Source organism: Nicotiana tabacum, chromosome 5 (genome assembly GCF_000715075.1).
Source record: "Nicotiana tabacum cultivar K326 chromosome 5, ASM71507v2, whole genome shotgun sequence".
In the NCBI taxonomy this organism is placed as follows: domain Eukaryota; kingdom Viridiplantae; phylum Streptophyta; class Magnoliopsida; order Solanales; family Solanaceae; genus Nicotiana; species Nicotiana tabacum.
The window spans coordinates 78,950,762-79,022,850 of NC_134084.1; the positions used below are offsets into that span (position 1 = coordinate 78,950,762).

Genomic DNA, 72,089 nt, shown 5'->3' on the forward strand with positions numbered 1-72,089 from the left:
AACACTCTTGGGCGATTTTTCAAAGACAACTCTTCTTCCAAATCGATTGTAAGTCAATTTTAACTCGTTTTCTTCAATCATTAACATCTTTTCACATGATTTCAACTCAAAATCAATGATTTTCATGGGGGAAATTAAGTGTTTTGGGTAGAACCTAGGTTTTTCAAATATTGGGGATTTGGACCTCGATTTGAGGTCTGATTTCAAAACAAATGATATATTTGAGTTCGTGGGGGAATGAGTACTCGGGTTTTGGTTTGAACCTCGGGTTTTGACCATGTGGGCCCGGGGACGATTTTTGACTTTTTGGGTAAAACTTTAGAAAACTCATTTTTATGCATTATAATTGATTCATTTAACATTTATTGATGTAATTAAGTAACTTGTGACTAGATACGAGCGAATTGGTGGTGGAATCAAGAGGTAAAACGATAGTAGAGACTTGAATTGTGTTTGTGGCATCGAGGTAAGTGTTTGGTCTAACCTTAGCTTGAGGGATTAGGAGTCGAGTCTTATTTGCTATATGATATTTGTTGAGTACGACGTATAAGCATGGTGACGAGTATCTATACGTTGGTGTCAAGTATGCCCGTGAGTCTTATATTGTGGTTATTATGACTTCGTTATATAATTCATGCTTGGGCGATGATTTCTATTGTTGGGCAATGTTTGTGAAAGTAATTGTGACATTTGAATATTGAGGAGTATTGGCTCAAGTTGTATAATGAAATGTGAAAGTATAAGTGGTAATTGAACCTTTTAGAGCATTGGCTCAAGTTGTGAAGTGAGTTGAGAAGTAAAAGTGAAAAAGAGAAGAGAATCATTATATTATCTCCCTTGCCGGGAATTTGTTGCTTTTAATGTTATCTCCCCGGCCGGGATGTTGATGCTTCTTATGATGTTGTTCCCTTGCCGGGACTTGATTATTGAACTATTGTTCCCTTGCCAGGATTCTTATTGTAATTACATTTATTCCCTTGCCCTATTCTTTGTGATTGTTGTTTGGGTAAGGAAGAGTGTTAAAGCACGAAGGGTGATGCCGTGTATTATTTTGGTGAGAGAGTGTTAAAGCACGAAGAGTGATGCCGTGTATGATTTATGAGGAAAGAGTGTAAAGTACGAAGGGTGATTTCGTGCCGCACAATGTACCATTCTGTGCCGATTATATTGATTATATGGTGAGGACGAGAGTAAAAGTACGAAAGGTGATGCCATGCACATTTTCATTACTTGATTGCTTTGGTGAGGACGAGAGTAAAAGCACGAAGGGTGATGTCGTGTACTTATTGATTTCTGATTCTTTGTTGATATCTGAGATATGTTGTTTCTTTCAATTACCTATTGTCTTTCTATTCTAAATTGATAGTTCCCCCGCAACATGTTACCCCTCCCATACTTGACTGTATATTATTGTTCTTCTTTTTCGTTGTATATAGTTGAATTGCACAAGTTTATTTGGTAATCTAGTCCTAGCCTCGTCACTACTTCGCCGAGGTTAGGCTAGGCACTTACCAGCACATGGGGTCGGTTGTGCTGATATTACACACTGCATTGTGTGCAGATCCCGGGGCAGCAGCTTTTGGACCGAAGATTAGGTGGCTGCCTTCAGTCCACATGGAGATCCAAGGTAGTCCTATAGGCGTCCGCAGGTGTCACGACCCTGGTTCATCCTCCGTGAACCATCATGACGGCACCTAGTCTCTACGACTAGGTAAGCCTAATTTGCGGAAGTAAACAATTTAAAACAAAAATAAAATAGTAACAGTGTTTAAATGTACCGTCCGGCTTACACCATGTTTAACTCTCAATACCAATACATAAATCCAAGTCCCGGAAACCCACGAATCACAAGCTGAGATCAACACTACATAGATCTAACTCTGAAATGTCTAATAAGAACAGAAAAAATATAGAAGGGCTAAATACTAAAAGCAGGAATAGAAAGGGACTTCTCGATCTGCAGACGCGGAAGATGTACCTCGAAGTCTCTAGAGCAGTTGCCTCCTCAAAGATGATAGGCCTGAGTAGCGGTATCTGGATCTGCACATAAAAAACACGCGCAAAAGGGGCATGAGTACACCACAGTGGTACTCAGTAAGTGCCAAGCCTAACCTCGGTTGGGTAGTGACGAGGAAGGTCAGGGCCCTACTGAGATTAAATAAAGATAAAGGTAACAGGATAAGATAAGCAGTACAATTGAGAATCTACAGCAAGAATCTATACAAGATAATAAGAGCACAATAACAGAAACAGAGATAAAGGCAAACCACAGGGGAATATCATTCACAGCAAGGATGATAACCGGGGGATCTCTTGGTATCCCGAGGATTTCTTGGTATCCTCAATATACGATCTAGGGATCTCTTGGTATCCCGCACCTCAGTCTAGATCATAAATACGTACAGGGGATGTCCCGGGATGCCGTCCTGTAGTCCCAAATTAAAAACACAAAAGAGCAACACAAGAATACTCAATTAAATGCTTAATTCATACCAAGTGAATAGTTAATTCTAACCTAACATGCTTCACATAATGCAATTAAATAAGTTTAAGCAAATAGGCAATTAAGTCAACTAAACATGCTTTTCTAAACTACAGCAGGCTAAATTCGCAAGTAGAATAAAACAGGAAAAAGGAACTCAATTAAAATACTTGAAAGAAAACCCAGATTTTCAACAATTAGCTCAAGTACGCGCTCGTCACCTCATGTACGAGGCATTTCAATTATCAAATATATCATATCCTAAGGGGAAGATCCCCCATACAAGGTTAGACAAGCCACTTACCTCGAACCAGCTCAAAATCAACTCGACACCATGTCTTTGCCACGAGTACTCGACCCCAAATGGCCCAAATCTATTCAATTCAATTGCATAATGTATATAACACTTCAAGTAACTGATTCTACAATTAAATTCTAAGCTAATACACAAAATTATGTAAAATGACCAAAATTTCCCTCGGGTCCACGTCTCGGAATCGGGTGAACTTTACATTTTCAGAAACCTCGTACTCTCATGAGTCTATACATAACAAGAACACTGAAATCGGAGTCCAAATGACCCCTCAAATCCTCATTTAAAGGTCTCTTAAACTCAAGCCCTAATTACCCATTTTTCCCAAATTTTCCGCCACTAATTAGATCTTTAGTCACATAAAAACGAGTTATAAAGTCAAGGATGTTATCTCCAAGTGCTTTCCCTTCGTTTTCCTCAAAAATCTCTCTCAAAAGCTTCAAACCCGGATGAAAATGGTGAAAGAATGGCTCAATTTCGCAAAGGCAACTATTTATATGTTCTGCCCAGCGATTCCCGCATGTGTGGCCTTATTGCGGTCCCGCTTCTGTGCAGACAAGGTAGCATCTACGACTCTTCATTAAATCGCCAATTTCTGCACTTGCGGTCTCCAACTCGCAGATGCGGCTCCGCTTCTACGAAAAATTCCTCGCATCTGCGGAACCTGCTGGACTCCCTCCATTTTGCTTCTACGGCCTATCAGCCGCTTCTGTGTCGCCGCATCTGCGGTCCCCAAACCGCAGATGCAAAAATACCAGAAGCAGCAAAAATACAGCAGCTGCAACATTTCCTCAAACTTCCTGTTAACCATCCGAAATTACCCCGAGGCCCCCGGGACCTCAACCATAGGCATCAACATATCCTAAAACCTTATTCAAACTTGTACCAATCTTCAAAACACTTCAAACAAAACAAAATCAACCAAAACACATCGGATTCAAACCTAAGTTTCTAAAGTCTCCCGAATTCCACTTTAGATCAAAAACCCAACCAAACCACCTCCGAATGACCTGATATTTTGCACACACAACCCAAATGACATAACGGAACTAGTGCAACTCTCAGAATTCCATTCTGACTTTCGGATCAAAATCTCACTATCGATCCGGAAACTTCCAAAATTCAACTTTCGGCATTTCAAGCCTAAATTAGCTACGGACCTCCAAAACACAACCCGAACACGCTCCTAACCCCAAAATCACCCAGCGGACCTAATGGAACCATCGGATTTCCATTCCGAGGCCGTCTTCACACTATTCCGACTATGATCAACTTTTAAGCACTCATTTAGGCACTAAGTGTCCCAAAATTCTTCGAAACATAAAACCAAACATCCCGAAAAATCAAAATAGCCGAAATAAACTCGGGGGAAGCAGTTAATAGGGGGATGGGGCATTAATTCTTAAGACGACCAGCAGGGTCGTCACATCCTCCTACACTTAAACATTCATTCGTCCTTGAACGAGCATAAAGACATACCTGAAGTAGTGAAAAGATGCGGGTAACGGCTGCGCATATCCTGCTCGGTCTCCCAGGTCGCCTCCTCGACCGGCTGGCCCCGCCACTGAACCTTTACCAAAGCAATGTTCTTTGACCTCGGCTTTCTAATCTGCTTGTCCAATATTGCCACTGGTTCCTCAACATAGGATACATCCTTGTCCAACTAGACTGGATTGAAATCCAACACGTGCGATAGATTACCGTGATACCTTCGGAGCATCGAGACATGAAATACCGGATGAACTCTGGCCAAGCTGGGAGGTAAGGCAAGCTCATAAGCAACCTCCCCAACACGCCTCAATATCTCAAAAGGGCTAATAAATCTCGGACTCAACTTTCCTTTCTTCCCGAATCTCATGACGCCCTTCATAGGCGAACTCGAAGCAGAACCCGCTCTCCAACCATATAGGAAACATCACGAACCTTCCGGTTGGTATAACTCTTTTTTCTGGACTAGGCTGTACGGAGTCTATCCTGAACCACCTTAACCTTCTCTAAAACATCCTGAACCAAGTCTGTACCCAATAGTCTAGCCTCAGCCAGCTCAAACCAACCCACCGGGGATCTACACCATCTCCCATATAAAGCCTCATACGGTACCATCTGAATGTTGGACTAATAACTGTTGTTGTAAGCACACTTCCACCAATGGAAAGAACTGATCCCAAGACCCTCCAAACTCAATCACACACGCACAGAGCATATCCTCAAGAATTTGAATAGTGCACTCGGACTGCCCGTCCGTTTGAGGGTGAAATGTTGTACTCAACTCTAACCGAGTACCCAACTCATGTTGAACGGCCCTTCAGATCCATGATGTAAACTGAGTACACCTATCTGAGATGATGAACACTGGGATACCATGCAGACGAACAATCCCACGGATATAAATCTCCGCCAACCGCTCTGAAGAATAAGTAGTACACACCAGAATAAAATGAGTGGACTTGGTCAGCCAATCCACAATCACTCAAATAGCATCGAACTTTCTCAAAGTCCGTGGGAGCCCAACTACAAAGTCCATGGTGATCCACTCCCACTTTCACTCCGGAATCTCTATCTGCTGAAGCAACCCACCCGGCCTCTGATATTCATACTTCACCTGTTGACAGTTAAGGAGCTGAGATACAAATCCAACTATATCTTTCTTCATCCGCCTCCACCAATAGTGCTACCTTAAATCCTAATACATCTCCGCGGCACCCGGATGGATGGAATACCGCGAACTATGGGCCTCCTCTAGAATCAACTCCTGAAGCCCATCAACATTGGTTACACAAACCGACCCTGCATCCTTAATACTCCATCCTCACCAATAGTCACATCTCTGGCATCACCGTACTGAACCTTGTCCTTGAGGACAAGCAAATAAGGGTCATCATATTGTCACTCCCTGATATGATCAAATAAGGAAGACCGAGAAACCACGCAAGCTAGAACCCGACTGGGTTCCGAAAGATCCAATCTCACAAACTGGCTAGCTAAGGCCTGAATATCCATCGCCAAAGGCCTCTCCAATGCTGGTAAATATGCCAAACTCCCAAACTCTCCACCCGGTGACTCAAGGCATCAGCCACTACATTGGCCTTGCCCCGGTGATACAAAATAGTGATATCATAGTCCTTTAGCAACTCTAACCACCTCCTCTGACGCAAATTTAGATCCTTTTTCTTGAACAAGTGCTGCAAGCTCTGATGGTCAGTATAAATCTTACAAAGCACACCGTATAAGTAATGGCGCCAAATCTTCAGGGTGTGAACAGTGGCAGCTAACTCAAGGTCGTGAACAGGGTAGTTCTTCTCATGTATATTCAACTGTCTGGACGCGTAGGCAATCACCCTACCATCCTACATCAACACCGCTCTGAGGCCAACCCTCGAGGCATCACAATAGACCGTATAAGACCCCGAACCTGTAGGCAGTATCAAAATTGGGGTTGTGATCAAAGTTGTCTTGAGCTTCTGAAATCTCGCCTCACACTCCTCCGTCCACTAAAACAGAGCACCCTTCTGGGTTAACCTGGTCATAGGGGCTGCAATCGATGAAAAACCCTCCATAAAACGATGGTAGTAGCCCACTAAACCAAGGAAACTACGGATCTCGGTAGCTGAGGATGGTCTGGGCCAACTCTGCACGGCCTCTATCTTCTTCGGATCCACCTGAATACCCTCACTCAATACCACGTGGCCTAAGAATGCTATTGAATCCAACCAAAACTCACATTTCGAGAACTTAGCATATAACCTCTTCTCTCTCAAAGTCTGAAGTACGGTTCTCAGGTGTTGCTCATGATCTTCCTGACTCCGGGAATACACCAGAATATCATCAATAAAGACAATGACGAACGAGTCAAGATACGGCCGGAACACACTGTGCATCAAATGCATAAAGGTTGTTTGGGCATTGGTCAGCCCAAATGACATAACAAGGAACTCGCAATGATCATACCGAGTCTTGAAAGCAGTCTTCGGGATATCTGGCTCTCGAATCTTCAACTGATGGTAACCTGAGCGCAAGTCAATCTTAGAAAATACCCGTACGCCCTGAAGCTGGTCAAACAGATCATCAATACGAGGTAAGGGATAACGGTTCTTCACTGTAACCTTGTTCAACTGGCGATAATCAATGCACATATGCATGGAACCATCCTTTTTCTTCACAAACAAGATAGGAGCACTCCAAGGTGATATACTGGGCCGAATAAGACCCTTATCAAGTAATTCCTACAACTGATCCTTCAACTCTTTCAACTCAGGAGGGGCCATACGATATAGAGGAATAGAAATGGGCTGAGTGCCTGACAATAGATCAATGCCAAAATCAATATCTCTATCAGGCGGCATGCCCGGAAGATCAGTTGGAAACACATCGGGAAAATCCCGTACTACTGGGACTGAATCAACTAAAGGGATATCAATACTGACATCTCTCACATAAGCTAAATATGCGTCACACCCCTTCTCAACCATACACTGAGCTTTAAGAAAAGAAATAATTCTACTGGGAGTGTGATCTAAAGTACCCCTCCACTCAACACACGGTACACCTGGCATAGCCAGTGTCACGATTTTGGCGTGTCAATCAAGAATAGCATAATGGGGCGACAACCAATCCATGCCCAAGATAATATCTAAGTCAACTATACTAAGTAAAAATAAACTGGCTCTGGTCTCAAAACCACTAAGAGCAACCAAACACAACCGATAAACGTGGTCCACAATGAGAGAATCTCCCACAAGAGTAGAAACATAAACAGGGGAACTCAAAGAATCCTGAGATACACCCAAATGCGGAGCAAAATAAGAAGACACATAAGAGTAAGTAGAGCCTGGATCGAATAGAACCAATGCATCTTTGTGACAAACCAATATAATACCTGTAATGACAGAATCGGAGGCAACAGCCTCGGTGCGGGCGGGAAAGGCATAGTATCTGTCCTGGCCTCCCCCTCTAGGTCTCTACCTCCCCGACCTCTACCTCTAGCTGGTTGAGCAGGTGGGGTAGCAACTGGAGCTGTAATCATAGCCTGAGAACTCTACTAGGCATGTTGTGGCTGAGAAGTCTGTAGAGGTGCACTCCTCCCAAGTCTAGGGCAATCTCTCACCACGTGGCATGTGTCACCACACTCAAAATAAGCTCTGGGAGGATGTGATGGTTGTGACTAGCTAGGGCTAGGTCTGCTGGACTGACCTCTAAAAGCACCCCGCGTAGGAGGCGCGCTAGAAACTGGAGGTGCATAATAAGGCTCCTGAGATCTAGGAGGAACTGGAGCACTACTGGCTGCTGGAAGAGTTGAATGAATAGGGTGACTTATATAACCCCTACCATGGCGACCTGCAGCTGGGGTACAAGCACCAGAATAATGGCCCGACTCTCGAGACCTCTTGGCCTCCCTCTCCTCTCTCTCTTTAGCATGCATACCCTCAATCCTCCTAGCAATGCTCACCACCTGCTGATACGAAATATCCATCTTTAACTCACAAGCCATGCAGATCTGATGCTGGGAATAAGGCCCTCAATAAACCGACGAACTCTCTCGCAGACAGTAGAAACCAAGGCTGGTGCATGCCTAGTTAAACTGGTGTAACGGACAGCATACTCTGAAACAGTCATAGCACTCTAGCGCAAATGCTCAAACTTTGCGCGCCATATATTCCTGAGGCTCTGAGGAACATACTCCCTCAGGAACAGATCTGAAAACTGATCCCAAGTCAGTGAAGTAGTCTCATCTAGATTGTCTAACTCATAGGTGCGCCACCACTCATAGGCGGCTCCTCGAAGCTAGAAGGTAGTGAAAGAAACCCCGCTCGATCCTGAGATACCCATGGTAACACTCATCAAGAAATCCTAGAGCATCATCCGATGCTAGACCACTAAATACATGGGGCTTGTACTTATTGAACCTCTCAAACCTCAACTGATCATCCTCAGAAGTTGTTGCCTTATCCTTGGGCTAAACTGGCACTGCAGGCGGTACAGGAATAATCTCAAGGACCTGCTCAACATGCACTCGCTGCTCAGGAGTCGGGCGGCGGGAGTGTGTGCTCCTCCCCCGGCCTAGGATGTGGCGGCATCAAGGGGAAGCAACCTTTCCTGAGCCAAGGTGGTGTACATGCTCATGAACCATGCCAGAGTCTCCTGAAGAGCTGGAGTAGTAGTAGCAGTAGGCGTGTCAGGTGCCTGAACTCCGGCTGGATCTGCTGGTGGTACCTCGGCGGCAGCTTGCACAGGTGCTCTGGCTGCACCACGTGCGCGTCCTCGGCCTCTACCCCGGCCCCGACCTTTGACGGCTGCCTGATCATCTCGAGTAGCACGTGTCCTCACCATCTGTGAGAGAATAGAAGACAGAAGTTTAGAATTGTGATGTCAAAATATCGCACGACAAGGAAATCAAATGAAGTGGAAATTTTCCTAACAGTTACATAGCCTCTCGTAGATAAGTACAGACGTCTCTATACCGATCAGCGAGACTCTAATAAATCGGCTTATGATTCATGACTCTTATGAACCTGGCGCTCCGATACCAACTTGTCACGACCCTGGTTTGCCCTCCGTGAACCATCGTGACGACACCTAGTCTCTACGACTAGGTAAGCCTCATTTGCGGAAGTAAATAATTTAAAACAGAAATAAAATAGTAACAGTGTTTAAATGTGCCGCTCGGCTTACACCGTGTTTAACTCTCAATACCAATACATAAATCCAAGACCCGGAAATCCACAAATCACAAGCTGAGATCAACACTACATAGCTCTAACTTCGGAATGTCTAATAAGAACAAAAAAAGTACAGAAGGGCTAAATACTAAAAGCAGGAATAGAAAGGGACTTCTCGGTCTGCGGACGCGACAGATGTACCTCGATGTCTCTAGAGTAGTCGCCTCCTCAAAGATGATAGGCCTGAGTAGCGGTACCTGGATCTGCACATAAAAAACATGCGCAAAAGGGGAATGAGTACACCACAACGGTACTCAGTAAGTGCCAAGCCTATCCTAGGTAGGGTAGTGATGAAGAAGGTCAGAGCCCTACTGAGATTAAATAAAGATAAAGGTGACAGGATAAGATAAGCAGTACAATTGAGAATCTACAGCAAGAATCTACACAGGATAATAAGAGCACAATAACAGAAACAGAGATAAAGGCAAACCACAAGGGAATATCATTCACAGCATGGATGATAACCGGGGGATCTCTTGTTATCCCGAGGATCTCTTGGTATCCTCTATATATACAAAGGATCTCTTGGTATCCCGAGGATCTCTTAGTATCCTCAATATATGCTAGAGATCTCTTGGTATCCCGAGGATCTCTTGGTATCCTCAATATACGTGTCAGGGATCTCTTGGTATCCCACACCTTAGTCTAGATCATAAATACGTACAGGGGATCTCCCGGGATGCCGTCCCGTAGTCCCAAATTAAAAACACAAAAGAGCAACACAAGAATACTCAATTAAATGCTAAATTCATACCAAGTAAACAGTTAATTCTAGCCTAACATGTTTCATGTAATGCAATTAAATTAGTTTAAGCAAATAGGCAATTAAGTCAACTAAACATACTTTTCTAAACTACAACAGGCTAAATTTGCAAGTAGAATAAAATAGGAAAAAGGAACTCAATTGAAATATTTGAAGAAAACTTAGATTTTCAATAATTATCTCAAATACTCACTCGCCACCTCACGTACGAGGCATTTCAATTATCAAATATATCATATCTTAAGGGGAAGGTCTCCCACACAAGGTTAGAGAAGCCACTTACCTCGAACCAGCTCAAAATCAACTCGATACCACATCTTTGCCACGAGTACTCAACTCTAAATGGCCCAAATCTATTCAATTCAATTGCGTAATGTAAATAACACTTCAAGTAACTGATTCTACAATTAAATTCTAAGCTAATATGCGAAATTATGTAAAATGACCAAAATTCTCCTCGGGCCCACGTCTCAAAATCGGGTGAAATTTATATTTTCAGAAATCTCATACTCTCACGAGTCTATACATAACAAGAACACTGAAATCGGAGTCCAAATGGCCCCTCAAATCCTTATTTAAAGGTCTCTTAAATTCAAGCCCTAATTACCTATTTTTTTTCAAATTTTCCACCACTAATTAGATCTTTAATCACATAAAAACGAGTTATAAAGTCAAGGATGTTATCTCCAAGTGCTTTCCCTACGTTTTCCTCAAAAATCTCTCTCAAAAGCTTCAAACCCAAATGAAAATGGTGAAAGAATGGCTCAATTTCGCAAAGGCAACTATTTATATGTTTTCCACAGCGATTCCCGCATGTGTGGCCCTGGGACCGCATCTGCGGTCCCGCTTATGCGGTGACAAGGTCGCATCTATGACTCTTCATTAAATGGCCAATTTCTGCACCTGCGGTCTCCAACTCGCAGATGCGGCTCCACTTCTACGTAAAATTCCTTGCATCTGCGAAACCTGCTGGCCTCCCTCCATTTCGCTTATGCGGCCTATTAGCCGCATCTGCGGTTCCCAAACCGCAGATGCAAAAATACCAGAAGCAGCAAAAATACAGCAGCTGCAAAATTTCCTCAAACTTCCCGTTAACCATTCGAAATCACCGCGACGGCCCCGGGACCTCAACCAAAGGCATCAACATATCCTAAAACCTTATTCAAACTTGTACCAATCTTGAAAACATTTCAAACAATACCAAATCAACTAAAACACATCGGATTCAAGCCTAAGTTTCTAAAATCTCCCGAATTTCGCTTTTGATCAAAAACCTAACCAAACCACCTTCGAATGACCTGAAATTTTGCACACATATCCCAAATGACATAACGGAACTATTGCAACTCTTGGAATTCCATTCTGACCCTCGGATCAATATCTTACTATCGATCCGGAAACTTCCAAAACTCAACTTTCGGCATTTCAAGCCTAAATTAGCTATGGACCTCCAAAACATAATTCAAACACGCTCCTAACCCTAAAATCACCCAACGGAGCTAACGGGACCATCAAATTTCCATTTCGAGGCCATATTCACATTGTTCCAACTACGGTCAACTTTTCAACACTTAAGCTCTTATTTAGGGACTAAGTGTCCCAAAACTCTTTGAAACTTAAAACCGAACATCCCAACAAATCAAAATAGCCGAAATAAACTCGGGGGAAGCAGTTAATAGGGGATCGGGGCATTAATTCTTAAGACGACCTGCAGGGTCGTCACAGCAGGCCCTAGTGTCTCCCTCTATCCCTTTACTCATGTTTCATTTACTTAGTTCAGAAACAGTGTATCTTTTATCTTTCAGACTTTGTATATTGTATTCTTAGATCATTTGTGAAACTGTGACACCAGTTCTGGGTAGTCGATGCTCCAACAGTTGTATTAGATACATATTCAAATGATTTATTGCTATTTCTTCCGCTTATTGTAAATTCCATTGTCTACACATTATTGCTTTATAATTGTTAAAGAATATAAAAGGGGTAAAAATATAATTGGTTCAAGCAGTCTGCTTGTCTGCTCACATTAGTAGGCGTCATCACGACTCCCGAGGGCGAAAAATCCGGGTCGTGACAGCTATTCCGTCGCCGCTGCTCCATCGGCCACTGTATCCAAAGCCCCCGCTAAGGTGAAATTTGTCCAAGTTCAAACGTTGGTTAACTCCCTTTTCCCAAATCAGTTAGTTTTGGTTAGGGATTTGATTTGCTTTTAAATCGAAATTCAATATTCGGTGCAAGAATTGATCGGAATGAAAAGAAAATAGTGTGGGTGAGAGGAATTTTGAGATTGAGCATCGTGTTTTCAGGAATGGAGGAAGAGAATGGGATGTATCAAAGTAGAGAGAGAAAGAAAATAGTGTAACTGAATAGCGTATTTAGTGGCTTAGGGCTAGGAGGTAACCAAAATTAAATATTTTGCTATAAACCTTAAAAGATATCTATAGAATATAATTTTTTTAAATGATATTTATTTAAAATAAATAAGGTGTTAACCTTTGCTATAGGAGGTAAAAATTCCAATATAGAATTCTGTATTTTGCCGAAAGGCCTAGGTTGGGTTGAAAAACGTTCAAGTCCAAGTCCATCGTGCACTCGTTACGTGGAAATGTCACCCGATAGCCACTTTTTGAACTGCTATTTAAATTTCACTCAGCACTTGCAAATTATTTAATATTTAGTCATAATTAAAAAAAAGTAAATGGATGTTACTTCTTCTTCAAATCCTAGGACACTATGAGTATCCTCAAGTTCAGCTTTTCAGTTTAAAACTTTGTGACATTGTGTCTTTTAATTACTTTTTCAATTTGAACTTCAGGGATACATTGTCCTGAAGTTCAACTTTTCAATTCAAAATTTCAAGACACTATCCTTGCTGTTTATCTTAGTCTCAGGCTTTAGATACTGGTTACTGTTATTGCATATTATTCATCTTTTGGTTGTTATGCTTTTGTTACTATTACGGTTTCTACTGGAGTTACTAATTAATTGTCTTTTCTTATTTTTTATTTCCGTCTTTCTGAGCCGAGGGTCTATCAGAAACAGCCTCTCTGCCCTATCGGGGTAGGGATAAGATCTGTGTACACATTACCCTCTCCAGACCTCACTTTATGGGATTTTACTGGATAGTTGTTGTTATTGTTGTTGTTGTATGGTCTGAAGTTCAAATTGTGTAGTTCAAATTTCAAGCTTATATATGTTTGTTCTACTGGATAATTAAAGCCAATATTCCAAGTTTTCATTGTGACTGGAAGGTCAAGAACCATCTATATATTTTTAGTGAATTTAAACTACACCCATTGAGAAAGGTCTAGGTTTTTAGAATCTTGTATATTTTTTGTTCTTTGTGTTTCATCTTTGTTGTCTCGTCCATGAAATTTCCTTTCCGTTTTACCTATAGTGTTGCTGATCACTCTTAAAATATGGAAGGATATCTTTGCGTGTGATTCTTCGAAATTCATTGTTTAAGCTTGAATTCAAAATTTTGGGTTTTCAAAATTGAAATTTATTTTGAATGGATATTATTGGAATAGATTGGGTACACCTTTAAGAGTGTGAATCTCAATTTTTGGACGATTTGGTGGAGATTTTAGGTGGTTTGAATTGAAATTTGAGCGAAATTCGAAGTACACAGGATGAATATGGAAGAAGATGATATGTGTATCTCACATGTATCTCTATGTATCTTTTGCGTATCACTTGTATATCAAAAATATATTTCTTGTGTATCTCATGTATATCCATGTATACCTGTATGTGAGATACATATTTGATTCATATGTCGTAGAGAAATTTTTAAACTTGATTTCAACTATGAATTTCGACTCAAAACTAGTCTATCACCTCTAATCTTCCTTTGAGTCATGTATATGTTTTTAATGAATTTCAACTATACCCATTGAAAAATGTATCTCTTTGCTAAATTTTTTAGAATCTTGTATATTTTTTTTTCTTTGTGTTTTCTCTTTGCTATCTCATCCATGAAATTTCCTTCTCGTCTTGCATCTAGTGTTGTTGATCACGCTTAAAATATGGAAGGAGATCTTTGCGTGTGATTCTTCGAAATTCAATATTTAAACTTGAATTAAAAAATTTTGGTTTTCGAAATTAACTAATTTAGGGTGAATATTTTTGCAATAGATTGGGTACATCTTGAGGAGTGTGAATCTTAATTTTTTGACGATTTAGTGGAGATTTTAGGTGGTTTTAATTAAAATTTGAGCAAAATGCGAAGTACACAAGATGAACATGGAAGAAGATGATATGTGTATCTCCATGTATCTTTTATGTATCAAAAATATATCTCTCATGTATCTCCTGTATATCAATATATACATGTATGTGGGATACGTATTTGATTCATATGGCATAGAGAAATTTTTTAACTCGATTTCAACTATGAATTTCGATTCAAAACTAGTCCAAATCACTTCTAATCGTCCTTTGACTCATCTATATGTTTTTAATAAATTTCGACTATACCCATTGAAAAAAATCCTTTTTGCTTAAGTTTTTATAATCTTGTATATTTTTTTCTTTGTGTTTCATATTTCCTATCACATCATGAAATTTCCTTTCCATCTTGCATCTAGAGTTGTTGATCACGCTTAAAATATGGAAGGAGATCTTTGCGTGTGATTCTTGGAGAGAAAAAAAATCTTTATTTATCCAAGTTTTAAATTTTTGTATACGCTTGGCTAATTTTGGTAAGTATGTGATTAATGGCTAGAGATTGATAAGTTTAGACTTATTTTGAATATTTCCGTAAGATTCCCTAAGTTCTTTGGCATGAATTGTTATTTATAGTGGAAAAAGGTTTAAGTGATGTTGAGAAGAAAATATAGCAAAAGAGAAGAGCGAGAAAGAGAAGAAGAGAAGCGAGTTGTTCTTTTTCTATGTAACTAGCTAAGCTTTAAATAATTCACAACCCCTAACTAAAACGTAAAGGGATTTTTACCTTCCTATACACTATTTAAAATTTTATTACCCTCCCTACTCAAGTTTCAATTTAATTACATGGTCATATACAATTTACTTATTATATACAAATAAGTTTTAAATGAGTATCCCTTTATATTAAGAATTGAATAAGGAATATCAATTATTTCCTTATCCCTTCTCTCTCTCTCTCTCTCTACTCTCCTTCTCTATTTTTTCCCCCAATTTTTCTTTATTTGATGTTCTCTGTTTTTTTTATGTTTTCTTGTTGTTTAGAGTTTTAATGGAATTCATCAATGGATTTCAATCGTTTTAACTTAGCAATTTTATTTCATATTGCACAATTGGTGTTCAAATTGAAATTGACTCTTCACCATTGACAGACATTAAAAAGCTTTGAAATCGAATTTAGGTTTTCAAAAACCATTATTTGTTTGGAATGGGTGTTGTTGCAAACAATTAGAAATATTGTTTGGAGTTTATATTTCAATTTTGAGGGCGTCTTGGGAAAGATTAGACTTGATTTTGGTTGAATTAGAACAACAATACATGACATACAATATACTTACGAAATTGTAGTAAAGATGTATTATAATTGTATGTAAATTATATTCTGTTATAGTTATATTTTTTTTTATTTGAATGTTGTATGAAAGTTGAAAAATAGTTGTATAATGTATGGATCGTTGTATAAAATTCGTATTTAAGTCATCAATACTATCTTTTTACATAAAGTTATTGATTTATATCAAAATTATATTAATAGAGTAAGTTTTGATTGGAATTTTAGAGAGGAAAAAGCACACACCACAGACAAAATATATACAAATCAGATACAAAATATATACAAAAGACATATTGTATAAAATTTGTATTTAAGTTGTATGATATTGTAGTTGTATTTAACTGTGTAGAAATATTGTATGAAAGTTGGAGATAAGTTGTAAATAAGTTCTATAATATATAATATGTGTATATTCGTGTATGGGATATACATGGATATCAATTGAGATACATTTGAGATACATGTGTCGTAAAAATATTTTTCAACCAATTTCAGTTACGAATTTTGATTCAAACCAGTCCAAATCACTTTCAATTTTTCTCAACTTTTATATATAACTTTATCCAAGTATTTTTGATAAATTCCAGCCACATCCACTCAAAAACAACTAACAAATTTCAGATTTCAAAGTTGAAGTTGAATATTCTGAAATTTTTTAATTGAAACTTTGCAAATTTTAGTTTCCTTTCTCGACTTTACCAATAAAATTACTTTGAATGCTGAGACAATTGAAGAATCGACTTTAATGATTGAATCAATTTTTCCGTTTAAAATTTTGGGATGAAAATTCCTATCTTCTTTCAAGTTAATTGTTGCTAACCCAGTTGCTGTGTCGTAATCCTTGAATTTTTGTGATGAAAGCTGCTACTTAATTTGATTGCTAAATATTTTGGATGAAAACTTAACCAGCTGTTACGTAAAACAGTGTCTTCCAACTTCAACTGAACCGTTGCCTAATGGATAGTACTTTCATGGCAATAACAGGGACCGTTGGGAGCCGGGGCCAAATGACAAATCTTCTCATCCAACTAGACTGTTTCCATAATTAAATATAAGTTCGATCTAGAGAAGAGGGGAAAGAGGAGAGAAAAAAAGTAAAAGGGAATGTATATAATTTGTAAGTAATCCTTATTTAGGGCGAGTAATATACAAAATTAGAACAATTTTAATAATTAAGTTTCAAATATTGTATAGGAACGAAAATAATTTTGAGAAAAATACGTCTCAAAATAAGTTTATTTTAGAAGCTTGGACAAGCTTCAGAGGGAGATTTGTATCTATACCCGCTTTTTGGGTCACGTTTTAATTTGTGCCCGCTTTGCAAAAAAAATTGCAAACGTACCTACTTTTTCGCATAACTTCAGCATACGGGGCTGAAGTAGCAAAAACAATCACGCAAAACTTCAGCATTCTAATAGACGCCAAGTGTGCTGAAGTTTTTGTTTGTAATTGCTGAACTTAAGCATAGTAGCTGAAGTTTTGTTCTCTATTTGCTGAAGTTTTTGTTTGAAATTACTGATGTTTTTGTTTTTGTAACTGGTGAACTTCAGCTCTAGAGCTGAAGTTTTTGTTTTGTAATTGGCGAAGTTTTTGTTTTTGTAACTGGCGAGTTTTTGTTTTGTAACTGGCGATCTTCAGCTTTAGAGCTGAAGTTTTTGTTTTGTAGCTACCCACACGAAGTAACTTAAAGTTGTGGCTTTAATTTTATTTGCTGCTATTTGCTGAAGTACGACAGACAACTTTGAAACTTCTCTTCTTTATATACTTATCTCAAGCAGTCCAACAACATAGAATCGTTTCACACCAGTGGCTCAGAATCATCTCCAGTCCTCATTCCAATAGATTCTGCACAACAAGAGTTCATTTTTGTTAGTGCTAACAGTAGATATTCTTATTCTCTTCCCACTCAATTCATTTTCAACCACAAGGTGCATAAGATTCAAGTTGCAAAACCAAGATAGAACCTTTATAGCTGAGGGTGTCGACGAAAAGGAAAAAATGATTGAAAATTTATAGGATTCACCAGAGAAATAAGAAGCACATAGGGATGAACCTTACTTCTGGAAAAAGAAAAGATAAAACTTTAAGGAGGAGAAAGGGGGCTGAAGTTGTTTAAAAAATGAGTACAAGTTAAAACTTTTTAAAAAAATGGATATAGGTTAAATAGGGGCGACCAAATCGTGCAATTTTTACCTTAGTTACTTGCCTCGTCTAGATAAATAGCCTTTGTCCATTACTTCCACACAAAAAACAATAAATAATAATAAATAAATTTGTACCGCATCGTTTAAAATGTACAACTTATTTAATATTACTTCTAGTAGTTACTTTGACGCTCTCACGCCCTTGTTTTTTTTTCCCCCTTTAAAATGTCCGTGGTCGAGTTAAAACAAGCTACTCTTGTAATCTTCAAGCAACAAAGCACGTGAGAGAATGTCTATTATACAGACACCACGCAGACAGATCGTGACCAATGTTAGGAAGAGCTGTGAAAACAGATCACAGACGTAGAAACAACAAAGGGAAAATATAGAAAAAAAGACATGAACAGGAGTTCTGAAACGTTTCACATTTCCCAAAAATCTTGCTTGAATAAACTAGTGAAAATTCGTATACAATAGCTTTTCACAACTGCAATAAAGGCTCAATGTAGAACTTACTAATCAATGGTGATCTCTCTAACCATGTCTACTTGTAAAATCGCCTACGTGCAAGGAGCAGAAAGAAGAAATTCGACATCTTGATATAAAATTCAACTACGTACTATTGTTCAGCAGCTGCTGCAATTGGTTGAAGGGCTTTCATGGGGTTCAAGATGACTCCATCAATGAGCCCATAGTCTTTAGCTTCCTTTGCACTCATGAAAAAATCACGATCGGTATCTTGGTTGATCTTCTCAAGGCTTTGACCAGTATGGTAGGCAAGGTACCCATTCAGATTTGCTTTGTGATGCAACATCTCATTAGCCTGGAAATCAGTACAAGCATTAGTTTAGGTGCAAGTGTTCCATCATATGCTAAGCTAAACAAGGCATTTATTTGCATGTGTGATCCATGTACCATCAAAATATAGGATTTGACATTAGAATATCTCAAGTTGCTTGCTCATTGATGAGAAGCTGAAACAAGTTTATTGCACCAGAGTGCGAGAACAAAATGAGATGAGCCTTGATCAACTTGCACCCACAAGCTGGAAACTTAAGCTTCCAATGGGATTGAATGGCAAAATCCACAAAGCTTGGGTTCATAAACTTTATGGAATCATTTCAGCACCAAAAGTTGTCCATGTTATCAGCTGTTCGAACATTTTCAAAATGAATTAAATACTCAAAACTTCCGTCCATTTTCTATCGTCAATTGTTATACATGAATTTACCTTTTGTTAGTATATGGTACAGATTACATTGTTAAAAGGATCTTTTGCAATAAAATTTTGAGAACGACCATTTTCAAGTCTAAAAGGCAAGTTATAAGACACAATAATGGAATTAACGCCCTCCTAATAATCCAGAATAAAAGTTCAATACTCAAGCAAACAAATACTTTAGGGGAAGAATTTGGGATTCACGAATGGAAACACATGAATCGTGAAAGTTGGTGCGGACCATAGCTTAAGCACTAAAAGCTTGAGCTTTGCCTACTGAGTTAATACTATCCATAGCTTCTTTATGTCATAGCTTCACCATTGTATAGCTAACAATACAGTAATAGCATATTGTCCATGAATTTGCTCAACATGGTTAACAGAGCATTAGAAAAAGCTATTGATTTTGATCCTGAAAACAATATTGTAATGTAATAGCTTCACATATATAGCATTATAACTAGCCCAAGTATCTATTTTTTCCATAGTCTTGAGTTTTCCACACCCCACCCCCCCTCTCTTACTGCTTATTGGTTTCCCAATGGCCAATCAGTAATTTTGCGTACTCATTTAAGTACCTTCGTTGTGTCGACATGGGTGTTGAGGAATCACTGAACTTCGTTAGATATTAGATGACTAAAATTGTAGATAAAATTAACTCTCTGGAGATTCGAACTCGTCAGTCACATAAGTGCACTCCACAATTTTTCTGAAGATGTCGTGAAGTTCCAAATTAGGAAACTGATATTGCATGTTATTTGGAAAAGAGGAAGTATGAAAAAGAGAGAGAAACAGAGGGGAATTTTTTTTTTCCATTTAGAGGACGGAGAGAAGTCAGACCCAAGACCTTATAACCAAATATGTCTCAGAAACGTTGTGTTCTAGAGGCAACATTCTGAAACAGGATAGTGTTGAATGAGAGAGTATGTTTACCTGAATGTCTATATCAGTTTGCCCACCTTGTGCACCACCAAGAGGTTGGTGAATCATTATCCTCGAGTTTGGCAGGCTATATCTCTTACCTTCATGAGAAAATAATGTCACGAGTTCAGAACACAGTGATACTCAGCATGAAAAAAGACTCTTTATCCATGAATGAGAAATTCAATTTACCTTTGGTGCCAGCGCTAAGAAGAAAAGCCCCCATACTGCAAAGTTGATAAACTAATTAAGACAACTTTTTTTAAGCTCTAAAACTAATTAAGACAATTGTGATGGTATTAACAGCAACATTTCTGCAACATGGAAAATTTCAACTAGCAGTTATTCGTAGAAAGTAGAAACTAATTTAAAGTCTCAACTTTAAATACTCAATCAATCTAACTGATTCCAAGTGCATTTGCTACAAACTTGTAATATAAACTTAGTGTCATGCAACTTCCATAAGGCCATCCTTGTTTACAAATAAGATGCAGTGGTGAGTGGACTCAATGAAAAATGAACATTATCAAGCACTACATGTGCTCCCTGATACCCAAGCCCAACTCTTGAATTCTTCCTATCACATTTCTTGACTAGCGTCCCAAAGTTCACATTGTCCCAAGGTATTAGTACTTACTTTTAACGTCATTTATGGTCAGAAAGAAAAATTTTAAGCACAGATGCAGCTATTTGAACTTCTACTCTCTGATTGCTGGCATCAGAGGAAGGAGAAGCTGGCATATATGATGAGTAAATAGCCTAATATTCAGTTCTAGCCATTGCCATTCGCCCCACTTCTTTTTTACCCAGCCCTTCATCCTCTCCCATCAGAATACGTCCAAAACAACCAGCAAATTGCACCAATTTACCCATCTGTGCTTCCACTTTTTATGCTAGTTAGTGTTTAAATAGGGATGGCAACGGGACGACGTGTGTTCAAACAAATATTTTTAAAATCGAAAACTGGGTGGGGCAGGTTGCGGTTGAAACAAATTGCTGAAATTTCACCTCACCGCTGACATGTCTGGGCTATGGGAAGATCCATTTGAGAGAACTCTTACATTTGAGAAAACAATCTTTTTACAGCTTTTAAGTTTTATATTCTCAACCATTTGAGAATTTTTCTTGGCTTTGGTGAAATAACCGTTGATTTTTGTTACTTTACTTAATTTATTTTTAAAATTTTCTTTTCACCTGTAAGCCTAAATATCTCTATGATTTACGCCCTCCGTTTCAATTTATGTGAACTTATTTGACCGGGCACGGAGTTTAAGAAAAATGAGAAGACTTTTGAACTTGTGGTTTAAAATGAGGCACATATGTTTTGTATGACTATAAATCATTGCATAAAGGTAAATTATTTTCAAATATGAAAAGGGGTCATTCTTTTTGGCACGGACTAAAAAGGAAATAAGTTCACATAAATTGAAACAAAGGAAGTATCGAATAAGAGTCTAGATTTGGTACTTCAAATTTTGCCTTCAACCTAAACTACTTTAAACTTAGGGTGTGTTTGGTATGTAGGAAAATGTTCTCCATGGAAAATAAGTGGTTTTCTTACTTATTTTCTGGTGTTTGATAAGTTAGCAGAAAATATTGTTGGAAAATATATAATCTAGGCAAACATTATGGGAGACTAAGTGGGTGAAGTGGGGGGAGTGGAGCGGTGGGGATCTAGGTCCAGGGTCAAGGTCGAGAGTAAGGGTCTAGGTCAGGTCGGGGTAAGGATCGGCGATGAGGTTCGGGGTTTAGGGACGAGGTTCGAAATTGATAATGAGGGTCGGGTACAAGGTTCGTGGTTCGGGGTTCCGGGTCAGGGTTCGAGGTCAGAATCAGTAATGGAAGTCGGGGTCGAGGTCGGGATTGTTGATGGGGGGGTCAGGGTTGGGGTTCAAGGTCAGGATTTGGGGTCTGGGTTCAAGTTTAAAGTCGGGGTTTGGGATCAGGATGGGGGGTACGACGACCTTGCTTTCTTACCCCAAACATCGACCCCCGACACTGATATCAATCCCCAACACTGATCCCGACAGACCCTAACCTCGAACCTTGATCCCGACTTTGACCACTGATCCCGACCCCAATCCCTGCCCCTCATCCCAACCGCAACCCTAAATCTTTAATTCGACACTCGACCCCGACCCTCAATCCCGATCCTGACTCTAACCTCGGATTCGACTCTAAAGCTGACCCTAACCCCAACCTCCAATCTCGTTCCCAACCCCAATCCCGAATTGAAACTCGACCCAGAACCTTGATCCCCAGCATTAACCCCGACCCGGACCCCAACCCCTTGACCTTTAGGTTTAGGTTACGAGTCTTGAGGTCCGAGGCGAGCAAGGGAGGGGTGATGAGAGTTGAGGAAGATTGAAAGAGAGTTTTGAAAAACATTTTCTCTCCTCTAGATAGGGAAGTCATTTTCCTCCAATTGGAGGAAAATGAGTTCATAAGGAAAATATTTTTCAAAACGTTAAAGTCAACCAAACATGGAAAAATTAGAAAATATTTTCTGGAAAATGTTTTCCTTCATTACCAACACACCCTTAGTCATTACATATCACCTGTTAAGTTAGTTGATTGCATGTGAGACTTTATATTATGTGATGAATTATGATTAAATTATTTTGGAGATGTATAAGTTTATATATCATATTTAAGTAATAGAGCTAAATTTGACAAAATACCATGATCATATTTAACCATTGAAACAGCGGTACTATGTCCATTGGTACTCTTTAACTTTGACTAGCAGCAGCAAAGAAGGGTGAGAGGTAATACATAAAGGGAGTGTAACATTGGGTTTGAGAGTTGATTCCAATTTTACCACAAGATTCTGGCATTGGTCAAGGATACTAAATTCAGGTGCAATACCAAAAACTAAAGGATAATAAGGGAGAATATGTTTATGTTAAGCATCGTAAGCAATAGGGAAGGAAACAATCATATTCTAAAAAAAGATGTTACAAAAGTAAAGCAAATCAACTCAGCACCTCGCAGCGAGTCCAACACAAACGGTGGAGACATCAGGCCGAATATGACGCATGGTATCAAAAATGGCCATTCCTGATATAATAAAATATGGATGAAACTTGGTGAATCATGAAATAAAACAGCACGTTAAAATGGTGCCATAGTCCAACTGAATGCGACATAAGCTAGAAGTTAGAACAGTTACAGAAGTAGATAATAACAAACGAGTTTGATTGGAACACTTGAAAGTACCTGCTGTAACTGACCCTCCTGGAGAGTTGACATACATGACAATATCCTGTTTAGTAGATTAGGGAGGTCAAAAGTTGGTTTAGGGGAAATATAGAAGCAATAATAAAAGGAAAACAAAAGGATATTATGCAGACGTTTAGTAATAAAAACAGTGCAAAAATAAAATCTTACTAAGGATGCTCCTACAGACAAGTTACACAATTACTTGTTGTAACGATGCAAAGCTGCACGGTAAAAGTCAGAGAATCTCAGCATGCTAATTGTAATAGAAGGTCGCTTTACTCTTTTGTTCCTTATTATTACAAGGCAAGCTTTTTATCCCATTTGAGACGGAGCTGATCAAGGGTAAATCCTTGTAAGGCATAATGAAAGAGCTTCAAGTATACAAAAGATGCAGACCAAGAGAAAGAGGAGAAAGTGGAAATTCCACATCATCCCCTTAAATTTGTTCATTCATTGGCTACATATACAACTAGGGCTTTAGTAGGCTAGATCCATACTATATGTGGCATGTCATTCCGAGTATTCCAGGTCGGAAGCTACAAGGACTCCAGAATTTGTCCAAGCAATGAAGCAGTAGACAGAACATATGTGGTCAACGAAATCACAAAAGGATTAAACTGACAGAGAGCATTAATATCCATAAAGAAGGAATGCTTCGAGCAGAATCTCATTCAGATATATTCCACAACATCCGATACTTAAACTAAGACTATCCAATGTAAGAGGAGGGGGATATAAAGATACGATCCAAAATATACCTTTGTTGGATCAACAGCGTCAAGATAGAGAAGCTGAGCAACTATAATATTTGCCATATCGTCATCAACTGCCCCACCACATCGTATGATCCTCTAAGATTCAACAACGCAACGAACTAAATTTTAGCAAGTACAATTTTCTTATAGGGGAATAAAATTTAGCAAGTACATCATACTTTGCAGTCAAAACTGAAGAAATAATAAGAAAAAAGAATCCATACATATTGGAAGAGCTGGCTGATCACACTCATAAACCGCTCTTGCACCATTGGAGGTGGTCCTTGACCTTGGGCATAAGCAGGAAAATAGGGCGATGATGGAACTTGCAAGTCATCTCTGCAAATGTTAAAGAAATAACTTATTTCTATGATACACTTGAGAACTATAGCACAATTAAGTCATTAATATCAGATTCTTAACAATTATCAGATTCAAAAGTCAACAGGACTGATTTTTTTCCCTCGCCATCTATGGAATATAGGCTCTTCATTTTCCTAGACATAAATGGGTATGTACAACCAGATGTTAAAAGAAAAAATCTATGATTCCTGAATCAGAAAAACCTGCTAAGACTTTAAGCATATCCATGTCAGATTTTTATCTGAAATTGTTAAAGATATTCGAAAGACAATATAACACATCCTCTCTTAAAATTTCAGTCAGAAATTGGCTTAAGAGAATCATTTTCTTTTATTAAAAATTTTGCTAGTTTAGGTTCTTCATGAAAAACAAATGAATAGTCAAATACTAGTATGTTAGGATCGAGAACGGGGATTGTGCGGAATCAAGAAATACAGCATTATAAAAATGACAACAATAAAGATAATAAGGAGACCAAAAATTTAATGTGGTTCAGTCAATGTGACCTACGTCCACAAGCGGAAAGAAGCAAATTTACTATACCAACAAGAGTATAAAAGTAGAGTAAACATTGTAACTAATCCCCGGAGGTGAATTTAGAGGGGAAATTATGAGGCACATGAACCCATGGTCTTTCCGAAAAAATAGATAGTTTATGTACATATTTTCTAAAATTGGTATAATATTAACTGTTGGCACACATGCTTCAACAAGGTTGAATGATGCATTTGGTTGAAGATTGAGTATTTACCAAGAGGAATAGGGATCAATTCCCGCTTAATACATTATTTCCTCCTTTTTTAAGTAGTGCGCCCATGTACTAAAAATCCCAAATCCGCCTCTGCTAATCCCAAATACTCCAAGAGAATAACCTCAAAAAAACACTCACAAAGAAATCCCGCAAGTGTTTCCCTAAAACAACTCTCTCCCAGAATACTCTTTATCACATAAAAAGACACTCTTAAAGTATTTCTTGCTCTCTTAATTGGTATGTCAAAATAAGAAGAATTGATCTCCTTTTATAAGAGTAAAATTAAACTCGGGTTCCAAGTTGTATAAAAACAAAAGGAAAGAAATGTCCAAATAATTTCTCCACCACATGAACCATTCTTTGGCTCCCAGCAATATTGTCAGCAAAGAAAATTCCATAAGGCACATGCCTAATGCTAAGAATAGGATGGCCAACGATGTCACTTCTATAAAAGCCAAAAGATGGCCACATTTGACGTTACAAATTTTCACCTTGGCCTAATTCTGGCTAATATTGTAAATTTGCTCCAACCTCTTCGCAAAAACTCTTACAGACTAGATCATTCTTCATAAAAGTCAATCAAGTTCAAGCAGCTTGCCAACAGGAAGAGGCTTCATGAACATATTAGCAGAGTCGTCTCTAGTGTTTATCTTCTTAATAGAGACTTTTCCTTCGGCAATACCAAAGAGATTGAAGAGCCATCCAAAAGAATCATTTGGCGAAGGTCTTGGAGAGACTCAGTGTGAAAGATGTTAAGCCAGTGAATACCTCTTTTGCTGCTCATTTGAAGTTGTCAGCTACTTAGTCACCGCAATCAGACGAAGATGAGAGGCATATGGCACAAATACCTTATTCCATTGTACGCAATGGTTGTACACGTTCAGACATTTCACAAGCAGTAAGTATGGTAAGCTAATATATGGCTTGTCCTAAAAAAAAATGCATGGTTGTGAAATGGATTTTCAAATACTTTTGAGGTACTTCAAATACATTTTTGGAGTTTGGGTCAAATACTAACACTCTGCTTGGTTTTGTAAACTTAGAGTATGCACGTGATCTTGACAAAAGAAGATCACTAATAGGCTACGTATTATACATTATTGGTTGTGCTATCAATTGGAAAGTGAGAATACATCATCTAGTAGCTTTATCTACAACCTAAGCAAAATATATGGTAGCGACCAAGGCAACAAAAGAATAACGGGTCATATTTGCCGAATTCAGTTTACATCAGGGTGGCATTATAATTTTATGTGACAATAAAAGTATCATTCACTTGACAAAAGATCACATGTATTATGAGAGGACGAAGTATATTGATATGAGGTATCATTTCATCTGGGAAACCATTGCTGAAGAAAGAGTTATTGTTCAGAAGATCAACACTAGAGACATTATTGTTGACATGTTCACGAAGCCTCTTCTAGTGTGCTTGCACTTGATTGACATTTATGTAGAATGATTTGGCCAATAAGGATAGCTGCAGAGAGTGTGGAGCAAATTTATTATATCACCAAAACTAGGGTAATGCGGAAATTTCTAATGTGGATATCTTTTGGCGTAACAGATAAGACAATATGATATTGCTTGTAATCCTATTTCTTGGAAATAGGCATGTGCCAATTGGAATATCCTTGGATGAGAATATTGCTTGGAGCTAGGAATGCTTCATGTGGTGGAGAAATTTTTTGAACATTTCTCTTTTTTAACACAACTTGGAGTCCAAGTTTTGCTCCTATAAAAGGAGAGCAATTCTTCTTATTTTAACACACCAAGCAAGAAACACTTTACGAGTATCTTATTTCGTGAGAAAGTTATTTTAGGAAACACGTGTGAATTTCTTTGTGAGTTTTTCGAGGAGGTTATTCTCTCGAAGTATTTGGAATTAATTGGAGTATTTACTCTAATTTTGTTCTCTCCTTTGTACTCTTATTGGTATAGTAAAGCAATTCATCTTCACTTGTGGACATAGGTCACATTGAGCAAGCTCATCTCCCTTGTAGACATTGGTCACACTAATGGAACAACGTTAATTCTATGTCTCCTTATTAATTTATTATTTTTATTTTTATAAAGATGTTTTGCTTAATTCTGCATTATCCGGTTCCGATCCTAACATAGTACTTAATAACTTCTTAAATGAGAGACAGAGAGCAGGCAAGCAGGCCTATGTTCTTCAGTATATCTTATCTTGATTCAACCCAAAAAAGGGTCATACACCAAGATTCCCCATTTTCTTCCCTTATTTACCTTGCCCATCAATAAAACAAACCATTATAAGAATAACCGAAAATTAGTGGTGGAAATTAACCAAATTATTTCCAACAAACTATACGAATAAAAGGAAAATAGGGGGAACCTTATAGACCAAATCCCAGTTGGTGAAGTAATTCCAGAATCCCAGTTGGCTCCAGAGTACACGGCCTTCACTGTACTCTTTCCCCGATTCTTCACCTTTAAATTCCTGGGCAAAATCAATAAAGCAAAACCATTAGAGAAAGTGTTGTCGTTATTCACATTTATATAAGTAAGCATATACGACTTCAGCTAAGTACCTGAACTGAAGGGTCTTAAAGGAGAGGGTATTAGGGTAAGCTTCACGAATAGTAGAGGAGTCAGAGGAGAAGTTGAATTTAGAGATAGAGGAAGTCGTGGCCACGCACGAATGGGCCATTTTTTCTTGGATTTTTAGAGAGAGAAAGAGGGTATATTTGCCAAGTTCAGAGGAAGGAAAGGATAGGTCTTTGAGCAGGAGGCTTTACCGGTTAACAACACCGGAGGTGCTCTGTTTTGCTCAAACGGGAATTTAGAGAAAGTTTGAGCATATTGTTCCACCCAAAAATAGTTTAGTTAAATTTATATGTTTTTAATGAGGTTACTACCAATTCGAATTAAAGTTTAGTTGAATGAATCATAAAGTTAAGCTAAATGAGCAATAAATAAGACAATGAAAATAAATAAGCAAAAGAAAAAATAATCTTATTGAGCTTCATAATGGTCCACAATGTTTGTAAATTAAAATCCACAATGCTTGTAAAGTACAAAGAGATTGAATGCCTAGCCTAACCGGAATATAACAGTTTTGAATAATGAATAAGTTAAGAGAAAATTAAGTGAGTCCCAAGTAAAAGGCGGTGGAAATATTTGTAGCCTAAGTCTAACGTTCACATACTCATCTCACTTCTGGGCATAGCTCTAAGTGGTTAATAACTGTCAAGATACTCGCCGGTTATGGGAGGAATATCAGGTGTCGTAGATATGAATGGATCCTTAATATATCGGGGATGGTTGAGGACCAAGTCAAATCCCGAGCTATTACTTTACTGATGGATCTCCAGAACCGTCTTTGAGGCGCCACCAGGACATGGCTCCCGTCTCCCCGAGAAGAAGTTACCGAATCAAAGACACTTCCAGCGGGATAGAGTTTCGGTACCATTTTATTCCCGAGATAAACATATTCCAAGCAATATCATGTCTTCATGCAATCTATCCATGTGTCAACGCTAGATTTTACCAATACAGATACCCCCCCCCCCCTATTTTTTAGATAATTCTCAAGAAATGTGCGGAAGAGTATGATCTTTAGCGTGTCACAAAAGAATTTTTGGCAGGATTTATGATGCAATCGTCATTATTTATGAATCTAAAAAGACATCTAGCCAGTTTCATTTAAAGTCTCGAACACATGGGGGTGTTAATGGGTTATGACACCGCAACGGTTACCAAGGTCATGATGACCACACCTATAAGAACTCTCTTTTTCCTTTGTCCATACTACCTTTTAATTGAACTTCGTTTCTAAAATTCTTCAAACTCTATATTGTATTTCTTAAGAAACCTCTGACTTCTTTACTTCTTATTTTTCCTCAAATTCCCATCACAACTTTTGATGGCTTTTCCAAATGCTTCAGCTAATGTTCACGGAATAACCTCCACCAATGATGTTGTTATTGTTGCTCCTCTCCCTGCGACCACCGCCGCCATAGAGAATATGATGGTGGAAGAATTATCTATTTTTACTAGAAGAATCAGGGGTAGAAAATCCCCCACGATGGTGGGAGAGGGATCATTGGCCTCTGCCAACAAAAGCGAAGAGGTTCCGACCACCACATCCTGACGGTAAAGGTGACATCCCATGTTAGGAAGGACAGAGCTACCAAAGCTTTAGGTGGGGGCAAGAAGGAACAGAACGAATCGATAACTTCGGAGATTCTTTTGAATATGATCCATCTTATTGGCCATGTTGGCTACATGAGCACTACTCCAGAAAAGGCAATTAAAACCTTTCCGCTAGCTTTACAAGAGAAGCATTTTTCTAGTCCTGAGAGATTGTGCCTATGAAGGTAAGGTTCAAGATTTCCTCCTTAAAGCGGGTAGTCACCTACCGGAAAGGCTTCTTGTTCGTGTTCACCTACCCGTTCACCCTTGGATTTAAGCCGTCCATTGATCTGGTAATCAAGGACCTTTTGTAACGACCCGGACGATTATTTTGAGTATTTTCATCCAGTTCGGTGATTTGAGGCCTTGAGTAGATTCATATGATGTATTATGACTTGTGTCTATGGTCAATTTTGATTTTTGAGTACTTCAGAATTAATTTAGAAGAATGACTATCAATTTGGAAGCTTTATGTTGGAAGAGTAGACCAAGTTTGATTTTTGTATATATGACCTTGGATCGGAGTTTTGATGGTTCTGTTAGGTCTGGATGGTGATTTTAGACTTGGGCGTATGCTTGGATTTGCATTTGGATATTTCTAGAAGGTTTTGGCTCTATTCGACAAAAGTTGGTAATTTGAAGGTTTGGAGAGTTCATAGGTTTGACCGGGAGATGTTCGATGTTATCTTTTTGGATTATTATTTCGAGAGTTGGAATAGGTTCGTTATATCATTTGGAACTTATGTGCAAAATTTGAGTTGATTCCGAGTTGTTTAGACATGTTCGACGTAAGTGAGAAATTTAGAAATTTGAAATAGTTCATTAAGCTTGAATTGAGGTTTGATTCGTGGTTTTGATGTTACTTTGTGTGATTTAAAGCCTCGAGTATGTCTGTGTTATGTTTTAGGACTTGTTGGCATGGTTGGACTGGGTCCCGGGGCCCTCGGGTGTGTTTCTGATCGATTTCATATTTTTGTGGACTATGGTGCATTGCTGAAGAATTTTTGGTTCTGGTATTCCCACATCTGCAGAGGTTTGGCCGCATCTGCAGGCTCGTGGTTGCAGAAGCCAATAATGTTGGAGGTTGTTGTCTATAGATGCAGAATTCTGGTCGCATCTGCGGGATCGCAAGAGCGAGAAGACAGGCGGGGGAGCTAAATGCAGAAACAGAATTTGGCTTGGACCTACGATGGCGCAGAAGAGGAAGGATGTCCGTAGGTGCAAGAGGTCAGATTTTTTTAGTGGTATCCACAGAAGCGGGATTTTTATCGTAGAAGCGGATGTTGGATCGCATATGTGAAAGTGCTTGGCAGAAGCTTTATATTCCGAGGATTGGGTTATTTTATCACATTTTGAGTTTGAGAGCTTGGATTTGGGTGATATTGGAGGGGATTATCACCATATGGATTGGAGATAAGTACTTTTAACTTGGATTTGATTATTATACATGACTCCATATTAAATTTTGGCATTTGAATAATTAATCTAAAAAGAGAAATTGGGGAGTTTTGTCAAAACTTTTCTAAAATGAATAATTGGGTTTTGAACATCTATTTAGAGTCGGATTTAGGTGAAAATAGTATAATTGGACTTGTATTAGAATGGGTTGTCAGAATTTATGAGTTTTGTCAGGTTTCGAGGTGCGGTCTCGGGTTGACTTTTTACTTGACTTTGAGTATTTGATTAAAGATTCGACTTTTATCGTTTGAGTTTGATTCCTATGACATTATTTGATATTTTTGAGTTGCTTTTGGCTAGTTTTGAGCAATTCGGAGGTCGACTCATGTGGGACCAGTCATTTTACCTTTTAGATCCCCATTACCCTAATTAAAACTCCTTGTATGTGCTTTTACTATTTTATGACTTACGGGGATGGTTGATTTAGGTTCCAGTTGAAATCGGAACACTTAGTTACTTAATAGTGGCCTAAGGTGTCCAAGTTTGACTTGAGTCAACATTTTGAGTAAATGACCTCAGAACCGGGATTTGAAGGTTCCAATAGGTTCATATTATGATTTTGGACTTGGGCGTGTGTTCGGATCGGGTTTCGCAATATTTCGGCGCTTAACATGGAAAGTTGGTTTATTAAAGGTTTCTAGCTCTTTAAATTTGGTTTGGAGTATACTTTGGTGTTATCGAGGTCTGTTTGGGATTCCGAGTCTGGGATAGGTCTGTATGATGATTTATGACCTGTACACAAATTTTGGTATAATTCCGAGTAGTTTAAGAGTAATTTGGACGCGTTCGGTGAAATTTGAATGTTTGAAAGTTGAATGGAAGGTTTTGACCATTGACTCATAGTTTTGATGTTATTTTACATGAATTGAGGCTTCGACAAAGTTCACATCACATTTTAGGATGGTTGGAATGGTTGGATGGGGTCTCGGGGGCCTCGCGTGCGAATCAGATTTGAATTAGATCGAGTTTTGGACTCAAAGAATTCTAAAGCTTAAGGCTTCCGGTATGATCGCACCTGCGAGGTTTTAGCCCCATGTGCGAAACCGCAGAAGTGGCCTAGAGGTCCCAGAAGCGGTTGGGGTTTGAGGCTGGATGGATTCGCATGTGTGAGGGATTTACTGCACTTGCGGGCTCGCAGATAAGGCTAGAGGAAGTGGGGAGGAGGGCGTGGTTTTCAGCAGATGTGGAGGTTTAAGTGCATGTGCGCTTCCGCAGGTGAGAAATTTTTCTCCACAGAAGCGGATACGGGCCATGGAATGAAGACGCGCAAAAGAGGGGGAAATCCGCAGAAGCATCTTGCAGAAGAGGATCCTTGTCCGCATAAGCAAAAATGCTGGAGGCAGGGGCTGTTCACATATGCGATCTTTTGACCGCACTTGCGGGACTGAAGATGCAGTCGAGTGACCGCAGGTGCGATGATCACTGGGCAGAAGTGAGCATTTATTTCGAGACTTAGCCCATTTTTCTACAATTTCATTTGGTGTTGGGTGATTTTGAGAGCACTTTTATAGTGGATTCTCATAAACATCACAAGGTAAGTAAACTCCACCCATTTTTAATTTAAATATGCGATTTATAGGTAGATTAAACATGGGAAATTAGTGAAACTTGTGGGATTTTGTGGAGAACCTAGGGCTTAAGTAAAATTTAGATTTGAGCATGGATTTGGTTGTGGAAATTGGAATGAATTATATATTTGAGTTCGGGAGGTCAGTAACATTATACTCAAAAAATTCGAAATCCAAGCACGTGGGCTCGGGGGGAAATTTTAGGAATCCTCCAAATTGGGTTGGGTAATTACTCTAATAGCTAAATTATGAACTTTTGAGTATATATTTATTAGTTTATATGACTTTTGGTTAGTTTCAGAATCCTCGGCATTGTTTGAGGAGTTCTAGTGAGGTTGAAGGGTCAGATTGGGGACTTGGAACCGAAGTAAATCTCTTGCCTAACCTCGTAAGAGAGAACTTATCCCCTTAGATGTATTAATTATTGTGTGCTACTTGTTTTGATGAGCTAAGTACGCACGAGGTGACGATAGTCCGTATGGATCTAGATTCATGATATGTCCGGGTAGACCTAGATTCACATCATGCCTTTAATTGTGTTGTTTTATGCCTATTATGTGTATTAATTATCTTGATTAGGACTGATATTGAGGATTTTAATTAAAGACATCGGCATAGTCTCTTACTTTAGCATAGTTGGGAAATATTTGATAAATGATGGATCCGTGTCTTCTCGTCTCGCATGTGTTTCCGCGAGCGAAGTAAATTTCTCTACTCTTATGGGATTGACAGTGAATTAAACATCTCTTATGAGATCGGGTCATTCGCCTCGACATGATGGTAACACTACTCTTATGGGATCAGGTCGTTCACCTCAGCAGGTTTGTAACATTATTCTTATAGGATCGGGCTGTTCTCCTTGGCAGTACTGAGTACCACTATTCCTCTAGGAACAGGACATTCGCCTCGGCAGTTTCGTGCTTAATAATTGGTACTGGATTTAGTTTGGTAACCATTGAGTTAGCGCCTTCACTGTCGGTTATGATATGTTTAGAATTTTGATATAGACATTGTGGAATTACTATAGTTACTTTTATTTTCTTCGATGCTGCTTGTTGTACTCTCACCATGTCTACTTTATGTATTTATATTATTATTTGACCTCTGGTAAGTGTCAAGTCGACCCCTCGTCAGTACTTCTTCGAGGTTAGACTAGATACTTATTGGACCCCCGTTGTTTTCCATACTCACACTACACTTCATCACTGAATGTGCAGGTTCCGAGAAAGGTACTACCAGTGGTCATGCAAGCACGTAGTCGATCATTGACGGGCACTTAATAGTGAGCTGCTTACCTTGCTACGATCTACAGCACCGGAGTCTCCCTCTACCTTATTTATTATTTTTGTATATCAGCTTCATACAGTAGTTGTATTAGTTCTGTATATTCTCTAGATTGCTCATGCACTTGTGGCACCGAGTTTTGGGGACTTTTAGCATTTATGTACTGTTGTACTTATTAGGTCTATCACTATAGTGGATGTACTTATTACGCTGGTATTTTGTTAAGAAAAAGGTATGAATGGTTGCATGAAATCTTATTTATTTTGTTCTTTTAAAAGGAAAATTTTAATTTAAAATATTAAAAAGGAGTACATAAATTGTACTTGCACTTGTGGACTTGCCTAAAGGCGGCGTTAGGTGCCATCGCGACCGATTATTGGTTTTGGGTCGTGATAGCTTGGTATCAGAGCTTTAGGTTCACATAGGTCTCACGAGTCATGATCAGGCTTAGTAGAGTCTTGCGGATAGATGCGGAGAGGTCCGTACTTATCTTCGAGAGGCTATAGGGTGTTAGGAAACTTCTCTTTCCTCATCTCATATTGTGCAGTTGATATTGTGCTAAGTATCTTTCTATTGATCTCACAGATGGTGAGAACGCGCGTGGAAAATGTACATGCGGTAGAGAACCTGCTCCCCCTCTTGCTAGAGGCCGAGGTAGAGGCGGGCGGAGGGCTCCAACTCCTGTCATAGGATGAGGGAGTCCTAGAGTTGCTCTCATTGTACCGCTAGTGGATCCAGTGGAGAATCATGTTATTGAGGAGCAGGATGAGCCGCCTATAGCTGAGCCAACCCCAGTAGATTTCTTGACTGCACATCCAGGAGGTCATGGGTCGTATGTTGCGGTTCATGGACTCTATGACGTAGGTTTGTTTATTTCCAGCGGACCCTGCCACATCTTAGGCGGGAGGGGGAGCACAAACCCCTACCGTTCAGGCTTCCAGGCTGCTGACATTTATCAGACCCAAGGTGCACTGCCAGCGGGTAGGGCCGAGCTAGTTGCAGCAGTTGTTCCAGAGCCTGTACCAGTAGTGACCGTTGATCAATAGAAGTGGCTGGACATATGGACTTCCCCTCTAACTTTGGGGTGAGCGGTCAGAGGACGTCTAATATTTCATTGACATGTGCAAGGATAACCTACAAAACATGGGGATATTAGAGTCCAACAGGGTGGACTTCACCATATTTTAGCTTGAGGGCAAGGCTCGCAGATGGTGGCAGGCATACCTTCTTAGCAAGCCAGCATGTTCACCTCCCTTGACTTGGGATCAATTTACACATCTGTTCTTGGAGAAGTACATACCATCTTCAGAGAGAGAGGAGCTTTAGGGTCATATGTCTGCGACCGATTGTTAGGTAAGACTTACCGACTAGTCTCGTCATGCAGCTATTATACTGCCCACAGACGCAGAGAGGGTGAAGAGATTCATTGCAGGTCTACACCCTGAGATTCAAGTTTTTATGGCCTGTGAGGTAGAGATGGGGACTCCCTTTCATCAGGTTGTGGATATAGCTCGGAGGATCGAGCATATTCGCAACTGCAGCAAAGAGTTTGCACCGAGGGACAAGCGGCCCCAACAATTCGGAAGATTCAGTGGCGCCCCACCTGGGGGCAGAGATCTATTCATGAGGGGTTAGTCTAGAAGGCCCATGCAGTCATCACCACTGTCTGCTCGTAGTGCTCCAGCACGATCCTACTTCAGTGTCATTCTAGAGAGTACCTACCGTTCGCCAGCTATTTAGGGCTCTTCCGGTGGGTATTCAGGCCATCAAGGTCAGACTTCAGGTCAACATCCTAATACTCCAAGGGGTCATTTCAAGTGCTGGGATCTTGGCCACATAAAGAGGTTTTGTCCCAAACTTTAGGGCAAGACCGAGCAGCAAGACCATTGGCCCATGATTACTGCACCAGCGACCACACCGCCCGCTCGCCCGCCCGGCTAAAGGCGAAGGGCAGGTGGATAGGGGTCGCTCGAGAGGTGGAAGTCAGGCAGGTGGCCTCCGACTAGATTCTATGATATACCCGCCAGGCCAGAGAAAATAACCTCTGGTGCAGTGATCACAGTTACTATTTCTATCTACCATAGGGATGCTTCGGTATTATTTGATCTAGGGTCTACTTACTCCTATGTTTTTTCTCTATTTACTCCTTATCTGGACATACCTCGTGAGTCCCTAGTGTTCTTGTATATGTTTCCACGCCAGTGGGTAATTCTGTTCTTGTGGATCGAGTCTATCATTCCTGTGTGGTGAATTTCTGTGGATATGAGACCAGAGCGGATCTCATATTGCTCGATATGGTTTATTTTGAGGCTATCCTGGGCATGGATTGGTTGTCCCGTACCATGCCATTCTTGATTGTTATACGAAGACAATTACCTTGGCTATGCATGAATTGCCAGATTAGAGTGGAGAGGTTCGTCTGTTAGTACTTCCATCCGGGTTATTTCTTTCTTGAAGGCTTGACATATGGTCAAGAAGGGTTGTTTGGCCTATTTGGCCTTTGTTAGGGATACTACTACAGAGACACCCGCGTTAGATTCAGTGCCAGTGGTACAAGAGTTTTCCGATGTATTTCCTGCTGATCTACCAGGTATGCTGCTAGATTAGGATATCGATTTCGACATTGATTTGGTGTCAGGCACGCAACCTATTTCTACTTCACATTATCGTATGGCACCCAAGAAGTTGAGGGAGTTAAAGGAGCAGCAGATCGAGTTTTGCACTTAAATAACTACTAAAGCTTAAGGCTTCTAGTGTGATCGCACCTGTGAGATTTTAGCCATAGGTGTGAGACCACAGAAACGACCCAGGGGTCGCAGAAGCTGTTGGGGTTTAGGCTAGATGGATTTGCCGGTATGAGGGATTTACCGTATTTACAGGCTCGTAGATGCGGGCAGAGGAGTGCAGAAGCGAAGTGGGAAGAAGTCGTGGTTTTTCACAGATACGGAGGTTCAAGCGCAGGTGAGCTTCCGCAGGTGTGAAGTTTGTTTCCGCAGAAGAGGATACATGCCATGGGATGAAGATGCACGGAAGTAGAGAAAATCCGCAGAAGCGGATCCTTGTCCGCAGAAGCGATATGCTGGAGGCGGGGGCTGTTCGCAGATGCGATCTTTTGATCGCACCTACGGGGCCAGTATATACGGTCGAGTGACCGCATGTGTGATGATAGCTGGGCAGAAGTGAGCATTTATTTCAGGACTTAGCCATTTTTCCACACTTTCATTTGGTCTTCAGTGATTTTGAGAGCACTTTTGTGGGGGATTTTCATCAACATCACAAGGCAAGTAAACTCCACCCATTTTTAAGTTTGATATGCGAATTATAGGTAGATTAAACATGGTAAATTAATGAAACCTTTGGGACTTTTTTGGAGAACCTAGGGTTTAAGTAAAATTCAGATTTGATCATGGATTTGGTTGTGGAAATTGGAATGAATTATATATTTGAGTTCGGGAGGTCGTGGGTAACATTTATTCTCAAATATTTCCAAAATCTAGGCACGTGGGCCCGGGGGTAAAATTTAGGTATCTTCCAAATTGGGTTGGGTAAATTACTCTAATCGTAAATGTAAACTTTTGAGCATATATTTATTAGTTTATATGACTTTCTGTTAGTTTCAGAGTACTTGGCGTCATTGGAGGAGTTCTACTGAGGTTGAAAAGCCTGATTGAGGACTTTGAACCGAGATAAGTCTCTTGCCTAACCTTGTAAGAGGGAACTTATCCCCTTTGGTTTATTAATTGCTTTGTGCTACTTGTTGTGGGGAGATACGTACGCACGAGGTGACGAGAATCCATATGTAGCAATATTCATGATATGTTCAGGCAGACCTAGATTCACATCATGCCTTTGATTGTGCTATTTTATGCCTACCCTATGTATTAATTATCTTGATTAGGACTGCGATTGAGGATTGACATAGTCTCTTACTTTAGAATAGTTGGGATATATTTGATAAATGATGGATCCGTGTCTTCTCGTCTCACATGTATTTCCGCGAGCTAGGTAAATTTCTCTACTCTTATGGGATCGAGTCATTCGCCTTGGCAATGAAGTACACTAATCTTATGGGATCGGTCTGTTCGCCTCGACATGATGGTAACACTACTCTTATGGGATCGGGTTGTTCGCCTCGGTAGGTTGGTAACACTATTCTAGTGGGATCGGGTCGCTGCCTCGGCAGTACTGAGTACCACTATTCCTATGAGATCGGGTCACTCGCCTCGGCAACTTCATGTTTAATAATTGAAATTGTATTTGGTTTGGTAACCATTGAGTTAGTGCCTTCACAAACGGTTATGATATGTTTAGAGATTTCATATAGACTCATGTGTGGAATTACTGTTGTTACTTTATTTTCTTTGATGTTATTTATTGTACTCTCACCATGTCTACTTTATGTATTTATATTATTAGGTGACCTCTAGTAATAATATAAATTAACTCCTCATCACTACTTCTTAGAGGTTAGACTAGATACTTACGGGGTACCCGTTGCTTTCCGAACTCATGCTACACTTCTGCACTAAATGTGCAGGTATTGAGTTATGTACTACCAGTGGTCACGTGCATGCGTAACCAATAATCTACGGAGACTTAGTGGTGAGCTGCTTGCCTTGCTACGATCTGCAGCACTAGAGTCTCCCTCTACCTTGTTTATTATTTATGTCTATTACCCTTCAGACAGTAGTTGTATTAGTTTTGTATATTCTCTAGATTGCTCATGCACTTGTTGCGCAGGATTTTGGGGACTTTTAGCGTTTATGTACTACTGTACTTATCATTTATATCACTACAGTGGATGTACTTATTATGTTGGTATTTTGTTAAGAAAAGAGTATTGTACGGTTGCATGAAATCTTATTTATTTTGTTGTTTTAAAAGGAAAACTTTTGCTTAAAATGTTAAAAATGGGTAACTAAATTGTAGTTTCACCTTTGGGCTTGTCTAACGGCATCGTTAGGTGCCATCACGATCAATTATTAGTTTTGGATCGTGATAGACGGATAGCTTGGTATCAGAGCTTTATGTTCACATATGTGTCACGAGTTATGAGCATGCTTAGTAGAGTCTTGCGGATGGTGCAGAGATGTCCGTACTTATCTTCGAGAGGCTATAGGGTATTAGGAAACTTCTCTTTCCTCATCTCCTATCATGCAGTTTATATTGTGCTAAGTATCTTTCTATTGATCTTACAGATGGTGAGAACGCGCGCGACGGATGTACCAGGCAGTAGAGAAGCTACTCCCCCCATTACTAAGGGTCGAAGTAGAGGCCGGGGGACGGCACCAGCTCCTGTCAGAGGATGAGGGCGTTTTAGAGTTACTCCCGTTGTACCACCAATAGATCCAGTGAAGGATCATGTTATTGAGGAGCAAGACGAGGCGCATGTAGCTGAGCTAACTGATAACTGTGATTTCTACATGTTTTATACCCATTCTTACCTAAGCTTTGTGCATTAACTGCCAGAAATTAGTCCCAAAATGCTTACAAGTTGCGCTTGATTGTAGGTTTGAGCGACAAGATGATAAATACTAAAGATCGGCTCAAAAAGGAGTGAAATCTGCCAAGTGTCAAAAGACAACTGAAAGGGGGGATCAAAAGGACCTGCGCGGTCCGCACTATTTTGTCACGCGGCCGCGCAGGAGAGTTCAGAAGCTGGACATATTCAAGTTCAACCTGCGCGGTCCGCACTGTTCTACCACGCGGTCGCACAGGAAAGTTCAGAGGCCATGATATCTTCAAGTCAAGATGCGCGGTCCGCGCCCCTTTTCATGCGGTCCGCGCCTAAGAGTATCAGAGACTCAATCATTCAAGGCAAAAGCCCACGCGGTTGCGCACCTAATCAGTGCGGTCCGCGTGGATGAAGTTCACGCGGCCGCGCGTCACTTTTGTGCGATCCGCGCCCCCCAGTGCCAGAAGCAAGATATGAAGGCCCAAAACCCTACGCGGCCGCGCATCATTTGTGCGCGGTCCGCGCCAGACCTCAGGGGTATTTTTGTCCGGTTTTTCCTGTGTAGTATAAATAGAACATTTTACTTTTTAGCAGCAGTTTTTCCATATCTGTTTTGAGAGCTTAGAGCAGCTGAACTCGGGATTTCATGATTTTAGCCTATTTTGGGAAATTTCTTCTAGTATTAATGTGGATTTGAGTAGATTAACATTGTAGTTAATTGTTATGTCAATTTCATCTATTATTTCTTCAATTTTTGTTCCTATTATGGCTAGCTAAACCCATTAACTAGGGTTGTGGCTCAACCCTAGTGTGGGTAATTAATGGGTGTGATTGTTTAGTGCATGAATGATGTTGGGTATTTGTTATTTGAATTAATCTTATGTTTTCATTAAGATTTGGTGGTTGCAAACACTAAGTCTAGCTTAGTGAGTCTTGACTCTTCTTGAGAAAGAGAGTCTATGACCCCAAGATTAATTCTAACAAGGAATTGGGATGGACCCATGAGAATGGTAGTCCCAATTAACGGGTTAAACCTCGAGAGAGTAATTACCCAACTTGAACCATAAGTTGCTTGGGCAAATTGGCCTACCCAATTGGTCTCGAGAGAGTCAATTAGGAAAAATCACTCTCTCTACCGAGAGGTGTGAGAGTGAGTGCAAAAGTGCAACGGTTATAGCATAAGTCCCATAGTCATCATTCTTGCATTAGGAATCTCTACCCGTTAGTTGACCACCTAGGTACATGCCACGACCCTAGTGCCTTTCTCTATATTGCATACAACTTAGAATCATAATTTTAGCATAACTTAGTTTTACAATTGTAGTTGATAAATTGTAGCTATTAATCAAAAGAAAACCAAAAATGTTAGAAGATCAATTAAGCGCTAAAACATAGTCCTAGACTATACAAACACGCAACTCCAAATTGAAGTTCCCTGTGGAAAATTGACCCTGACACCGCTATTGGGTAAAAGTATTAGCGCCCACTCTTCCTCAGGTTAAGTCCGCTGCGATCACTTTTTGGCGTCGTTGCCGGGGAGCTTTACGGTGTTGACTATTTGTGCAACTAGTATTGTGTTTTGCTTCTCTTTCCTTCTTATTTACTAACTTTGTGTGTGTCGATCAATCATGTACAATGGCTCTTAATGCAAATGACCCTCTCGGCAATGTGATAGTGAGGGAGGAGGTAGAAGATCTAGAACAAGATGAGGTCTTACCTCAACTTCCACGGAGAGGCCGAAATGTCAATATAAATGCAAATGAGAACATCAACATTCCAGACCCTCCTCTGCAACCGCCGAGAGTGGCTCCCAGAGTTCTACCAAATCAAGGATACGCCAGTGCTATTGTTCCTCCCCGAATCCGGGCGGGGAACTTTCAAATCACAAATGTTATGTTGACCTTGCTCGAGCAAAGAGGTTATTTCACGGGTGCCTCCGATCAAAATGCCTACAAGCACTTGAAGGGGTTCGTGGATACATGTTGGGGTAGCAAGCAGACAAACGTGTCCGAGGATGCATTGAGATTGAGGCTTTTCCCGTTTTCTCTTCGGGGTAAAGCATTGGATTGGTTAGAAAGGCTCCCCAATCATTCTATTACAACATGGGATGAATTGGCGGACAAATTTATTGCCAAGTTCTTCTCTCCAAGTCATATGGCAGCTCTCCGGGATGAAATTCTAGCTTTCAAGCAAGAGCCAACGGAACCTTTGCATGAGATATGGGAAAGATATAGAACAATGGTGAAAGAGTGCCCTAATAACGACATGACCGAGGCTATGATTTAACAAACCTTTTATCGGGGCATCAACACCACAAATCAATGCATTGTGAACCAATTGGCCGGAGGGAATTTTATGAAACATTCTTACCAAGAGGCATGTGATGTACTTGATGAAATGGTCGACACCTCTTCGGCATGGCAAAGCCGAGCAAACTTGCCCCAAGGTGACCCCACGGTCATCCATTTGCACAAGGAATTGCACGATCATGGCCAAGCTATAGCCGAGCTTACAACAACTATGAATCAATTGGCAAAGGCGCAATTGCAACAAGTCCAAAACCCGCGCCAAGTCAACGCAATGGAAGGTGTTGCTATGTTGAAAAGGAGGCAAAGAGGACAACAACCTCAGAGTAATTGTGAACAATATGACAACAACAATGATGGTGGTGGATATTCGAACAAAGGTTTTGATGACCAGAGTGAGGAAGTCCAATATGTCAACAACTACCAAGGGAATAGAGGTAATCAAGGGAATCAATAATGGAGATCCCAAGGTAATTGGGGCAATCAACAAGGTGGCAATTGGAATTACAACAACAATCAATGAGGCAATTGGGGGAACAATAATTCGGGGAATCAAGGTAATTGGAACGGGAACAACAATTGGAACAACAACAATAATGGACAAGGTAATAGGGGGCAAGGCTTTCAAAGGCCCCCAATGTATCAACAACCCAATAACCCGCATCCGTTTCAATCTCAAGGGTCGAGTTCGTCGGGAAATGACATAGGTCGAATAGAGAGCATGTTCGAGCAAATGATGAAAAAGAGTCAAGATTTCGAGGCCCAATTAGCTTCGCATAACACATCTATCCGGAACTTGGAAGTGCAATTAGGCCAAATCTCTCAATCTTTAAATACTCGCCCAAAAGGTGCTCTACCAAGTGATATGGTAGTAAACTCCAAGGGTGGGCACAATAATCATGTGATGGCAGTGACAACACAAAGTGGAAGAGGCGGTGATGTGCATGCCTCAAGAGGAAACCAAGTGACGGTGGATGAAGATGAGTTGCAAAATGATGAGATCCTGTTGGTAGTTGAGGATGTTGTTGAACCAAGTGCAAATGATGATGTGAGAATTGAAATTGATGAAGGTGAGGAGAAGACTCAAGAGGTCATGAACCCGTCTAGGGAACACGTCATTGATATACCCGAACCGGTGGTGCCAAAAGCCAAGGCACCCTTACCTAGACCTCCTCCGCCCTATCCTCAACGGTTGGCCAAGCAAAAGGATGACAACCAATTTAAGAAATTCATTGAAATGATGAAAAGTTTGACTATCAACGTGCCTTTGGTTGAGGAACTCGAGCAAATGCCGGGATACGCAAAGTTCATGAAAGATTTGGTTACAAAAAAGAGATCAATGGAGTGTGAGACAATCAAGATGACCCATCAAGCGAGCGCAATTGTGCATTCTATGGCTCCAAAACTTGAGGATCCCGGCGCATTCACTATCCCATGTACCATTGGAAGTGCCGACTTTGCAAAAGCCCTTTGTGACTTGGGGGCAAGTATCAATTTAATGCCATATTCGGTCTTCAAGACCTTGGGAATCGGACAACCTCGTCCAACTTCTATGAGGCTTCAAATGGCGGACCGGTCAATGAAGCGGCCTTTGGGAATTATTGATGATGTCCTTGTTCGTGTTGATAAGTTCATATTGCCGGCCGATTTTGTAATTTTGGATTGCGAAGTGGATTTCGAGGTGCCTATTATTCTTGGGAGGCCCTTCCTAGCTACGGGGAAGGCCTTGGTTGATGTGAAAGTAGGAGAATTGACCTTCCGTGTTGGTGATGAAAAGGTGGTGTTCCACGTATGCAAATCAATGAGGCAACCAAATAGCACCGAAGTGTGCTCGTTTGTTGACATTGTCACAGCGGTGATAGTGGATGACACAAGCGCAATGGCAAATGTTGAGGACCCACTTGAGGCCGTGCTATTAAACATGGATGTTGATGATGATGCTAGAAGGGTGGAATATGTGAACGCATTACATGGCATGGGCTCGTATTCTTATGAACCGAGGAAGTTATCTCTTGATCTTGAAAATCGCAAAACGCCTCCCACCAAGCCATCTATTGAGGAGCCACCGGTGTTGGAGTTGAAACCACTTCCTCCTCACCTCAGGTATGAATTTCTTGGTCCTAATTTCACTTTGCCGGTTATTCTTTCTTCTTGCTTGACTAACGTGCAGGTTGATGCCACTTTGGCGGTTCTTCAAAAGCGCAAGCGGGCGATTGGATGGACCTTGGCGGATATTCGGGGTATTAGCCCCGCATTTTGCATGCACACGATAATATTGGAGGAGGATTCTAGGCCGTATCTTAAACATCAAAGGAGACTCAATGAGGCCATGCAAGAGGTGGTTAAAAAGGAAGTCATCAAGTGGCTTGACGCCGGTGTGGTGTATCCAATTTCTGACAGTTCGTGGACTTCTCCGGTACAATGTGTGCCAAAGAAGGGAGGAATGACGGTGGTGACCAATGACAACAATGAACTTATTCCGCCTCGTACAGTGATGGGTTGGAGGGTATGCATGGACTATCGGAAGTTGAACAAGGTGACTAGAAAGGATCATTTCCCATTGCCGTTCTTGGACCAAATGCTTGATCGTCTTGCGGGTCGGGCTTTCTATTGTTTTCTGGATGGGTATTCAGGCTATAACCAAATTCTCATTGCCCCGGAAGACTAAGAAAAGACAACCTTCACATGTCCTTATGGCACATTCGCCTTCTCTTGAATGCCATTTGGATTATGCAATGCACCGGCGACCTTCCAACGATGTATGATGGCAATCTTCATCGACATGGTGGAGGACATTTTGGAGGTCTTCATGGATGATTTTAGTGTGGTTGGGGACTCATTTGGTGATTGCTTGCAAAACTTGGATCGTGTGTTGGCCCGATGCGAAGACACAAACTTGGTTCTCAATTGGGAGAAATGCCATTTTATGGTAGAAGAAGTAATTGTGTTGGGTCACAAAATTTCAAAAAGAGGGATTGAGGTTGATAAGGCGAAAATTGAGGTTATATCAAGGCTCCCTCCCCCTACTTCTATCAAAGGGGTGAGGAGTTTTCTTGGTCACGCGGGTTTCTACCAAAGATTCATCAAAAACTTCTCTAAGGTAGTTAACCCGTTGTGTAAATTGCTAGAGAAAGATGCCAAATATGTGTTCGATGAGAAATGTATGGAGGCTTTCGAGCTTCTAAAGCAAAAGGTGACGACTACCCCCATCATTACTGCACCAAATTGGAGCTTGCCCTTTGAGCTCATGTGCGACGCTAGTGATGTTGCGGTGGGGGCGGTTTTGGGCCAAAGAATCAACAAAATGTTCCATCCGGTGTACTACGCAAGTAAGACAATGAATGAAGCTCAAAGGAACTACACGGTCATCGAGAAGGAACTGCTTGCCACTGTTTTTGCCATGGAGAAGTTTCGCCCATACCTTATGGGGGCCAAAGTGATTATTCATACCGATCACGCTGCCCTTAGGTATTTGATGACGAAGAAAGATTCTAAAGCGAGGTTAATGAGATGGGTGTTTCTTCTTCAAGAATTTGATTTGGATATTGTTGATAGAAAGGGTAGTGAAAATCAAGTGGCGGACCACTTGTCTCGATTGGAGGAGGAAGGGAGGCCTTTGGATGGCCTTGAGATAAATGATGCTTTTCCGGATGAACAACTCCTCTCGGTTTCAATGCTAGACATGCCATGGTTTGCCAACATTGCCAATTATCTTGTTACCGGTGTGGTTCCGTATGAGCTCTCTTCTAACCAAAGGAAGAAGCTCAAGCGGGATTGCTTGGACTACTATTGGGATGAGCCGTATCTTTTCAAAATTTGCACCGATGGTGTAATTCGCCGGTGTGTTTCCGAAGAAGAGCAATTGAGTATTGTGGAAGCTTGTCACTCTTCGCCCTATGGTGGCCATCATGGCGGGGCGAGGACGGGGTCTAAAGTGTTGAGCTATGGTTTCTATTGGCCTTCGTTGTTCAAGGATTCCGGTGACTTTGTGAAAAGATGTGATGAATGCCAACGTGCCGGAGGTATTTCGAAGAAAGATGAGATGCCCCTTAACACGATTCTAGAGGTTGACATTTTTTATGTTTGGGGGATAGACTTTATGGGACCATTCATAAGTTCTTGTGGCAACACTTACATCTTGATAGCGGTTGATTATGTGTCGAAATGGGTTGAGGCCATAGCTTTGCCAAATAATGAAGCTCGAAGTGTGGTGGCGTTCTTGAAAAGGAGTATCTTCACGAGGTTTGGCACTCCACGTGCTATCATCAGTGACAGGGGTTCTCATTTTTGCAACCGGGCTTTTGACTCTTTGCTAGCCAAGTATGGGGTAAATCACAAGGTGACCACTCCTTATCATCCTCAAGCGAGTGGCCAAGTTGAAGTGTCCAACCGTGAGATCAAGAGTATTTTGTCCAAGACTGTCAATGCAAATAGGACCGACTGGTCGAAGAAATTGGATGATGCTCTTTGGGCTTATCGTACAGCTTTCAAAACTCCAATTGGTATGTCGCCGTATCGTTTGGTGTTTGGGAAGGCTTGTCATCTTCCGGTAGAATTGGAACAGAAGGCTATGTGGGCTCTGAAAAAGTTGAACTTAGAATGGGATGTAGCTGCAAATCTCCGGGTTGAGTAATTGAATGAACTTGATGAGTTTAGGTTTCATGCTTACTCTAGCTCGTCCTTTTATAAGGACAAGATGAAGTACCTTCATGACAAGTATGCTCGAGGGAAGGAATTCAAAGTTGGTGACATGGTTCTTCTTTTCAATTCTCGGTTGAGGTTATTTCCGGGCAAGCTGAAGTCTAAGTGGAGCGGCCCTTTTGAAGTGGTTGGTGTAACTCCCTTTGGTGCCATTGATCTAAAAAATAAAAATGGTGAAGTTTTCCGAGTCAATGGGCATCGTGTCAAGCACTATTTGGGAAAGATTGATGACAGCCACGTGGTGGCATGCATTCATTTGAAATGACTGTGATGGTAACATATGTCGTGCCGCGACGTTAAATCAGGCGCTTCTTGGGAGGCAACCCATGTCTTTTCCTTTTCTTTGTTTTTCTATTGTAGGTAGAATTTTTGAGCTGATAATTTGTGAAGTGTTGCAGGGAATAATGTTGAACCAGTGCAGGGCAAAAGTGCAAAAAATGGCCAGTCCTTGAAAATGGCCTACGCGGCCGTGCACCAAAGCAGTGCGGTCCATGTGGGCTTGAGCAGCTGAAAGTTCATTCTCAGAAGATTCAATGCGGTCTGCGTCCCTTGCTGTGCGGTCCACGTGTGGAAACTTAAAATGGCATGCTCTCTGATAAAATTCATACGCGGCCGCGGTCCAAAGCAGTGCGGTCCATGTGGGAAAAGCTGAAATCACCAAGTCTCTGATAACTTCCATGCAGTCGCGCACCAAAACAGTGCGGTCCACGTGGGCTGAGCAGTCAAATGTGAAGGAATGAAAACCAGCGCGGACCGCGGCCATTTTTGTGCGGCCGCGCTGGTAGGTAAGTTGTGAGTCCCCAGGGTTTTTCTATAAATAGAAGCCTTGGGCCTCATTTGAACCTTTTCGAAATTTTCATCTGGAGCTTTAATTTTCATTGTACATCTGCATCTCTTGCTCGGTTAGTTGATTTCTCATTAATCCCTGGTAACAACTCTTGTTTATTTCATTCATAGCCTAATTTTTGTTTCTTTTAATCACTCCCTACTAGTATAACTTCTTATTTTCGTCCTTTTTCTTCTTAGTTAACTGTTAGTTTAGATTTTTATTGTTTTGGTTGAATCATGGGGCATAAATGCATGTTAATCAATTGAGTACGGACACTTAGGACTCAAATTATGAACAAAAATGGGATTTAATGGAAAAATATCCCGGCTCAGTTATATTTGCCCTACGCGGCCGCGCAGCATTCCTGTGCGGTCCGCGTGGCCCCTTGTGTGCGTCAGTTGCACAGTTGAGAGTGGATGTGGACAAGCTGCTAGCGGATCAGATGCCACTCGACTTACTATGTGGAGATCCAGCTGGAGAGCCAGCAGCAATGCAGCCACAGGCAGAGGAGGATAGGCCAAGGAAGAAGAGAAAGCTCCCTAGCACAAAGGGAATAGTGATCGAGGTGGCTCCAACTCAGGTGGGCCCGTCTAGTACTGCAGATGTTGAGCCCTCTTCAGTTCCACCAGTTGATGAGCCGGATCAGGAGCAGACACCTGTCCTAGCAGCACAGCAGCAGCAGGCTGGGGACCAATTTGATGAGGCTTGAGGGGCCGCTCTATATCCTTTGCTGATTTTTTATGTTTTATTTGGTAGTTAGCATTGGAGACAATGCTAGCTTTTATTCGTGGGGGTGTGGCCCTACTATTTTGATTAACTGCTGGATTACTGTACATATTATCTTTACATTTAGCTTGTTGACATTAGTAATTGGTAGATGGTTTGTATATAACTGTTCATTCCAGATGCTCTTCAGATTCTATGTATATATTCATTTCCCCCTGGTTGTATATTCTACTCCCCTTTTGTACATATTCATTCGGTTTTCATTTTGTTTTTCTATTTTTCGATAAAAATTTTCGTTTTAGTTGCATGTTTTTCTATTTCTCGTTAAAATTCTCCGTCTTAGTTGCAAAGTTAGGCTCGTAGCCTTTTTGTCTTGTTTTGGTGTTTGCAATAAGCCCTTGGTTTTCTTAATGCTACGGTTCTTTCCAAGGGTAGATGTTGTACGAACCGGGTGGCTCTTCCCAATGATAGATGGCGTGACAACCTTCTTAAGGGTTTGAGTCCGTTTTGATTTTTCTTTTTTGATTTTCAAGTTTTTATAGTTAAGGGTACCTCAGGCAAAGCCTCACTTGGACCTAGCATATTTGCCTTTGATCCTATGGTCAAAGACATTATGTTGTGTTTAGGATGGTGAAAGTTGTGGCCTTGAGACTCTTGTGTTGACCAAACAATCATCATGTGGTCATTTTGGGCCATTGTGCGCTTGAATCATATCTAAGGTCATTGTGGGCCCTCGATTCCGTCTTAGGCAATCCTTGAGTATGTGTAGTGAGAATTCGAATCGTGAGCCCAAGTACCGAACCGATGGTCTAGAACTTGCCCTGAATGATTGTTGAGGCGAAATCATAGGTGGAACTTGACTTGAGATGTGATTATAGGCTCTCCTTGATCCAAAATGCAAAATTTGAACAATTTCCATGACCTACCAATGAAATAATCCCTAGTTCAACCCTTTTGAGCCTTAAACCTTTTTCGTTCATGAACCAAGCTACAAGCATATACCCGTTCTTAACGAAACTCTCTCTTGGCACCCAAATTTTCCCTTGAGTAAATGGCAAATGTCTAAGTTTGGGGGGGAGAGACAAGAAAGGCATCAATGTGGTAAAAAGGCGCAAAAGCAAAAGAAAAGGAAGGCAATGAAAAAGACAAAAAGACAAAAAGAAAGACAAAAATGAATAAGAACCAAAAAGGGAATCCAAGGACAACAAAAAAGTGAAAAAGGTGTGGAAAAGGGATAAAAAAGGAGAAAGGATTTGAATTGCAAAAGAAAGACTGACAATGCGTCTCTCTAACCCCTTGATAGAAGTGAATTACTCAATTGAGTCAAGAAAGTGTGCCAAAATAAATCAAAAGAAGTGCTTGAGGGAAGATTGAACCCATTTGAACAAAAACACGTCCTACCTTTACCCAAAGCCTTCACAATGACTCCTCAAAAGCCCTATATGATCTTGAGTTGAGGGAAGCCTACATTAGTGGATACTTACATAAGGGGCAAGCATATGGTACTTAGAGCCGGAATTAGGGCCTTTTCTTTGTGAGAGATGAGAGAGAAGTCCATTCACCTCGATTTGTGTGTGAATACTCTAAAAGGTGAGGTTCACTCAGGTAAAGTCGAGGATGTGTGAGTTTGGGTTCCACAATGACCAAAGAAATTGAGAAAGGTTCCTTGATGAAATGTGTCAACTCTTGATGCTCTTGCGTCGCACTTGATCCACAAGTTTGCAAAGTTTAAATGTGTTAATGATGCATTCGCATTGAGGACAATTGTTAGTCCCAATTGAGGCTTGTTGAGGTTATTTTAGGATAAACAGGAATTTCTCGAGTGTTGTCCATTTAGGGGTAGGTCTCATTTTATTTGCTTGAGGACAAGCAAAGGTTTAAGTTTGGGGGAGTTGATAACTGTGATTTCTACATGTTTTATACCCATTCTTACCTAAGCTTTGTGCATTAACTGCCAGAAATTAGTCCCAAAATGCTTACAAGTTGCGCTTGATTGCAGGTTTGAGCGACAAGATGACAAATACTAAAGATCGGCTCAAAAAGGAGTGAAATCTGCCAAGTGTCAAAAGACAACTGAAAGGGGGGATCAAAAGGACCTGCGCGGTCCGCACTGTTTTGTCACGCGGTCGCGCAGGAAAGTTCAGAGGCCATGATATCTTCAAGTCAAGCTGCGTGGTTTGCGCCCCTTTTCACGCGGTCCGCACCTAAGAGTATCAGAGACTCAATCATTCAAGGTAAAAGCCCACGCGGCCGCGCACCTAATCAGTGCGGTCCGCGTGGATGAAGTTCAGGCGGCCGCGCATCACTTTTGTGCGGTCCGCGCCCCCCAGTGCCAGAAGCAAGATATAAAGGCCCAAAACCCTACGCGGCCGTGCGTCATTTGTGCGCGGTCTGCGCCAGACCCTCAGAGGTATTTTTGTCTGATTTTTCCTGTGTAGTATAAATAGAACATTTTACTTTTTAGCAGCAGTTTTTCCAGATCTGTTTTGAGAGCATAGAGCAGCTGAACTCGGGATTTCATGATTTTAGCCTATTTTGGGCAATTTCTTCTAGTATTAACGTGGATTTGAGTAGATTAACATTGTAGTTAATTGTTATGTCAATTTCATCTATTATTTCTTCAATTTCTGTTCCTATTATGGCTAGCTAAACCCATTAGCTAGGGTTGTGGCTCAACCCTAGTGTGGGTAATTAATGGGTGTGATTGTTTAGTGCATGAATGATGTTGGGTATTTGTTATTTGAATTAATCTAATGTTTTCATTAAGATTTGGTGGTTGCAAACACTAAGTCTAGCTTAGTGAGTCTTGACTCTTCTTGAGAAAGAGAGTCTATGACCCTAAGATTAATTCTAACAAGGAATTGGAATGGACCCATGAGAATGGTAGTCCCAATTAACGGGTTAAACCTCGAGAGAGTAATTACCCAACTTGAACCATAAGTTGATTGGCAAAATTGTCCTACCCAATTGGTCTCGAGAGAGTCAATTAGGCAAAATCACTCTCTCTATCGAGAGGTGTGAGAGTGAGTGCAAAAGTACAACGGTTATAGCATAAGTCCCATAGTCATCATTCTTGCATTAGGAATCTCTACCCGTTAGTTGACCACCTAGGTACATGCCACGACCCTAGTGCCTTTCTCTATATTGCTTACAACTTAGAATCATAATTTTAGCATAACTTAGTTTTACAATTGTAGTTGATAAATTGTAGCTATTAATCAAAAGAAAAACAAAAATGTTAGAAGATCAATTAAGAGCTAAAACATAGTCCTAGACTATACAAACACGCAACTCCAAATTGAAGTTCCCTGTGGAAAATTGACCCCGATACCGCTATTGGGTAAAAGTATTAGCGCCCACCCTTTCTCAGGTTAAGTCCGCTGCGATCACCAACCCTAGCACATTTCATGACTGCACCGGGATTCCAGGAGGTCATGGGTCGTATGCTGCAATTCATGGTCTTTATGACACAAGTTGATTTATTTACAGCGAATCCCGCCTGATCAGGCAGGAGGGGGAGCACAGACACCTACCGTTCATGCTCTAGGGAACACCATTGTCGTTTATCAGACCCTAGGTGCACTACCTACGGGCAGGGCCCAACTAGTTGTAACAGCTGTACCAGAGCCAGTAGAAGCGGCTGGACAGATGAACTAGACTTCCCTCTAACTTTGGGGGTGAGCAGCAGAGAACCCCTAGGATTTCATTGACCGATGCAAGGATAGGCTATAGAACATGAGGATATTGGAGTCCAACGGGGTGGACTTTACCACCTTTTAGCTTGAGGATAAGGCCTACAGACGGTGGCGGACATACCTTTTTAGCAGGCCAGTAGTTTCACCTCCCTGTACTTGGGATCAGTTTACACATATGTTCTTGGAGAAGTATATACCACCTTCTGAGAGAGAGGAGCTTTGGGGTCAGTTTGAGCGACTCCGTCAGGGTAATATCTCTGTGACGGATTATGAGGTAAGGTTTACCCACTTTTCTCGTCATACAATTATTATATTCCCCACGGACGCATAGAGGGTGTGGAGGCTCATTTCAGGTCTGCACCCTGAGATTCAGGTTTTTATGACCCGTCAGGTAGAGATGGGGACTGCCTTTCATCAGGTTATGGATATAACTCGGAGGATCGAGTGTATTCGCAACTGCAACGGAGAGTTTACAACGAGGGACAAGTGGCCCCAGCAGTTTGGAGGATTCAGTGGCACCCCACCTGCGACAGAGGTCAGTTCATGAGGGGTCAGTCTAGCAGGCCCATGCAGTCAGCACCACTGCCTGCTTAACATGACTCTACTTTAGTGTCATTCCAAAGAGTACCTACCGTTCGCTAGCTATCCAAAGTTCCTCAAGTGGGTATTCAGGCCACCAGGGTCAGACTTCAGGTCAGTAGCCCACTGCTCCGAGGGGTTGTTTCGAGTGCGAGGATCTTGTCCATATGAAGAAGTTTCATCCCAGACTTCGGGGCAAGGCCGAGCAACAGGACAATTGGCCCATGATTACTGCACCAGCTACCACACCGCCCGGCCGCCCAACCAGAGGCGGAGGGCAGGTGGGTATGGGTCGCTCGAGAGGTGGAGGCCAGTTAAGTGGCACTCCGGCTAGATTCTATGCTATCCTCGCCAGGGTAGTGGCAATCGCCTCTGATATAGTGATAACAAGTACTATTTATATTTGTCGTAGGGATGCCTCGGTATTATTTGATCTATGGTCTACTTACTCCTATGTTTCTTCTCTATTTGCTTCTTATCTAGACGTACCTCGTGAGTCCTTTAGCATTCCTGTATATGTGTCCATGCCAGTAGGTGATTTTGTTGTTCTAGATTGGGTCTACCTGTCTTGTGTGGTGACTTTTTGTGGATATAAGACCAAAGTGGATCTCCTATTGCTCAATATGGTTGATTTCAAGGTTATCCTGGGCATGGACTGGTTTTCCCTGTACCATTCTATTATTTGATTGCTATGCCAAGACTTTTACCTTGGCGATGCCTGAGTTGCCTAGATTAGAGTGGAGAGGTTCTCCTGTTGGTACTTTTACCCGGGCTATTTCTTTCTTGAAGGCTCGACATATGGCCGAGAAGAGTTATTTGTCCTATTTGGCCTTTGTTCGGGATACTACTATAGAGACTCCCGCATTAGATATAGTGTCAGTGGTACGAGAGTTTTTTGTTGTATTTTCTGTTGATCTACCAAGTATGCTACCGAATCCGGATATCGATTTCGGCATTGATTTAGTGCCAGGCACCCAGCTTATTTCTACTTTGCCTTATCGCATGGCTCCAAAGGAGTTGAGGGATATAAAGGAGTAGCTTTAGAGTTGCTTAATAAGGGGTTCATTAGACCTAGTGTGCCGCCTTGGGGCGCACCGGTATTGTTTGTGAAGCAGAAGGATTGGAGAATGCGGATGTGCATTGACTGTCGTCAGTTGAACAAAGCCACCATCAAGAATAAGTACTTGTTGACATGCATTTATGATTTGTTTGACCAGTTGCAGGTAGGGTTGTTTGAGTAGATTTGGCGGTTATTTACTCTTAACGGTTCAAATTATCAACTTTAAATGGATTAATCCACTAGTTACCTGATAAGATATTGGGCGGATTGGTATCAGCTGAGCTATTATTGGACGATTATCGGGTGGTTTATCGTCCAAATTTGAATATGTATTATAGAGGCCTATTTTGGTCCTTCGTGTTAGTAGTAAATACCAGCAAATAGCCAGTTTACTTGCGCCTTTCGTCATTCTTTAGATGTCTCAAGGCACCTGGTTCCAGTGATTAGATTTTCTACATTACTTTATTTTGGCTTGTGTATTTTCTAGGTTGCCTTCAAACCAAAGTATTCCACCCAAACATCAACAATAATGGTAGTATTTGTGTAGACATCCTAAAAAAACAATGGAGCCCCGCCCTTACTGTATCCAAAGTAAAATATTGCACACTTCTTGGCTTTCTAAAGCTTCCCTTTATGCATATATTTTGGTGATGATTATACTGGGAATTAATATACATATGGATAAAAATATATAAATATAAAAAAAAATTACAGGTTAACAATTTATCTGATAAGAAAATTGAATAATCCTCCCCAAATCGATAAGTCGTTAATAATAAAATTTCAATTCGTTCACCACCCGTTAATTCGATACCCCGATACCAGTAAGCCATTAAGCCCCTTTTGCGGTTCAATTTTTTATTTCGGTTCGATTTTGAACACCCCTATTTGCAGGGTGCTAGGGTGTTCTCTAAGATTGACTTGAGATCTGGGTATCATCAGCTGAAGATTCGTGCTTCGGATATTTTGAAGACGAATTTCCTGACTAGATATGGCTATTATGAGTTTTTAGTGATGTCTTTATACTTGACTAATGCCCCAGTGGCATTTATGGATTAGATGAATGGAGTGTTCAGACCGTATATTGACTCATTTGTCATTGTCTTCATTGATGACATATTGATCTACTCGCGTAGTATGGAGGAGCATGAGCAGTATTTGAGGTTAGTGCTTCAGACCTTGCGGGAACAAAGGCTTATGCTAAGTTCTCAAAGTGCGAGCTTTGGTTGGATTCTGTGGCTTTGTTGGGGCATGTTGTATCAAGTGAGGGTATTAAGGTGGATCCCAGGAAAATTGAGGCAGTCCAGGGTTGGCCTCGTCCTACTATAGTGACCGAGATCAAGAGTTTCTTGGGTTAGTAGGTTATTATCATCGGTTTGTGGAGGGCTTCTCGTCTATTTCAGTGCCCTTGACTAGAATGACACAGAATGGTGCTCTGTTCAGATGGTCCAATGATTAGGAGGCGAGCTTTCAGAAGATCAAGACCACTTTAACTACATCACCAGTGTTAGTGTTTCCCTCCAGTTTAGGGATGTGTACCGTGTATTGCGACGCTTCGCGCATTAGCTTAGGTTGTGTATTGATATTTGAGGGACGAGTTATTGCGTATGTTTCACGTCAACTGAAGCGCCACGATAAAAATTACCCCATACATGATTTGGAGTTGGCCGCGATAGTTCATGCTCTCAAAATCTGGAGGCATTATCTCTATGGGGTGTCTTGTGAGGTTTACACCAATCATCGCAACTTGCAGCATTTGTTTAAGTAGAGGGACCTTAATTTGAGGCAGCGCAGGTGGCTTGAGTTACTGAAGGACAATGATATTACTATCTTTTACCATCCGGGCAAGACAACTATGGTTGCAAATACCTTGAGCAGAAACGCCAAGAGTATGGGTAGTTTGGCATTCATTTCGGGAGATGAGAGACCATTGGTTTTGGACAATCAGTCCTTAACTAACAGACTTGTGAGGTTGGATATTTTAGAGCCCAATCGAGTTTTTTCATGTATTACTTGAGTGGATCAAGGCTCGTAAGTACGATGATCTGCACTTGTTAGTTCTCAGAGAGACGATACTACAGGGTGGTGCCAAGGAGGTTACTATTAATGAGGATGGTGTTCTGTGACTCCAGGGCCGCCTATGTGTTCCTAATGTTGATGGCTTGAGGGAGAAAATTCTAGAAGAGGCACACAATTCTCAGTATTCTATTCATCCAGGTGCTACGAAGATGTATCGCGAACTGAGGAAGCATTATTAGTGGTGGCGGATGAAGAAGGACATAGTTGAGTATGTAGCGAGATTTCTAAATTGCTAGCAGGTTAAGAATGAGCACTATAAGCCAAACGGCCTACTCCAGCAGATGGTTAATACCAGAGTGGAAGTGGGAGTGCATCACCATAGACTTCATAGTTGGGTTGTCGCAGACGTTGAGGAAGTTTGATGCTATTTGGGTCATTGTCGATAGGCTGACCAAGTCAGCACACTTTATTCTGGTGGTGACACTTACTCTTTAGAGAGGTTGGCCCAGATTTACATTTAGGAGATTATTCGGTTGCATGGTGTGCATGTTTCCATCATATCAGTAGAGGCCCTCAGTTCTTTTCACATTTCTATAGAGCAGTACAGAACGAGTTGGGTACCTGAGTAGAGCGCAGCACAACCTTTCATCCGTAGACCGACAGGCAGTTTGAGCGGACAATTCAGATTCTAGAGGATATGCTTATAGCGTGTGTTATTGACTTCAGAGGGCAGTGGATAGATTCTTGCCCTTGGCCAAGTTTTCTTACAACAACAATTATCAGTCCAGCATCAAGATAGCTCCATTTGAGGCTTTATATGGTCGGCGATGTCGTTCGCCCATCGGATGGTTTGAGCCCGGTGAGGCTAAGTTATATGGAACTGATTTAGGGAAGGATGCCTTGGAGAAGGTAAAGTTGATTCAGGAGCGGCTTCGCATAGCACAGTAGAAGAGTTATGCGGATCAGAAAGCGCGTGATTTATCATTTATGGTAGGCGAGAAGGCTCTCTTGAAAGTCTTGTTGATTAAGGGAATCATGAGGCTCGAAAAGAAGAGCAAGCTGAGCCCAAGGTTTATTGGCTCATTTCAGGTGCTGAGGCGAGCTGGGGAGGTTGCTTATGAGCTTGCTTTGCCTCCTAGTCTATCAGGAGTTCATCCAGTCTTCCATGTGTCTATGCTCCGGAGGTACCATGCCGACATGTCGCATGTGTTAGATTACAGCACAGTTCAGCAAGACGTGAGTCTAGGTTTTGAGGAGGAGCCATTTGCCTTTGTTGGTAGATAGGTTAGCCAGTTGAGGTCCCAGAAATTTTTTGCGGTAAAGGTCCAGTGGAGGGGTCAACCAGTCAAGGAAGTGACTTGGGAGACCAAAAAGGACATGAGGAGCAGATATCCTCACTTATTCAGCACACCAGGTATGATTCTAGACACGTTTGATGACGAACGTTTGTTTAAGAGGTGAAGAATGTAATGGCCCAATCGGTCATTTTGCTTTCTAGATCCCTGTTCCCTAATTAAGACTCCCCATATGTGCTTTTATTGTTTTATGACTTGTTGGGATGGTTGGTTTAGTTTTGGAATGGTTCGGGTTGAAATCGGAAAACTTAGTTCCTTAATAGTGGCCTAAAGTGGACAAGTTTGACTTGAGTCAATATTTTGAATAAACGACCTCGGAATAGGGACTTTAAGGTTCCAATAGGTTTGTATGATGATTTCGGACCTGAGCGTGTGTTCGGATCGGGTTTCAGGTAATCCGGGAGCATTTTGGCGCTTAATATGGAAAGTTGGTTCATTAAAGGTTTTCTAGCTCTTTAAATTTGTTTTGGGGTAGACTTTAGTGTTATCGAGGTCCTTTTGGAATTTCGAGCCTGGGAATAGGTCCATATGATGATTTATGACTTGTAAGTAAATTTTGGTGTCATTCCGAGTAGTCTAAGCGTAATTTGGATGCGTTTGGCGAAGTTTAAATTTTTGAAAGTTAAATGAGAGGTTTTGACCATTGATTCATAGTTTTGATGTTGTTTAACATGAATTGAGGTTTCGACAAAGTTCGTATCACATTTTAGGATATGTTGTAATGGATCGAAGAGGTCCCGGGGCTGTTGAGTGCGAATCTGACTAGAATCGGATCGAGTTTTTGACTTAAAGAACTACTGAAGCTTAAGGCTTCTGATGTGATCGCACCTGCGAGGTTTTGACCGCAGGTGCGAGAACATAGAAGAGGCCCAGGGGTCGCAAAAGCGATTGGGGTTGAGGCTGGATGGATTCGAAAGTGCGAGAGATTTATCGCACCTACGGGCTTGCAGATACTTGCAAAGGAGCACAAAAGCGAAGTGGGGAGAAGGCGCAAGTGTGCTTTTATAGGTGCGAAGTTTTTCTCCGTAGAATCAAATACGAGCCATGGGATGAAGACGCACAGAAGCGGACTCGCAGAAGCGGATCCTTGTCTATAGAAGCTAATATGCTAGAGGTAGGAGTTGTTCGCAAATGCGATCTTTTGACCGCACCTGCGGGGACCGTAGATGCGGTCGAGTGACCATATGTGCGATGATCGCTGGGCAAAATTGAGCACTTATTTCAGGACTTATCCCATTTTTTCACACTTTCACTTGGTCTTGGGCGATTTTGAGAGCACTTTTGTGGGGGATTCTCATCAAAATCACAAGGTAGCACCCATTTTTAAGTTTAATACGCGAATTATAGGTAGATTAAACATGGAAAATTAGTGAAACTTGTAGCATTTTTTGAAGAACCTAGGGTTTAAGTAAAATTTAGATTTGATCATGGATTTTGTTGTGGAAATTAGAATGGATTATATATTTGAGTTCAGGAGGTCATGGGTAACATTTATACTAAAACAAATTCGGAAATCTGGGCACGTGGGTCTGGAGGGGTGAATTTTAGAAATATTCCAAATTAGGTTGGGTAATTACTCTAATAGCTACATTATGAAATTTTGAGCATATATTTATTAGTTTATACGACTTGGTTAGTTTCGGAGTCCTCGGCGTTGTTTGAGGAGATCTAGTAAGGTTGAAGAGCCGGACTGAGGACTTGAAATTGAGGTAAGTCTCTTTCCTAACCTTATAGGAGGGAACTTATCCCCTTAGGTGTATTAATTTATGTGTGCTACTTGTTGTGGGGAGCTACATACCTACGAGGTAACGAGAGTCCGTACGTAGCTATATTCATGATATGTCTGAGTAGACCTAGATTCACAACATTCCTGTAATTGTGCTATTTTATGCCTATCTTTGTATTAATTATTTGGATTAAGACTGATATTGAGGATTTTAATTAAAGACATCGACATAGTCTCTTACATTAGCATAGTTGGGAAATTTTTGATAAATGATGGATCCGTGTCTTTTCGTCTCGCATGTATTTTCGCGGCGAGGTAAATTTCTCTGCTCTTATGGGATCGGGTCGTTTGCCTCGGCAGTGAAGTAAACTACTCTTATGGGATCAGGTTGTTTGCCTCGATAGGATGGTAACACTATTCTTATGGGATCGGGCCATTCACCTCGGCAGTACCAAGTACGACTATTCCTATGAGATCGGGTCGTTTGCCTCAGTATCTTCGTGCTTAATAATCAGAACTGGATTTGGTTTAGTAACCATTGAGTTAGCACCTTTACGGCCGGTTATGATATGTTTAGCGATTTGATATAGAATCATGTGTGGAATTACTGTAGTTACTTTTATTTGCTTTGATGCTACTTTTTGTACACTCACCATGCCTACTTTATATATTTATATTATTATTTGTCCTCTAGTAAGTGTTAAGTCGAATCCTCGTCACTACATCTTCGAGGTTAGACTAGGTACTTACTGGGTATGCATTATTTTTTGTACTGACGCTACACTTCTGCACTGAATATGTAGGTACTGAGACAAGTATTACCAGTGATCACGCGAGCGCGTAGCCAATTATCTACGGAGACTTAGTGGTGAGTTGCTTGCCTTGCTACGATCTGCAGTACCGGAGGCTCCCTCTACCTTATTTATTATTTTTGTCTATCACCTCCAAGCAATAGTTGTATTAGTTCTGTATATTCTCTTCACTGCTCATGCACTTGTCGCGCCAGGTTTTGGGGGCTTTTAACATTTATGTACTGTTGTACTCATCAGTTCTATCACTACATTGGATGTACTTATTACGCTAGTATTTTATTAAGAAAAGAGTATGTACGGTTGCATGAAATCTTATTTATTTTGTTCTTTTAAAAGGAAAACTTTTGTTTAAAATTTTAAAAAGGGGTAATTAAATCGTAGTTTCACTTATGGGCTTGCCTACCGGCGGTGTTAGGTGCCATCGCGGCCGATTATTGGTTTTGGGTCTTGACACTAGTTGCCTGAGTTATTAGTGATAACTATGTTCTATGGGTCACGCTCATGCGCGTGTTGAGCCCATGTGTGTGCATCGAGGTATTTTCATGCTCAGGGTAGTGTTTCGGCTATGATATGCCTTGGATTAATTGCTAAGCTTCGTCATGTGTTGGTTCTTATATTTGTACCCCTATTGTGAGCTATTTAAGCCATGTTTAAGGTTACATAGTGGTTAATTGTCACGCCCTGATCTTGGGGAGCGCGACTGGCACTCAACCAAGATATCCCAATCAAGCAAGCCTATTCGATACCTTTTACCCGACCTTACCCATGAAATAAGTGAATATGTATACCATTACTTAGACAATGAAAGGATTTCATGTACAACAAGAATTTCATTACCATTAGTTACTTCACTCACGATTTCAAAAATATATTACACATTCGTATATTAGAAGTGGAAACATGTGTTACAAATACAATATTTCTAGTTTAACTTACCCAAATCAAAATACAACCCACACTATATCTACAGATCCTCTAATTGAAGAGTAATATGATAGTGCCGGCGACAAGGCCCAGGCTATACCTTAAAACACTATACACATGAAGCAAAAGACACAAGACCCCTATATGAAGTGGGGTTCACCAAGTCAGCTAAGAAGAGGGTGTACCGCTATCACTGATCGATGCCACATGTTGTTGAATCACCTGCATCCATTAATGATGCAGCATCCCCGGCAAAAAGGACGTTAGTACACATGGAATAGTATTAGTATATAAGACTGAACACCCTCTTAGGAAATATTGTAACAGTGCAATAGGAGAGGAACATGAAATCAATGAGAAAAACGAAAAAATAATACAATACCAAGTCACGAGTGGGGTAAATCTTTAAGTGCAATTAATATTTTAGGTTGGGAGATCTTTAGCACCGATACACCACCATGCTTATAGCATAGAGTCTGATCTTTACCTGATCGGCTAAGTTATCTCACCCCAAAGTATGAGACTCGACATCCAAACACAACACCACCATGTGCGTGGCATGGCATCCAATCTCTGCCCGATCGGCTAAGTCGTCTTACCACAATGCTATATCGGTAGACATCATCTTTCGCTAGCAATCATCTCATCCCAATTGAGCGGAATAATCTCAACACATCAATCTCATCCCAATTAAGGGGAATAGTCTCAATATGTCAGTACGGGGATTTACCCTTCAATCACTCCTACACCGGCATGTATAATTTTAGGGTTAGGTTATTTCAACCTACCCTTCTTCGGTGACTAAATGATACACTACTTCCACGTATCCGCCCGGCGTGGTCAACGGCTCAATATTACAATTCACCCCGCGTGGTCATCGGCTCAATCTCACAATCCATCCAGCGTGGTCAAAGGCTATCGGTTTAATCTATTTCACACAGAAAGTAGATATACAAGAATACATGTGCATAATCAATGAACATCAAATTTCATACTCCTGTACTGGTGTAAGTGACATGCTAAGGTATATGCATGTGCAAAATATGCTATCATAGCTTAAATCAGGCAAATACATCCCAAAAGTAGCAATTATCAGGTTCAATCTCCTGATTAATGTAAGGCCCCGTAAAATTTTACCAAGAACTCGAGGTTTTGTGGTGCCGAGGTAGGCTAATTTGTTAGTAGGGTAGATAATTTTTGCGGCGAGCTTACAAGCCGCGGTACAGACTTTATGGGTTGTGCAGAGAATTGTGGAGTTAGTGGAATTTTGTTTTGCAGAACATAGTGTTTATGTGGTCCTTTATGCGACCACAGAACTACTCCGCGGACCGCAGATCTGTCACAGAGTAGAACAGGAGAAACCTAATTTTTCGAAGGTCATTTTGTGGCCTATTATGTGACCACATAATTCGAGGGTCGCACTTCCATTATAGAAACAACATGAGAAAATTCCAGAGGGAGATTCCGTGGTGCGTTATGCGACCTCATAACTGTTCTGCTGACAGCATAATGGCCGCAGACTTGATCAGGTCAGCCCAGTTTTTGGGACCATTTTTGTGGTCCGATCTGCAATCATAGATCCGGTTCAGAGGACTTGCGTGCAGATCTTGGAGCTGAGATTTGTGAATGACGAGAGCGGGTATTGAAGATGTACCTACCTTCCGATATAGCTACTACTTGTCCTTGGTAGTTTAAATTTTTCATCTATTTATGTTTATTCCAAACAGATGTTGTATTTATTTTCATACCCGCTTTATATATCCAAGTCTTAATAGATCATGACTTGCACTATCAATCCTTGGGTTAATATATAAATTTCACTTATTGATTCTTGTTATTCTCATTTGAGTTGTGTTAACTGTTATTTGGGTTAGGTGCCACCACTCGATTGTGACAAGTTGATATTAGAGCTCTAGGTTCATAGGTTCTATGAGTCATGAGCCAGTGTCTAGTAGAGTCTTGCGAATCGGTATGATAATGTCCATACCTATCTCTGAGAGGCTACATGGCATGTATAAAACTTCCCATCTTTCTTTCCTTATCATGCGATATTGATTCATCTTGAAGAGTATCTCGTTTATTTCTTTCCATCTACTTGTATGTTATATTGAGCACTCGATATTAGCTAGGCATCAAAGGCTTGTGATGTCATGGAGAAGGTGCGAGATATATTTTCTATGTTGTGGAGATAGGACAGTCTGGAGGACTTGAGGCTAGGTTCAGACTGCAGCTTGGGATCGGTAGTTTCAATTGTACGAGTATGTGCTTTTGAACTTATACGTTTGGTAGTGTTCTTAGGAGCGGAACTGATGGCTCAGTGAGTGGTTGAATAGATATACGATGAGTATTATGTGACTACAAAATATGCTTAGATGGTTCAGATGTGACGAGAAGAATTTTGCTTGGAACGTGAAAGGACTATGGGTACTTGATTTCTGTTTTGATGTGTTGTATAATCTTGAGTTATAAGTGTGTTAGGGATCTTTCATGGTGTTCAATTGTGGAACAAAGTAGATTCTTATGTCTTGATGACGAGTTCACACTTGGGAGGATTTAGCGATTGCATAGTGGTTGCGACCAGGATGAGGTCATAGAGAGATGCCAGTTTGAGGCTGAAGAGGTTGGTTACCACCTATGGGGTAGTCTATAGATGTGTTATTTGATCCATATGATGTTTATGTGAAGAGTTTTCTTTCTACCAGTGGTATGTGTATGTGCTGTAATTTGAGTTCGGATTGCTTGAGGAAGTTCGCATAACTTTCACGTGGATGGATATGCGCTTAGAAGATGATTTGAGGTATTTTATGATTAGACCTATATGAGCTTATGAAGGATTTAGTTGAATTACAATACGAGATCATGGCAGTTGCGGAGTAAGGGTGTTGTGGGTTATCGGATGTTGTGTTCTATGACTTTGAGCCAAGTGGGGGAGTCTACTATCGACAATCAAATTGCATGGTCATGTGTTATATCGGTTTGGGTCTGAGGCTAATTTGTGGATCAGTTATGACTCGAGTAAGGAAATCTTTGGGTGCATGATGTATTATGCTTTATGCACATATGAAAATCTTGGATCTATTCGGGTTTGTTATTCATGATGGATGTAGTGTGCAAGAGAAGGGATTCACTCGGTTGCTTAAAGGTGAGGTTACTTCTTTAGAATTTTGTGTGCTAATGGAGCACAAGTCGTTCGACTTGTATTAGTGGTGCATTGGGGATTAGAGCACAGTGGATTACCCTCGAGAAGGTTTTAATGAGTTCAAGATTCATATGTGGTATTTGAGGATTTTCCGAATTTTTATATGGCTAAGATCTGAGATTTGCATTAGATAGTGCTGAGACTTGTGGTATTTTTGTATCATTAGTGATCCTACATTTCAGTATTAGAGAGGTTAAATAAAGAACTTGTGTGTTACAACTTTTTTCTCCTAGATGGGGTCAAGTGGAAGGTTATTGGTTAATGGGGTATCTATCCTACTTGTGATTCAGAGTTGATAATGGGATTCTCGTGTTTTCATGTGATGTCATGATAGATGCGGTGCGTCGTGTAGAATTGAGATTTGCATGTACAAGGTTGTGGTTCCGTTTCGAAGAGAAGGGATGTGGGTTCTAGATAGCATATACAGTTTCACATGTCTAGAAGAAGGCTGGCACTATCTGGTATCACCTAAAAAAGGTGCAATTCAGAAGGAGCACTGTATTTTGACTTGCGGATACTCAACTAGTGTTACAGTAATCGCATGGTTGATCGATTACTGATGTTCAAATTTTGCAATGTAGCACAGAAGAATTATAGAAGTATTTCTCGTGAGAAGATTGAGTATGAGGGACCTGTCAGTTATTTGAGTGGTGGAGTTGGGATCGGACATGGAGATTCTTGTATTCTAGGTAGGGGTGGGCATCGGTCGGTTCGGTTTTGTAGAACTTCGATTCGGTTAATTCGGTTTTCGATTTGTGATTTTAATAACCAAAACCAAACCATTATAACTTCGGTTTGGCTTGGTTTATTCATGTTCGGTTCGGTTTTCGGTTTTAAACCATGGCAATTTTTTTTAACGACAAAAGTTTATCATCATAATTGTTTCGATATATTTAAGACGACAAGTTTCAAAAGTTTTATATAGTCACATAAATATTATAGTAATATATTTAAGACTACAAACTTAAAAATTATTTATGTATTTCTTAAATTTCATGATTAATCAAACATAATTATATAAATAAAACAAACAGAGTACTTTGCTGCAACAAGAAAACTAGATTTTAAGTGAAAAACAAATCATGTACGCTAACATAGGATCTCCTGCTTTGCGTGACTCTAAATGTGCTTATCCAAAGCTAATTTAGAACCAAAAAAAGAAAACAAATCAAAATTTAATGATGCAAATAAAGAATAAAGTGCAAGCATTATGCCAATGATTTCATAGAGCATGCAGTATGGAAAGCTTCAAAAGGTAGCTAAAGAGAATATCTGTGGGGACAACGCTAGCTAGCTAGGTGTTCATAAATATTACAAGGGATACTTTATTGGCAAAATACGTTAAACCACTCTCAAACTTGGCTCAGATTATTATATCCTCCCCGAACTATGTCCGGTCTTAATTACCTCCTCAACTTGGCTTTTTGAGAGGCATTACCCCTCCTACATGTTGATATGGCAAAAAATATGGGTGCACTCGCCTGCCACGTGGATTTTTCTGTATTGTGGCATTTTTTGAAAAATAAAATATATTTTTACTTTTTTAAGAATATTACTTTTTTGGATAATTCTTTTCGCATACAATTTATAATAAAACTTGGATAGAACTACATTATTTAGGCTAGATATTTTTATTTGGCCAAAAATAATAAAGTTTTAGTTAATCTTTATTTGAATTGACCTGAAAATAAAGATTTATATAATTGAAATAAATAGTAAAGGCATCTAAAAAGTTATAAAAATACATAGTTTGAAATTAATTATTTTGGCTATAATTTTTTATATAGCTTTAAATTATGGTGCTCTAAAATTTTTTAACAGATTTTACCTATTAGATTTTAACTAAAAAAGTAAAAATACACGGTTGAAATAAATAGTTATTGCATCAAAAGAAGAAATAAAAAGAGTGTACAATTGCAAAAAATAAAATGAATCACTTGCATTATATTGCAAGTGTACACTCTTTTTATTTCTGTGTATGGAAAATCCGGTGGCCCGGATTCTCTGACATAGGGCTATCTCGCAGTCATGACCTTCTAAGCTCGAAGATAAGGTCAAGACTCACCCTCGGGGTTCGCCTCAAACTGATCCGGAAAGTGTTGCATTTCGACTAATACAACAGGCTGTAATAAGCAAGGGGGAACTTCCCGAATCACACGACTCGAGCTGACAAAGGCCGGCCTATCCAGAGCTTATGTTGAGGCATCACATCAAGCCATCCCATCTTCGTACTTTACGTTTTGTCTCCACATGTTTATGATCGAGTCTCTCCTCCTATATAAAGGGGGCTCGCCCTACCTTGTAAAGCAGGTTGCTCCATTTCTCCACAAGTGCAATAATATTTTTCTCTCTCTCTTTTCTTCTAAGTCATTTGTTCTTATTGGTCCGAGGCCACCTTGCATCTATTGTTTTCTTATTTGTTCTGCCCGTCTAGCTATACATTGGCCATAAAGAGCCTTACTTAATCGTATTTCTGCTTGTTATCTCTTCCCCGACTGTCCCCGATATCTCGATCCCGGCTCAAGCCTCGACCCCGAGGCCTCCATCGATCTACTCCGCATTCGGGCAACAGACCCTTTCGGTTTGCTTACTGCTTCGTCTTAGCTCGTATCTTATCTTAACACTTAGCATTTCTGGCATCGACTGCCCTAAAAACTAGCTCGGGAAAAGATCATGTATTTTTAGAATCCCATTTACAAATTTAATTATTGTTATTATTTTCACGGTAAACAGTTTGGCGCCCACCGTGGGGCTAAAAATAATAGTGATTATTTTCTTGTTGGTTTCGTCACCCAAACGCACGTTATCTCTCACACTTCTTCTTACCCGAGATCTTCGCTTTCAGGGCACGCCCGGCCCAGCTGGTGAGATGGAAAACCGAGACCTCAAAAGCCACAGGGAAATAGACACGACTGATCCAAAGTTTGAGGTGCCCCCGGGTTCAATTCAAGCGAAATGGAGGGCCCCCCAGTATAGCGTCCACATGATTATCGGAGGAACTAGTGACCTCCGACAGACCCGTATCCAAATGAACAAAAATATCCGCTACAGAAGAGGGATCAGCCCGAAAACGCTTATCCAAAGAAACCCTCATATTTGCCGAGGATGACCTCGAGGCCATGGGGGAACCATACAACGACGCGCTGGTGATCTTATTTCTCTTAAACAATACAAGGATAAAGGGCGTGCTTGTGGACCCAGGCAGTTCGGCTAACATAATTAGGTCGGAAGTAGTAGAACAGCTAGGGCTACTCAAGCAAGTCATCCCCGTCCCCCGAGTCCTCCACGGTTTCAACATGGTCAGGGAAGAAACGAAAAAAGAAATCATCCTCCCGATCAACACGTCTGGCACGACCCAGAGCACCGAGTTTCAGGTCATTGAAGGCAACATGAGGTACAATGCCTTACTTGGTAGACCTTGGATACACAACATAAGGGCAGTGCCCTCGACCTTGCACTAAGTAATAAGGTTCCCACAAGAGATGGCATCACAACAATACACAGAGAACAGCGGGCAGAAAGGGAGATGTTCGCGGTCCACCATGAGACGCCGACCCCCACGCACTCGGTCTCAAACGAGGAAAGCAGCAGACTCTAGGAGACGACGAGGAATATTTCTTCGCCCCCGAACCTTCGTCGCCCCCGAAGAATCAGATGTGACCAAATCGACGGTCGAGGAGCTAGAGCAGACTGTTCTGACCGAGAACCTCCCAGATCGCAAGGTATACCTGGGAACGGGGCTGACCCCCGAACTCAGGACAAGGTTTATTCAATTTCTTAGTAATAACATCGACTGTTTTGCCTGGTCCCACCTAGACATGACAGGTATCCCTCCGGAAATAACCTCACATCGGCTGAGCGTCGACCCCAAATTCAAACCCATAAAGCATCAGAGGAGATTGCAGTCCGAGGTAAAACATGCCTTCATCAAAGAGGAGGTAGCGAAACTTCTTAAAATTGGATCCATCAGGGAGGTAAAGTATCCCGAATGGCTAGCTAACGTAGTTGTAGTAGTACCAAAAAGGGGAATAAGCTAAGAATGTGCGTAGATTATAAAGATTTAAATAAAGCGTGCCCCAAAGATTCCTTCCCGTTGCCTAGTATTGATCGTCTGATCGATGCCATGGCCGGCCACGAGACCTTCACCTTCCTCGATGCCTACTCGGGGTATAATCAAATCAAGATGAACCCCGAGGATAGGGAAAAAACCTCGTTCATCACGAAATATGGTACATACTGCTATAACATAATGCCCTTCGAGCTAAAAAAAATGCAGGAGCGACGTACCAACGCCTAGTTAATAAAATGTTTGAGCATCAAATAGGTAAGTCAATGGAAGTATACATTGATGATATGCTAGTTAAATCCCTACGCACAGAGGACCATCTGACCCATTTACAGGAAACTTTCAACATCCTCAGAAGCTACAACATGAAGCTAAATCTCGAAAAGTGCGCCTTCGGCGCAGGCTCGGGCAAATTCCTGAGTTTTATGGTCTCAAACAGGGGGATCGAGATCAACCCCGACAAAATAAAGGCCATCGAAGAAATCACAGTGGTAAACAACGTAAAAGCCATCCAACGACTGACTGGGCGGATCGTGGCCCTAGGCAGATTCATATCAAGGTCGTCAGATAAAAGCCATCACTTCTTCGCCCTACTCAAAAGAAAGAGCAACTTCAAATGGACTCCGGAATGCCAACGCGCCCTAGAAGAATTGAAACGGTGCCTATCTAGCCCGCCTTTGCTGCACACGCCCAAGGAGGATGAAAAGTTGTATCTGTACCTGACCGTGTCCGAAATAGCGGTGAGTAGTGTATTAGTCTGAGAAGAGCAAGGTACACAATTTCCTGTGTATTATGTAAGTCGAACCTTGGGGGACGCCTAAACCCGGTACCCCCATCTAGAAAAATTGGCCCTCGCACTAATAAGCACTTCGCGCAAGCTAAAGCCTTACTTTCAGTGCCATCGCATTTGCGTCCTATCAACCTATCCCCTTCGGAGCGTACTATAAAAACCTGAGTTGTCGGGTTTACTAAAGGCAGGCACGTCCTTTGGGGTGTGGACCCTGTTCACGGATGGTGCCACGAACGTTAGAATATTCGGACTCAGTATAGTCCTAAAATTGCCCATCGGCAGCATGATCCGACAATCCATAAAAACTGCAAAGGTAACAAAAAAACGAAGCCGAGTATGAGGCTATGATTGTAGGTTTGGAGTTGGCCAAGGGCTTGGGGGCCGAGATCATCGAGGCAAAATGTGATTCGCTCCTCGTGGTAAGTTAGGTAAACAGGATCTACGAAGCCCGGGAAGACAGAATGCAGGAGGTACCTGGATAAGATCCAAGTCACCTTGCACCGCTTTAAGGTATGGACCTTAATCCATGTACCCCGGGAGCAGAATAGCGAGGCTGATGCCCTGGCGAACCTGGGATCGTCCGCCGAGGAGGAAGACCTACTCCCCGAGGCTGTGGTCCAGTTAATCAAGTCCGTGGTTGAGAAAGGTCACGCGGAAATCAACTCCACCGGCCTGACATGAGATTACAGAAACAGATACATCGCTTATCTGAATGACGGGAAACTGCCCGCCGACCCAAAAGAATCAAGAGCCTTACGAACCAGAGCGGCCCGGTTCTCACTCGACAAAAATGGGGCCCTGTACAGGAGAACGTTTGACAACCCCCTAGCAGTATGTCTAGGACCAGGTGACACGGATTATGTGCTCCGAGAGATCCACGAAGGCACCTGTGGAAACCATTCCGGGGCAGACTCCCTAGTCAGAAAGGTAATCAGAGCAGGTTACTACTGGGATAGCATGGAGAGGGACGCCAAGGAGTTCGTCCGGAGATGCGACAAGTGTCAAAGATTCGCCCCCATGATTCACCAACCCGGCGAACAACTACATTCCGTCCTATCACCATGGCCATTTATGAAATGGGGAATGGACATCGTTGGCCCTTTGCCAACGGTACCAGGTAAAGCTAGATTCATTTTGTTTATGACTGATTACTTTTTAAAATGGGTAGAAGTGCATGCCTTCGAAAAAATAAGAGAAAAGGAAGTCATCAACTTTATATGGGAACATATCATATGCCGGTTCGGAATCCCATTCGAAATAACATGTGATAACGGGAGACAATTCATTGGGAGCAAGGTAACACAGTTCCTTGAGGACAACAAAATCAAAATGATCCTTTCAATGCCATACCATCCGTGCTCGAACGGTCAGGCCGAATCCACAAATAAAACCATCATTCAAAACCTGAAGAAGAAATTAGAAAGCACCACGGGAAAATGGCGAGAAACTCTACCCAAGATACTGTGGGCATATCGGACGACTTCAAAATCAAGCACAGGGGAAACATCTTTCTCTCTAGTATACGGCACTGAAGCATTAATACCAGTAGAGGTCGGGGAACCGAGCACTAGATTCCGGTAAGCCAGCGAAGGGTCAAATCACGAGGCCATGGCAACAGCCCTCAAACTGCTCGACGAGAGACAGGAGGCCTCGCTGATTCGGATGGCCGCAAAGAAGCAAAAAATTGAAAGATACTACAATAGGAGAACGAACCTCCGATACTTCGGCATTGTAGACTTGGTCCTAAGGAAGGTTACTCTCAACACCCAAAATCCCAATGAAGGGAAACTAGGCTAGAATTGTGAAGGGTCATACCGTGTCCTCGGAATAGTTGGCAAAGGCTCCTATAAGCTTGGCACCATGGAAGGCGAGTAGCTCCCGAGCAACTGGAACGTGTCGATGCTCAAGCGATATTACTGTTAGGGCCTCCGATCTTGAAACCCCCAGGGGATCCCCCGAGCAAGCATCACCCTCTCTTCCCCGCGAACAAACTTTTATCCTGAAACGGGTTTCTTGCTGACAGGACTTGTGAGCGCGTGATTTTTGCCTCGCACGAATTACTCCTACAAAATCCCCAAAATTAGGATTTTTCTTTTTATTATCTGGTTTTTAGGAATTAATTGCTCAATTTTCGTGTTTGTTTACATTTTGTGTGCATATTTAATTTTATTTAAATCATGAAAAATAGCAAAAAATATCACGCATTACATTTAGGATTTAATTTTACATGTTTAGATTAATTAGTAAATTAGTTTGTTTTAAGAAAATGGAAAAATTACAAAAAATAACTCATTTTTGCATTTTTAATCTTTGAGTTTCGAATTTTGGTAGTTTTCTTTAATTTGGTATTTAATTAGTTGTGGTAATTATTATTTAGAGTTATTAATTTAATTTGGTAGGATAATTTGTATTAGGGATTAATTTAGGTTTTATTTTTAATTTTTGAAAAAAAGAAAAAGAGTCTTTAAAATAAAAGGAAAATTGGAAAAGGGAAAGAATGGAAAGAAGTTAGATTTTGGGCCAAATTATTTGTAATTGCCCAAGCCCAAACCAAATTTCCCCCCAAACCCGACCAATTGGCCCAGAGCCATGTTCCCTACCCGGTCCGCCTTTGTCATTGACCAAACGACATCGTTTAGTTGCTCATCATCCGAATCGTTGATCTCAGTTGATCAAACGGTCCGAAACTAAGGACCCCTTCACTATTTAACTGTCTGAACCCTTACCCCCTATCCAATCGTCTCTCCCATTCCCCAATGCTCAAAGGCACCTATCCAAAACCTAGAGCGCCGCCCTCAAAACCTTGCCATCTCCGGTGGCGGCGCCGGTCCCAATCAACACCCCAGACTCCCCTTCACCTCCCCGTTCCGAATCCTTACTCCTTTTCTTTCGAATCTGTCTGGAACGTCATGAATCTTGATTTAAAGGATAAGCCCTAGCGCCGCCTTTGTTTTCTCCAGTGGCGGTGCCTAACCAACCCCAAACGTACACCCTAAAATCCTCGCAACCTCCCCTTCCCAAATCCCTAACTAACTTCTCTCGAATCCTTTGGCATCTGCTCGAATTTCAAATCTGAGCGCGAACCCTAAAAACCCAAAATCAATTTCTGTCGAATCTGTTGGCATGCATGACCATAGGCTTCCGATTTGTTCGAGTGTTGAAGTTTGATTCAACGCGAATTGATGTTACTCATTTGTTCTTGACAAAGAACAAGTGATTAGGATCAGTTCCGTTTAAATCAAGATGTCCAGCGTTATTTCTAGTTTAGTCGGTAAGCTTTCTTTATTTTTCTGTCCATTTTGTTATTTCACCTCCTACTCCTCTTTTTCTTCTCATTTTTCATGAAGTAGACCGAAAATTGACCAAGGTTCTGAACCTAGGTTTCTTTTTCTAGATTGATTCATATCTGTATTGTTCCGGCTATTTTTAAGTTTTCCTTTCAACTTTTAAACGTTGTTTTTGGTAAGATTATTTACTCGTCATGCATAATTGTCACTCATGACTTGAAGTTTCTGATTTTTTCTAGTTGTATGATTAGTTTAATTAGATGTTGTTGATTGGGTAATATAGTTAGTTATAGCTCATTATTTGGTTTAAATCAGTCATTTAGTTTAGAGTTTGGCTTTGAAATCATCTAATTGGTTTCTTCTTCTACTTTTCATGAATTACCAAATGGATTTCCCGATTGGTTTTCGGTTTTGGGGTCATTTCTGACCCATTTCCAAGGGAAGCCCACTCATTTTGGTTTAAGTCTTGGGTCAGAATTGAACCATGCGGTCTGCTGTGGTAATTGACAAAGTCTTAAAGGGTAGATTAGGAAATCTAGGTAGGGAATCTCTCAGTAACTAATTGAGGCAGATGCTAGGAAGGTGCCTTTAGGACTTTACTGAAAAATACTGATTTTAAGCTAGGAGTATCTAAGCAAAAATAAAAATTGTGGAAGTTTTTAAGTGCAAAAACTGAACTATTTCTGTAGCCCTAGAAGCTTGCCTATAACGGCGTTGTTACTTGAAGCTCAAGAGAGATTTTTTTGGAGGGGAAAAGGAAAACAATTCTGAAAATAACAAGGCTGAATTCTTTTTTTAACAAGAAAGACTGTTCCATTGAGTTTTTGCTTTACAAACTGAAATCTTCATTTCCTGAATCAATTTTCTGATTGTTAGGACTTTGAAATGGTTTGAGGTCTAATCATTGAGGTCGAGTGTTGATGTTTGCTGGGTTGATTGTTGT

The 72,089-nt window shown here is 40.9% G+C and overlaps 1 protein-coding gene across 2 annotated transcripts; it reads right to left on the reverse strand.

Annotated features, from left to right (window-relative positions):
• Positions 1–17,454: 17,454 nt before the first annotated feature.
• On the reverse strand, positions 17,455–28,583 carry LOC107777151 (ATP-dependent Clp protease proteolytic subunit 5, chloroplastic). 2 transcript variants are annotated; one of them, XM_016597139.2, is made up of 10 exons: positions 27,705–28,583; positions 27,509–27,613; positions 24,260–24,374; positions 24,039–24,131; positions 23,278–23,323; positions 23,046–23,118; positions 20,251–20,285; positions 20,071–20,159; positions 18,539–18,741; positions 17,455–17,619 (listed from the first exon to the last, which is right to left on the reverse strand). In XM_016597139.2, coding segments are annotated over exons 1-10 (879 nt in total). In that variant the 5' UTR covers positions 27,824–28,583; the 3' UTR covers positions 17,455–17,618. The 2 variants fall into 2 exon arrangements, with proteins under 2 accessions (XP_016452625.1, XP_016452624.1); XM_016597138.2 differs by lacking the exon at positions 17,455–17,619 and having other exon boundaries at positions 18,332–18,741.
• Between the last annotated feature and the right edge of the window lie 43,506 nt (positions 28,584–72,089).

Coding starts and splice junctions, on each gene's coding strand:
- LOC107777151 (XM_016597139.2), bottom strand. CDS start 27,823: ATGGCCCATTCGTGCGTGGCCACGACTTCCTCTATCTCTAAATTCAAC. Junction 23,324..24,038: donor ACGCTGTTGATCCAACAAAG/GTATATTTTGGA, acceptor TCTACTAAACAG/GATATTGTCATGTATGTCAA. Junction 23,119..23,277: donor AGGAGGGTCAGTTACAGCAG/GTACTTTCAAGT, acceptor TTATTATATCAG/GAATGGCCATTTTTGATACC.